The following is a 72089-nucleotide window of genomic DNA, read 5'->3' on the forward strand; positions in this document are numbered from 1 at the left end:
TTGAATTTCATCCATTTGTAACATCTATTACCAGCAGAAAGACAGCAAGTAAAAACCAATGACTGGAATCAGAACAGCTTTGGCAATACAGTCAATGAGTACTTCACTGTTCCATATCAGTACCCAGGAATCCCATATTTAAAAAAAATATTTAAATGATATTTACTTAGACTTAGAAATTAGAATTCAAGCAATACTGTGAAAAAGCTCACAAGGGATAAGAATTCATTATATTCATACAACATATTTCTGTAAAATACACTTTAACTTGGATCAATTTGATCCTTTGATTTTTGGAATGGCACTAAATAAATACAAGTACATTAAATGTCTAAAGGTTGATTAACCAGAGGGACTGAAGAAAGCAATATCAGGCTTAGCAACTTTTTCCAAACAGGTATTTTCTAGGCAGAATCTTCTTTAAATCACATTGAAGCAGCATTTCTTAGTAATCTAAGTGATACTATTCAACTGATGCTAGTAGATACAAAACTACTAAAAAAATTTGTGATTTCATAAATAATTATTTGCAGAATGACTCAGAGAAAGGAATAGTCCTTTCCAGACTTAAAAATTTATGAACTGTTGACACTCTATTGATTGGAGCATTTACTGCACTTTCCATACGGCTAATTAACAAAACTGCCCAGAAAATTAAATATAGTACTTAGGAGGATGACACTATGGCCCAGCTCTTTGCAAACATCCCCACAGCAAAATACTTCCATCCTCATGGAGGGGCCTAAGGAGGAGCTGACTGCTTGTCCTGGTGAAGCCAGAGTGCTTCTCACTAACTCCAATTACCTTGTGCTTACCTACACAGGAATATAAAGCTACCTAGGAGACACGTAAATTGCAGGGTCTGACCCTTGATGAAACAACATTGCTAAAATTCAGATGTAAAAGAATACTTGGTTAGTTTCCTCTATCACTTAACTTTAAACCATTACTATAGCACGGAATATATGGAAAAATAAATTTTTGTTATTTTTTCAAATAGCATAAATTTGAATTGTTATATGTGCCAGGTGCAAAGGTACAGATCCAGCAACAGGCTGTCTAATGTAGCAGAGAACAGCAACCTGGAAAGTAGAGTCTGAAAGAGATCTGCTGATCCCAGTGGAGAAATGGCATGAACTCTTAAAAGCAGCTCTATTATGACAAGATAAGCTAATACAATTTTTGAACATGTTAAAAGAAATGAGGAAAAACAGAGAGGCAGTTCTTGTCTGTTGATGACATCATTTTAGAATATTATGTTTCTACTACAGTTTTTTTTTTAAAAAGCAAGGACAGAAATGGAATGAGAAGAGTCACAAAGCAAAGACTTAAGATAATGCCTTAAAGCAAGAAACTTCAGGGACCAAGTCATCTTGGTTTTTCAGAAAAACAACTGAAAAGAGACTGAAAACTAAAACAGGAAAAGAAAATCAAAAGACAGAAGGCAGAGAAATTCAGCTGCTGAACTGGAAGTTTTCATCTAATGTGTTTTTCCATGCTTCGTTATTACAATGGCCATGTACCATGGAGCCACTGACAAAGATGGACAGCTTTTTTGCCTTTTTTTTCTTTTTCTGTCTCGTTCTTACATGACTTGAATCTAATAACGTTTGATTGAACAGGAAATCAGATCTAAGTCAGGAATTTTTCAGCTCTAGAAAAGATAAAAGTGAGTTACAGCTTTAATTGGCCATTGAATTAGCTCATATGAATAATAGCTCACAGTCTTTTCAAGTTCTGTGGCTTAATAAGACTCCCTTTTATTTCTTTTTCTGAAGATTTACTGGAAAATATTCATTTCTTCTGAACTTAGTGATTACATTCCAACTTCAGACATGAAAAAATAAATAGCTATGCAAACCAAAAAACACAAGTAGCATAATCTGCTAGGAACACAGGTTTTTTACCACCTTTGACATGTCTGCTACAGGACAAAAACTGACAGGGCACATTGTGACATGGGATTGCACCAGACAGGCTTTGCAGAGCTGCATATAAAAATAAGAAAGGGCAAAAGAGGACAGACAGATATGCACCAGACAGCAGAACCATCACCCATGTCACAGAGCTGGAACACTGGCTTCTGTAAGCTCAGAGCTGAACTAACAAACATAGGAGAAATTTTATGCCAATCAAAAACTAAATTCCTATTGAGCCCCATACCTACAGTGCCCACAAACATGCACTCACAAAAGCCATCCTGTGTGAAGCAATAATCAAAACAAAAGTTCAGTAAAGAAAACCATTCTTTATTGTCTGTCGTGAGTTACTAAGCCTGTAGCTCCCTACCTGCATAAACTCTTCCTAAACCCCCATTTTCCCTGCAAACAGTAGCATTAGAGATGTTTAGTTAATCGCTGACCAGTCACAAGCTATTAGTGCATTGCCACTATTTTCCATGACACAAATTAAATATCTACCCAAGTACTCTTCATTCTTAGGGTACCTAACCCCACTATTCAGAGGCAGTGACTCTAGCGAGATAAGGTTTCCACAAGAGACAGGAATGCAAAAAAAAAAAAAAATTGAAGATTCCACCACCTTCTACCCTCAGCACAAAGTGCACTCATGAGCCCTAGAGATTTAAAACAGGAGTATTGCCATTAAAGTACCCATCACAAACCCGAAGCTCCATGTCGCTGAGAAATGAGGGCCTTTGTCAGGGTCGAGCCATTTGTCGGTGAGGGGAGACTCAGACACTCAATATGAGTAATAAGCAAATTCCAGCTTATTGAAGAGAGCATCAGACACTTATACAGCGAGTAATAAGCTTATGAATATTCTGTAAGCTAAGCAATCTATTGGTTAAACTATACTATCAACTCTTCCTCATTCCTTAGGGGTTACATCTCTCTTTTCTCATGTCTCTTTCACTGTTTGTTATCCTACCACAGCTAGGCCCAAGGACACTGCTATCTGTGCAGGTGCCGGACTTGGAATTAGCCATGGTTTAGTACTTTTCTATTCTCTAGCAGCTAAATTCCCAACAGCTCCATACTATCCAAACAAGCATAACCCTGTCTAGAGACAGAAGGAAGCACATGGGTCATCAGCACACCTTTTAATCCCCTTCCTGGAAATCTACCCAGTACAGGGGTAATAATAACTTCCTGTATCTATGTCACTGTCTTTAACTGCTATTTTTGCATATGACCACTATGCCATATTCACCAAACAGTTAATCAATACTTTGCTTTCACCTCATAACTCAGTGTGTGACCTGTGCTTTGTTCACATCTCATTATTCAACTGCCTTATGATGCCAGAAATATTAATTTCCTCCAGAGCTTCTCATTGCTGCTCATCATTTCAACATCTGAGTGTTGCACAAATTCAAATTAATTCACAAAAAATCACAGCAGCAAAGAAAAGGTACTACTGCTGCTTAAAATACAGGGCAAGGAGGCACAAAATAATTAAAGGCAGAGGTATTCACTGATTTTAGATCTTATTTCTGAAGCATTACAGACATAATTTAAAAGTATTTAAAAATACTTCAAAAACAGCCATTGCAACATCACTTGCAGGTGTGATTGCTGAGGAAATTGGATTTAGGGTTCTAAAAGGGGTCATTAAAAATTAGATAATTGGAAACTATTACACCATTCGAGGTTCCACACAGGACTGGTTTTTAGCACTACATAGGAAAAGTATCTTTTGTGCAACAGTGCATTATTACAGTTGCATGACCTTTCCTTCCCCTCCCATTGTTCATTATTGACTTCCCAGCTCAAGCAATAAATGAAGCAGGAGCCACACGGGCATCACTCGGCTCTCCTGCACAGCCCCAGCACATCCCCAGAGCAGGTCCATCCTGCACAGAGACAGAAATCCTGCACAAAAACAGTATGTGATCACCCATGTATAATAAGGGGACCAAATTAAGGTTGCCAAGCAACCACCTCCCCACATTATGCCACAAATCCCTGTTCTTCATCTCTTCAGCAAACACAAGCCAGGCCTGTCTCACAACCTGACTCTCCCTTGTCTGCTTCTGTGACCCTAATTACCCATTCTCCCAAAGGCTTCTTCATTGCAGTTTCTTTGTCCAGCCAGTGCCCATTTTCTCTCATTATTCCAGTTGTTACCCTGTCTTTCTGCTCTTCATAATTAGCATTTTGTTCATCCCATTTTCCTATTTCCCTGACCAGCTCTCAGTCTGCTGACACTGCTAAAAAAAATAAGGGGCAAACAACACTAAAAATATCAGATTAAGATCATGAAGTCTGGCAAAGCCATAAGCAAAAACATTTGTTAAATGAAATTTCCTGTAAATGCTTTAATGTACTAAGAGCAAGACTAGAACTAAAAAGTTCTCTTACTTCATTCTCAAAGTGATTTTCTGCTACTGTTTCTTTCTAAGTGTGAATTTCACACTAAGATTTCAGCTAATATCTTCAAAGTCTGTTTTATCTAACCTCAGCATATTTTTACTTTACCATCATCTGTTGTTTTGCACACTAAATCACTCAGTCAAAATAAATTTTAGTTGCAGAAAGAATAGATTATGTGCCTGGTATCAAGAACCTTATCTTTATTTGACAGTCAACAACACAACTAACACTTATTGCCTTAAAACAAATATTTCTATGAATATGCCTGACTGCATATAGAAAAATGGTCTGGAATACACTTGGAGCAGCAAAAGGTCTGTTGGTCTTCTCCAAGGCGTGTGAGAAAAAGCCACGATGAAACAGCTGATAACCAGGCAATGGTAACAAGAAATTTAATAAATCCACAAAAGAGCAAAAGAAAGTTGAAATAGCCCAGTACTTTCTTACAGCAAGCACTAAGGAGGACAGAGCAAAGGGAATCAGGCACTTTATAGCAAGGTTTTGTTGCTGACTTCATGTAACATGAGGAATTTTGCTGTTCAGAAAATTACAGTCAAGAAAGCAAATCATAACCATGTCAGGATACACCTCATTTGGACAGACACTTTCCAGCTAGGCCTCCTGGTCCTGGAATGACTTGTGATTTAGGTCTGCTGAACATTGACAACAGCACTTCTGCTTTTCTAGGAAATTTTCACTGTGAACCTCTGAGGTGCAGCAGATGGTGTTGTTCCCCATCATACTAATATAACTCCTTCTGTATCATCTATTTCTCCCATTTTAAAAGTATAGTTGGATCTGATATTCCTCCCTCAATTAACTTTTACTTTAAAGAGGGAATGACCCTCTGAAAGAACAGTTAGTATCCACATCAAGGTAAACATAACAGATCTTGGTAGGACACATGCTCAATATAAATAAAAGAAGATGCTCCTTCACACAGCAAGGAGCTGCTCTGTGGAACAGATTTCCATGACACACTGTAGATACCACAGAAGGAAAAAGATCTGTCAAGGGTTACTGAATATCTAAATTGCATTAAGCTGAGGGCAGCCAGTGGCTGGAATGATCCCTAGGGAAGTTCTTCATGTGCTTTTCCTACTGTCAGCCTTCCCCCAGAGCTCACCTGCAGCCAGTGAAGATAAAGAGAAGCTGCACTACTAAAGGGTAGGCAACTAAATATGTAGAAATTACAGGAGGGCCTCAAAGTGCAATACTGGGAGAATAACAGGAGCTTGGCCTTTGCTGCTGCTCCTTGGCATGTGCTTGTGGCTGCTCTTCCTACACATTTTCCCATTTCAAAGACAAGCTCATCCCATTACAAAAATAAAAAATAAGACTTTATCTGTGAGGAGTGAATTAAAGAAGAAAGAAACTGGGGATTTTTATTTTTTTTTCAATCAAGGGATTATGGATGTGGAAGCAAGAAGGCAGGGGAGAGTCAAAGAATTACAAATGTAAGGATTCACATGGAGACATCAGGCTGAGCATCTCTAACAGCACTTCTGTAAGCACACTGAATGCATGCAAGGATGTGGGGAGGCTGCCCAGTGGTGGCTAACACAAAGATGGACCAGGATGAGAAAACCAAAACTGTTCCACAGGCACTGGGATTCCCCTCCAAGCTGCCCTGTCCAAGAGCTGTTCATGAGGGGTTCATCCAGGTTGAGAATGTCGCTGACTAGAAAATTCTGCTATCTGGTGGGAGGGGAGGATATGCAATTTACAGGCTACTGGATAGATGGCTCCTTGGTTTAATTCCACACAAGAGTTCTCAGGGTGTCATGCACATGCTACCCTCATTCAGAATGACACAACTGGTTTCCTTCCACCTCAATCTGCCCAGTCTTCACCCACCAGGTCTATGGTTTATGTGTTCTTGGCAAAGCACAGATCTAGCTGCAACCAAGTCACTCCCATCATGGCCTTGCACAGCTCTAGCTCACAGCTCATGGACAAGGCTGTTGAAGGAGATCTCATTATGTACAACACCTGTGCTAGCATTAAGCCATTGCTTACAGATTTCTATGAAAATTTAAAAAAAAATAAATCCACAAATGCCATAATATCATTATTCAGCTTCCCCACGGTGATCCTGAATGCTGCTGAAAGGAGCACCACGTGCAGCCATGCAAGAATAAAAGCCTGCATGAAACCAGGCGAGCGCTAAAGCTGCCTTTCTCCAACACGTGTGTGGAACAAGCAGCGACTGAAATCACTAATGGTGACATTGTTTGCAGCTGGCTTATCAAGCTGCTACCAAGCTTCTTTGCAAGATGATTTTTAGATAGGCTATGCTCAGCAAAAAAAGCACAATTTCACAAGCAGAGAAATGCTAATGGGAATGTAACAGTACTCCACTGCGTCATTCGTCACAGCACGAGTGTTACACAGGGAAATGAAAGAATAAGAAAGACACAATTCAAGAAGAAAATGGTCACCATACTTCAGATACAAGGCAGTCATAAATACATACGTATATATATCTCTGCTCTTTCTTTCTCCCTGTGTTTTCAGTACACAGCTGATCTTTTCATCTGCTTGGTATATTTATACAGTTCTACAGAAAAATTCAGAAAAAGTTACCAAAAAATCCCAAATGTTACAAAGATTATGAAAATCACACATGCACATATTTGGAGTCTTCTCTCTCTAAATTTCACACTAAAATATGCTTGCTTATCTACTTACTGAAACACGAACTATGCTAACACCTTCTAATCTGTGGTTAACCTGCTGTGAAGAGTAAGGCAAAACAAAAGATTTTTTCACCCATGGAAGGAAAATATTCTGGTAAACATTCCTGCAAGAAAATCTTTATTGTACTCATGCTTTCAAGGGCACAGAGGACTGTGCCAAGGTTCCTTTTTATGAGAACAAAATGAAAAAAAAAAATCAAATAGTGCTCAAAAAGGGGGTATCATCTATCTTGTTATGTATGTAAAGAGAAAAACACAACATGTGAGTATATAATCTAAAACTCCATCACTGTATAAATGCATTGGAAGAGTAATTAAGGTTGTATAGGCACCATTCTTCTTTGAGTTTTGAAGACTTTGTCATACAATCTGAACAATATCTTTTATCATAAATTTTGTTAAGGATATGAAAGCAAGTGAGATGCAAATCAACTAATAATGAACAAATGAATAACTAATTTTCTAAAATTTCATAGATACAAAGAGAAATCATTCTTGAAGGCATAAAGAAGGAGTAAAAGTGAACAAATAGGAAAAAAAATCAGCTCCTCTAAATAAGGTCTATTACATTTCCTAATGACAAAGGCTAAGTGTAAACAATTCTCCCAAAATTCAGTAGGAAAAAAGCTGACTTTTCAGGTTATTTAAGAAAACTAAACAAAGTGGCAAAGCCACAGTCAGCCACACAGCCCAGTCACAGAAAAGGAGATTCATGGCCTATTCCCATCTCTGTGATTCACATTTCAGTGCCAATGCAGATCATTTACTTAGCAGCAATTGTCTTCAAAGTGCTGCGCAAACATTTTTCTTTCCAGTACCACCTCCCCTTTTCCCTTGTCTGCAATGGGGTAAAAAGTAAAATCTTTTCTAACAAATGGACAAAAGAACAATTGGGAAAAATGAACAAAAGGTTTTCAGTGATATGGCCATGGCCAGATAAATGTCCAACGAAAAAATGGATGGAAGCCACAGTTACACCCCACTGCTATTTAGAAGAAATTCAGGGATGTTTTGCTCAGCAGCGCATCCTTACAGGCTGTGCAGCCACAGACCTGGAGGTAGCCTAGCCTGCAAACACATTTTAATGTCAGTCGAGAAAAGGCACAAACTGTGAAAGAAAATAAGTCCTTGCCTTGCTAGGACATGCTGGAGTTTAATTCATGCTCCCGTAAAATTTATGTGGAACAAAACATCAAAAAGTGGCAGTCAGTGGAACAGAAATTATGTATGAGGTGTCTGATAAGTGCTCCTGTACACACCAAGATTTGACATGACAGTGATTGCCAAGCAATTTCTTGCACGGCTTTCTCGGCACCCCCCGCGCCAGGAGCTGCTTCCTGGGGGAGACCCGAGCTCTCATCGTCGGGGTCCCGCGTCCCCCAGGGCTGACAATCCGCGTCTGCTCCCTCTCACAGGCCCGCGGGGAGCCCCGGCCTGGGCACCGGCAGCGGCGCCGTTCCCGCGGCGGGGGAAGGGAGCGGGGCAGCGCTGCGCCCACTGCGGCGGCAGCCGGGAAGCGGGAAGCGAGCTTGCGAGCTCCCGCCAGGGCGGGGGAGCCTTGCCACTCTGCCGGCCGCCCGTGCCGCTGCTTGAGCTCGGAGAACAGGAAAAGCAGCCGAATAGAAGAGGCAGACGCCGGGGCGGGTCCGCTGCCTGCTGGGCGTGCCGGGCGGGGGATGGGGAGCCGAGGAGCAGAGATGTTCTGTGTCAGCGCAGCGCCGGTGTCACGTCCCTCCCGGGCAGCCGAGCCGGGCCGAACCGGGCCGAGCCGAGCGCCGGTGCCGGGAAGGCATCAGGGCGACGGGGAGCGGCGGGGCCGGCAGCCGGACTCTCAGCGCTCCCCGGGGCCGGGGTCAGCCGCAGCGATCCCTGCCTGCCCCCTCCTCGTCCGTCCCTGCCCCACGGCCTGTCTCAGGCCCCTCCGACCCTCCCGGCCCCACCGTGCCCGCTCGAGCCCCGTCCCGCCCAGCGCCCCGCTCGGGAGCGCCGCCGCCTCCAGCACCACGGAGAGCGCCCGGGCACCCTCGGCCCGCCCCGCCCGGCAGAGACCACTCCTGCCCAGGGCACTGAACCACTCCTGCCCCGGCACTGAACCACCCCTGCCCCGGCACTGAACCACCCCTGGGGGGCACGGCCCACCCTGCCCCGGCCCTGGAACCCCGGCGGGTCCCTCCGCTGGGGCGAGGCCGGCCTTGTGTGCGTAGCACTGCGCCGGTGCTCACCGTTTTCTCTCACCACAGGGAATAAGTTTCTCTCACCACAGACATCCAGCCGCAATCCTGTCCCCTGCTCACCAACGCCCCGACACAGAACCGAGGGCCCAGAAATGACACACTCGAGAAAGCCACCGGGTCCCGGGGCCGCCTTCCCCACGGGCAGGGCCGCTCAGGAGGGTGGGTCGGCCTTGCATCCCGATACAGCTGTTCTTATCCCTGTGCCTTGCATCCCAATACGCCTGTTCTCATCCCCTGTGCTTTGCACCCCGATACACCTGTCCTCATCCCCTCTGCCTGCACCTCAGCAGGGAGCCTCACGATGTCTGCCTTGCCTCAGCTCACATGCTGGTGTCTGAGAATGGGGATGTTTCTCTCCCCAGACTCACTTACAGACTTTACTATTCTCATTTAAAGAAAAAACCTAGTTTAGTTTTGTAGCATTGTTATCACTGTCTCAAAGAGAAAGCTAGCCTTATGCCCATGCTCTGAGTGATGCTTCACTCAAAGATGCTCTTCACTGACTTCAAGGAAGCTTGAGAAGCATAATTGTGAGTGACCAATTCTAGGGAAGCAGACACAAAGTGAGAGCATCACAGCCAGGGATGGCATGCAGTATGGCCTGTGCAGCTGCAAACAGCCCCACGCAAGGAAAACAACGGTGCCAATGCCCTGCTTTTCCCACCCACCCGTACACACCCAGGAAACACATCTACAAGGAGCATTCTCCAAATTGCAAGCTGAAAATTTGCCCAGGGCCCTGTCTGTCTGGAAGCAGCGTGGGAGTCTGGTATCCTTGAAAGCTCTTAACAATAAGGCTGGTTATCCCTTGAGAGAGGCAAATGAGCTCCAGCTGGACAGTGAGATGAGAAGGCAAAGGTGGAGCATCCCTCTCTTTGTGCCAAGGTCTTGGATACTGGCTCCTCTAGGCCAGCAACTGCTCCCAGGCCTAGAAGGTGTAAAAACAGGTCCCATGACTGCCCTGTTTCTAGAAATGTTTCAATTAACCTCTACCACATTTGTTTAGTGACTGCCAGTTATGTCACTGGCTTTCCTCTTGCCAGGGATAGAGAATTCTTAAAATTAGTGTAGGGAATTCTTAACGTGTCCATCCCCTTTCATGTAATGACCACATGAGATCCCATCCTGCACACTTTATCAAGGGAATCAATCACGTCTTCGTAGTGACTCTTACCATAGTGCATCAGGGAAGTAGTTACTGACTTCTGTCCACATTTATCCTGTTCTGGGATTTCCAGAGCCCTTTGAGAGGGTAAGCAGGTCCACCTGCCACTTCCCAAGGTTAAGTAAAGTTTGATATGACCAAGGTTAGTTCTGGGGACAGTAAAACAGTAAAAAATGTACTAAAATGCAGAAACATTCAGTCTAAAACAATTGCATAGGATATCTGTGTACCCTTGCAGGAGGCAAAAATAATCTGAGCAGCTGTTTTACAGAAATGGTCTAGGAAATCCCTTGCAATGGTCCCTCTTCTTGTTTTATTTTTGGAATGAAATATGTTGAAATGAATTTGTGCATGTTTTACAGGTAGCAACAGCAGAGCCCTCAACACCAATAGGCTTTTTTCATGTAAGACATAAAACATTTGACATGGAATGTACTATTAACACCAGACCGAGGGGGGAGAAGCATCCAAGGACTGATTTCCATTTCAAACTGCATTCTGGCACTTTGTACTCCGGCACCATTGGTGGATCAATATTTAATGCCCGGAGATTCTGGCTCTGCAGGAGTCATGTCAGGGGACCTCTCGAGCCAATCTGCTTGGGTGGAGGAGTGATAATTATTCATGGGCTCCTGCCTCTTGCTCCTTCTCTTGCACAGCCCCACTCTGCTGACTCAGTGCCTTATTCAGTCTTCTCTCCCTCTCTCCACTGCTGTAGCTGGACCCCTTTGCCTTCTCCGCCTCTGAGAGCTGCACATCCCAGCATGGCTAAAACAGCAATGGGTAAGAAAACGCCTCTCTTTTCCTTCAGCCAGCACTAAGGCTGCTGTCTCCTAGGTCTGCTACCTACCCTGGGTGTTCTTCTCGCTCTCCCAAAAGTTTAGGAAAAAAAAATCAAGAGAACACTGAATGTATTTTTTATTTCATTGATCAGAGAAAAAAGGAGAGGGTGGGTGGGACATGTGGATGTTTTAATGTTTTAGTATCTAACCAGAGATCGGATTAATCATATAGCAATGGGTGAGGTCGGCACATGAGCACGGCGTAATTTTGAAACGATTTTCATTATTTTAAAGCTGAATAGATATTTATATATATATATATATATGCATATATATAATACAGATATAGATAGATATTATATATGTGTATGTGTGTGTTTATATATATATATATATATATAAAAGAAAGGAAAAAAAAAAAAAAGGAACGGTAAAGTTATCCCTGTAGTCAATGTGCCTCCACCCATCCCCGCCGGCCGGAGTCAGCGCTCCCCTCTACCTCTGAAACCGGGTGGGGACAAGAAAAGAAGAACGGGGGAGCGGCACCGCCGCCCGAAGGGGCTCGGCGCGGCTCGGGGGCTGCGGGCGGGGCCGGGCCGGGCCGGCGGGCCGCGGTGCGGTGCGGGGCGGTGCGGGGGGGCTGCGGCGGGGCGGACCCCGCCAGGCGCGCACTGCGGCCGGCCGCGCCCAGCCCGGCCCGGCCCCGCACGGCACCGCGGGGCTGCGGGCGGGGGCGAGGGGAGCGGCGCTCGGCGCTGCCCCGGCGCTGCCCGCACCTGCAGTCCGCCGGGGGGCGGGGGCCGGTGAAGTAGGTCACTGCATCGCGGAGAGCCGGTGTGCGCCAGCAGCGCCCGCCCTGCGCTCTCTCCCGGGGGGCAGCCGGCGGGGCTGCTGTTACCTCGCGTTTCGCAGCGGCACGGAGAGCATCCATCCCCCTCCCTGCCCCGCAGGAGCCGCGCCCTGCCGCCGCCGCGGCGCCCCCGCCCCTGCCCGCCCCGGGAGCGGCCCCGCGGGGCGCGGCCCCTCCGCCCTCCGCCCTGCCCGGCCCCGAGGGGCTCTCGGCTCTCGGGGAGCGCCTGCCCGCCGGTCCCTGCTGCTCCTGCTGCTCGCGGCGGGAGCGAGGGGCGGTAGCCCGGCACTGGCCCCTTTGTTCGAGGGAGGCTGCTGGGTAGGGTGGGAGAAAAAATCCCAATGAGGGTGTGGAAGAAGGAGGGGGAGACCAGTCGTGGGGTCGGACTGCTGAAAGCGTCCAGACTCTAACGCTCCTTACGGTCGGTTTTTTGTTGGTTTGGGGGGTTTTTTGGATTTGGTTTTTTTTTTTTTTTCTTTTTTCTTTTTGAGGAGGAAAGAGGCTGGACCTGCATTTGACGCATTCAAATTCAAGTTTTCACAATCATTCACCATTAATGTCATGCACACGCAAATCACACAAAATAAAGATGAAGTGCTCCCAACACGATTAGTGTCCTCTCCAAGAAGCAAATCCAGTTCAAATTTCCATTTGTGCAGATTCTTGTTACCGCTGTTCATCGCATTGCACGAAGTTACAGCAAACCCTCCTGGCACCGGCTGAACCCGATGCATTACCCCAAAGCGTTTATCTGGATGCTGATGTTCCGCTCCCAAGGAACAATTGCGGTGCATTGAAAGCATTCTAACCCGGCTGTGGCACCCTTGGGAGCAAGGCATGAGACAGCTGTAGATGCAAACAGAGCAGGGACGTGAGGACTGCGGGAGCCTGGCCAGCCCTGCAGTGCCGAGCACGCCGTCCCCTCCCCACTGCAGCAATCCCGTAATCAGTATTGATAATTTGTGCTCGGTCGGGGACTTAGCACTGCAGAAGGCCTGTTAGGAATTCTGTCACAAGGGAAGGAAGGGCTCCTCAGCCTGGTGTTAATGATCCCTCATCACACAAATATAAAGATTTCTGCGGCAAGGGTGATGCCAGGAATCATTAGGTTTACCCAGAGACAGAGGGACTGTGTGGCGCCACTTTGTCTGTTAATCCCTCGTTAACAAGCCACCTACACCAGCTATAAAAAGCCATGCAGCCACCTAGCTCCAGTTTCCAAAAATACTATTTACAACAACATTCAATTATAAAATTAAAGTTACTTTATTAAAAGCATCTCCCATCTTTAAACTCACAAAGCTTAAAGGATTCTCCTCACCATTTCTTTAAACTATAACTTTCCTTGTTATCGTTATACATAGACAACATTTGTCTAGACAGCCTATTAGAATAAACCACTTTATTTCAAGAGTTACAACAAAGCAAGAAATTTTATTTTCATGTGGAAAAACAGATCCATTCTCAGTAATGCACATTTCCAGTTAGGGCTAAATGAGCTACATTTGTTCCTGTACTCAAACTTTACCCAGTAGAACACTGAAAGAACTACTGAGTGCCTGATTTTTTTCCTGTTGAGCACCAGATTTTGCAAAGTGGCAATAAAGGCTAGGTCCTGCTACCACTAGAGCCAGCAAAACATTTCTAATCAGCTTAAACCAGCCCACTATTATGTTTCTGGCCCTGGTCCAGCAAGGCACTTAATCAGGTGTCTGAGCATGTGAATAGTCCTACTGGCTTTGGACAGAACTCTTCACATAACTCAGGTTAGGCAGATGCAAAACACCTTGAACAAGCCTGTGTTCATATTCTGCAATAGAAAGCAAAATTAAGCCTAAATTTCTATTAAGCTGTGTAAAATAAAAGGTTTTCAGGGAAAGCTCCTTTTACTTATGTAGGAATTTCAACAGCTGCAAGAACTTCTGGAGATCATTACACTCTGAATGCCCACAAGATTCTTCTTTCTGTTTAGTTTACATAGTATATGAATGATACATGCGACACAAGCATCTTTGGGGGTTTTTTAAAGTGTGTCTTTTCTTGAAATTCCATGTAACACTACTGTACAGAAATTCTGAGGGTTTTAAACTTCATCCTCCCCCTGACACCATCTTAATTATGTATTAGATAGAGGGACTCCTTCACACCTTAAGCTCCCAAGCAAACAGGAGGTGTGTTACATAAATCAGGGCCTTTGCCCTGATTTATGGCCCTCAATCAGGTCACTACAGACCAATCAGGCCACATATCTGGTTTGATAAACTTACTTAGTGTAAAGTACATAGATGGCAGTGTGAAGGTGAAGCAGTGTGTGATGCCATTGGAACTGAAAAAGTGTTTGAAATCATTATTTCATTGTTTTGTTGTGATGTTTTATTTAAAGACTATTTATTGTTCTAACATCTTCAGACAACCATCATATAGAAAATCTCAGTCCAGATTATGGTTCTGGTTTATTTTATAGGAAGTTATTTAACATAAATACGTGGGATATGTGTTAATAGTGTGTTATGGAAGTGTTTTAATGTCAACTCTTTTTGAGATAGTCAGGAACCCTGTAAGGTGATGAATGGGTGGGATTATGAGGATACAGGAATTGAGGCAGCGCCATGCTCCCTCTTTCTCAGATATAACAAATAATATATTGTCAGATATAAAATATCTGAGTGAGACTGATTGAACCATTGTAGAAGTACTTCAGAGTTGCTGTTCTGCTTTGTCATTTGCATTTTAGTTATAAGCTCAGACCTTGATACTTACCTTGATGGATGCAAGGCCACTGCTGAGTTCTTCTGTTAACTGAGTACAGCATTATTATTTTATCTGTTATGTAACATACATATGAAGTCATAAAGAAGTGTATGGTTGTTGAGTTTGACTGGTTACATTATTTTAATAAGTAGCCTTTTTGTACTGCAAAGGGGTAAGAGTTCTGCTTGTGGTCTGCCACTACACTTAAACAATTGCTTGATTGTCAACAATTGCACATGAGTAGTCATCTGAATAAGAATGGCAATGACAAGCTTCAAGTTAAACAACATATGGCTAAGTGCCAGGCTGAATTTGGACTGAACACGCTTCTTTCCATATTATTCAGTTTTTAGCTGAAGGTTTTAACCTTCCCCTTTTATAAAGAAATGAATATTTGTCAGCTCTGAATTATTTCCAATGGCCACAGAATTACATGTCCGTAAATAGGAAGTTGTTTTAAGAGAAGAATGAACATAGGCAAGAAACAGAAAGTTATTTATTGTATCATAATTTTGGCAGAAATGTAATTTGACTGAGATACCACTATTTCAAATTTTTTTTAAGAACTAGGAGAAGACATCACAGAATGTGCTGGGTTGGAAGAGACCCATCAGGGTCACTGAGTCCAACTCCTGGCCCTGCACAGAACCACTCCCCAGACTCACACCATGTGCCTGAGAGCACTGTCCAAACATTTATTGAACTCTGTCAGGCTGGTGCTGGGACCACTTCCCTGTGGAGCCTGTTCCAGTGCCCAACAACCCTCTGGGTAAAAAAAATGTTTTCCTAATATAATTTTGGTGTGATAAGGAAACTGAAGCGGTAGCATTTCAGTTAGTTTTTTTCTGTGAACTTTTATTACTGAGCTAATATAAAAATGTCGGTAAGTAAAATTTACTAAAGAACTGAGGTTAACACCTATTCATATTCTTTTCTTGGTTTTTAAAGACTTGATTACTCTTCCTACTATTGAGAATTAAGACAGGAATAATTTTAAAAAGAGTCCATATGGCTAAGGATTTATATTGCCTCATAGCAGTTCTTTACTTACCCTGAGGTGTACAGGCAGGAGGGATGGAACGTCATCTATTCCATTTTCTTATGGAATATAACCCATAACACACTGAGGAATAAAAATAAACTTCAGCAGCTTGAACACTTCCAAAATGTTCTCTCACCTCCACCTCCATTACCATCACCTCTTTGTCCCAGTATAAGCTCTAGTTAGGCTAAAAACTTCCCTGTTTAATAATGTAATCCTGTAATTCATTCACATAGTTTTTGTGAATTTGAATTTTCTTTAATTTATTATTTAAGACTGAAATTTTTTTACTATTGGTATTTGTTCAACAATAGTACATTTCTCTATATCACATTTTGCACACTGATTTTTTATTATATATACTGTGTAATCTAACCTTATGGTTAGATTTCTCTCAGGTGACATATTAATTTCTTTAGAAAAGAATTCTCCATTTTCAAATTAATAGAATTCATTTGAGGAAAATGCACCTCATTGCAAAAAAGAGATGGGGCACTCACATCCAGCAATATATTTAGGTAGTGTTTTAGCCTTCAAAGACTATATTGATTCTCCTAATTGCTTGCAGAGAGAAGTCAGCATTTTTTTGTAGTCTAAAACACAGAGAAAAGAAGGTTCCCATGACAGATCAGTCTGGGCAATACTTCACCTGTGCATCATTTTCATTTAGGTCTAATTTAACTACCTTAATAGTTCACAGACAAAACAGCCAAAGAGATGCTCAGCACTTCTGAAAAGTAACAAACATTAGGAGTCCTAAAGTAGGCATCCAAAAATGATGTCACATCACATAATTGGTATAGTGACTCACTAAAAGCTTTGCTAAAGCTGGTACAGCAAAAAAAAGCTGAAGATAAGGGACTGAGGGTGGCACCTGGCCCTGTGACCAGTGGGCAAAGAGAGAGAATGTAAATTTGCCTTTCAACTTAGGATATCAGGCTTCAAAATCCTTTATCCTGGCACTATTGGTCGCTCTGCCCAAGAGGAGGAACAAATGGAACATCATGAAGCAGCAGTGCTTGCTTACCTCTGCAGCAACTACCTGCAAAAAATCCACTGTCAGTTCTCCATACGAGTCACCTTTAAAACCAAAAAACTATTGCCATCCTCAGTTGGCTTGTAGAGAGCATGCCTTCTTCAGCATTTATCCATAAAATGGATGATAGATGAACCAACTTTGAAATGAGTCTTGCCTCACTGGGGCCAACGGAGTGCAGTACAGCCATTGGCCTCAGCACAACCAGCTGCTCTTTAGTCCATGGGGACACAGAAACTGGCAGCTGATTTGGGGAATGGCTGCTATTCACAGTCCTTTCTAGGCTGCACACAACCCTCACACTATTCCATGGATACAGTCTGAGGTGGTGTTGGCTTTCATTCCCATTAAAAGGATTGTTGCTCTCACTCAGAAGGGCGGGTTCCCAATTCCACCGGGGACAGGTATCTCAGTCCTGCAAGGTGCTGGGTACCATGACTGCAGTGCAGACAGTACCTGTTCCTCTAGTTGCTCAGAACTTTTCAAACATGGACAAAAATGGCTTTGGAGACCTCAATCCACGTGGACCTGCATCATGAGTGAAAAAAAAATGGACTGCCGCGTAAATGCTGGCTCCTGGGAACTAAATATTTATGACATCATCTTTCTGACAAATACCAGCATACAAAGCTGATCTGAAATTATTTCATTTTCTCTTCCACTTATGTTTTTCTTTTTCCTGTCCTCTAATACATAATTTAACCACCGAAGTAAATTTAAGCTATTTCTGCCAGGATGTGCAGTTAAATTGGACAGCATCTGCACAAAATATTAGGCTTTGCTGAATATATTCAGAAATGTTATTTTTCTAAGCTATAGCTTTCAATCCAAGCAGTTCATAAATAAATTATGATTTATGCATTCATTCTAAAGCACAAAACCTATCACTGTTGTAGCAGTTATTATGTGAAATTGTGATCCTTCACAGACACTTCTACAAAACAGGATTATTAGGAGTTTTTCACCAATCTTGCCCCAAGCAGTAGTTTGGAGAGGTGACTGAGGATAGGGTTAGTAGTGAGATACAGGTATGGCTGTCCCAGAGCAACAGGGAGAGGTCAGCACCTCTGGCTATGGTCAAGGTCTGCCCAGAGTAAATGTACTCATAATTTGGTAGCCCAGAGGAAAATGTCAGGAGGAATGGTGAGACTTCCACTGTCTCTTGGACTCCTCACACACAGCCTTAGGGAAGCCCTGGCTTGATCTCTTCCATTGTGGGGAGTGGAGAAGGTGTGGCAATGGGTGCCCTCCTGCTCCTGACCAAACAGCTGGTGGGTGGCCTCCAGGTGTGCTGCTGGGATGTGGTAGGCTTTGTCCCTGTGTGTCCTCCTGCCCACAGAATACCAGAGCCACTAGCTGCGTCTTCTTTCCACTCTCCCATGGGAAGAACATCATGCTAAAGAGAGGAAAAGGGAACACACAGGAGGGAGGATGACCTACACCTAGGAGCTGGGATCCCACGGGCATCGCTGGATTTTGCATGTATGGCAAAATAGAAACAGTTGTGGAAGCAGCAGATAGAACCTGAGTTCCTTTGGGTGACAGGATGCTTTGGCTTGAGTGGAAATTTTGAGAGTTTGACCCTAGCTCTGGCATTTTCCAGTCAAAGATGTCACTGTAGGCAGTTGCTCCAATGGGCAGGAGTAAGACAGCCAGCAACATTCCTCCTCAGCTACATTTTAAAAGAAGACCGTGGCTTGCTCCTGTGTTTATGATGAACCCTGTGCTACCTATGTGTGCCCCACACTCCCAGGAAACAAGCCACACAGATTTATTCAGAGGACTGGCTGTGAGCTGGAGGAACACGCAATTCCCAATGTTAGTGGCTTAAACATTTCAAGTCTGAGCTATCCTTGCTTGTCCAAAGTTCAGCACCCTACAATGCACACCAATTTAAAGAGCACAAATTGTGGTTTTCTGTATTCTCGTGACCTCTCCTCATCTGTGCAGGAATCTCTGGGTTCCAGATCCTTGATTTAGAAACCTGAGTTTTCTTAAGCATCATTTTAGGCACCTAGTTCCTTTATTGGATTTGTAGGTTAATCATTTTGTGACCTGACTTTCTTCTCTTTAAGATGGGGATAATCTTGGGTACTTACCTCAGAGCTGGGATGTGAGGTTATGTTCCATACTGCATGAAAATGTGTAACCATGCTCTGATATTATAGAAGTGCTAAAATCCATACTGATCAGATTAAGAAGCAGAGCAACTTACCTGCTAAAGCTGTATTAGCATTCTGTGCTATTGAGGTACTTTTCTATAATCCTTAGGGAATTTCTTAAGGAAAGAAAAAATAATGATATGTGTATTTAATGCTGCTGAAAGCACAAAGTTCTACAAATTCAGAATTTTCCCTAAGCTAAGGTATACACTACTGGAAGGTAGATGAAGCATCTACATTTAAATATATTCACTTATCTCTAAGTAGCTAAAACTTTTGATCTTGATGCTATTTTTGATGCTTTCAAAATTGCTGAAAACACAAATTGTCCTTTTGGACTAAGATTTCTGATGTATACATGTTCAAATTCATCCTCTGATTTCTAGTAGGATGACTCTGGATGTCATTTCATTGGTGGAGCTCCCTGAAGTGACTAATATAATCAAGTCTATTATTTTTCTTTTTCAAAAGATTGTGGAGACCACAGCCACGTCAAAGATGCACAAAATGTTTTTAGCAACATTGCTGTATGGAATTGCAGCAGAAATTACCTTTTTTGGTTTACAGGTATTTTTGTACTGCAAATCCTCCAGTTACCTGAATGGAGCTGTAAGAGAAGTTGCATGTACCTAGGATATCTTAAAGCAAATGCATCAATATCCATAATTTTTCAAAGACATTTCTGGAAGTGAAATTTTCTTCTGTAATCTATTTCATTAGTCTGTCAACTATTTTGATGTATTTGTTGCTTACTTTATTCATGTGAAGAGAAAGGGTATCATGTCACTCAAGTCATGTTTGTATTAATCACTTGAATATACCTTCTTTGTCTCCAGGTGCTGGTGTTTTTTACATAGATATAATACAAAAAGCTATTTCTAAGCTGATTTTTTTTCTATGTGCTCAGATATTTTTTGGTGCTGTCAAAACTGCAGTTAGGGAGACTTTCAATATTGTATGCTGTAGGTAGGAATGAAACCCTGATTCCTGATTTAAAAATCTAAATGTTTCATATTTGTCAACAAACCACTTGTTCTCAAGGCAAATAACTTTTACTGGGAAATGATGTTTTAAGTCTAAATATCATTTTCCAAGTAAAATATCAATAATGACTTAAGAAAAGAAATAGTAAGGTATTTTTTTAAGCTGCATTGACAATTCAAGTTACCCCACTATTTTTTTCTTACTTAGGGAACCATTGTGCATTTGATTAACAGTGTAAAGTATTTCATCTTCTTGTTGTGAGAGGCTTGAAAAACAGGAATAAACATGACAGAAGTACTTTCAAATCCTCTGCAAAATTGTAATTATGATTTTGCATCGTTTGCCAGTGCTGCTCTAGAGGTCTCATCTCTGCTGGCATCCTGGTTTCTCCACAAAGATGTAACAAGTCAAGGGTAAAAATTGCAATAAGAACAAATTCTGAACCCATGCAGCAAAATGAAGGCATTTAGATAAGCAAACAGGTAATCTACAATACGAAGGTTGCAAAATTATATTTAGTGCATTTCTATGTAGTCATACAAACAGAATTTCCAAGATTAAAAAAAATTTAAGAAAAAGTATTATGGAAAGAGAACATTATATCAGATGGACCCTAGTCTGTCCCTGAACTGTGACTACTATTGTTGTAGTCACTTAATGTAATTTGTATGTAGGGGAAAGTCTGAGACAGCAGTTAGGAAACTTTCTATTTGATAAAACTCCCAATGTTCTTGTGAACTATCTACCATCCTAATCCATTTCCCATCTACTCCATCCCCATGACCTACTGATTTCCAGTCTCATCCGTTTCCTTGGTACCCTTTCCCTGATTTTCTCAACCTAGTTTCATTATCCAGTCAGTCAAGTGTTATCCTCATTCTTGATCCAGTTTCAGTCATCCTATTCCTTGACTGACTTTACCTGCTTGGTTTTCCTCCTTTTTTTTTTTTTTTTTTTTTTTTTAATTTGTCTGCTCTTGGCAATTATTTCCGCAATGCAGATTCAGCTCTCGCCTCTTCACACAGCTACTTCATTCCTGTAGTCCTTCATACTTCCGGGAGGTCAGAAGGGGAGGAATTGAGACCACAGGATCAACTACCCTCTTTTTTTTTCCAGTTTCCAGTGCTCCTGTGGTCCATAACATCACTCTTAGCCCACATGGAATCAGAATCCAGCACAAAGTGGCATGAGAGAAGCTGGCTGTAAAGCTAGTTTTGTGTCTCTCAGACAAGGCTGAAGGCTGAAATCTGATATTTCACTTACTCATTCCATGGCCAGGCCTGGACAAATTTTTCAAATGAAGAATGATTCCCTGGCACAAAGCTTTAGAACCTTTCAAACAAGTGCAATAACCACTTGCTTGGCTTACCCACACACATGTATTTTTCCCTAGTCATCATCACGGAAATAGTAAAATGTTTTTAGCTAAAACCTTCTCCAAAATTCAGGAAGAAGCAGCCTTCCAGCCAACAAAACTGTAGACCAAATTATAGTTTAAGGATGTGATGTTCAGTGGAAGGACAGATTTTCTGATGCAGTGGGAGAAACAAAGCAGCATAAGGTGGGAAATAGCAATGGCTGACAGTGTTGCACATTTAAATGGCTAAGATGTGCAAAGGCCAGGAACACCAGCCTTGACAGAATTAGATACTAAACCAGTGGAAGTCTGTGGATGAAGTAGACTCATGCTGATTTACATCTGATGAGCCTATTTTTCCCCCTTTAAAACTCCCAAAGCATCAACTTGGGAGGAAGCATCTCCTTTATTATTTTTTAAAATCATGTAAGAGCCAGCTACATTAAAAAAGCAGGGAAATGTTATTATTCAGAAAAAGAAACTTCTTTTTATACTGGAAAAAGATCATATAATGAAAAAGACAGAATAGGCTGTTGCAAATTGACATCTGGGGATATCTAACTCCTGCTGCGTTTAGAACATATTAAAAATGCGATGGACAATCCAGTTCTGGAAGTTTGATAAGTCTGTTGTAAAGGACAGGCTAAAAACAAAGAAGTTCTGATTTGCTGTTAATGGCAGATTGTTGATGCTGGTGCACAGCGCCCTGAAAATTTCACTATTGCAGGATCCTTTTTTTTCTATTCTAAATGAGACAAACACCCCTACACCAACAATCAGTGGATTATCTCTGCAGGGATCAGCTCCTCATGTGGTTAATTTAATAGCAGAGCAGTGTCTCTGAATTCAAGATTTTCTTCTAAGTGGAGCGTGGTATTGCAGAAAAAAATAGAGAGGCTTAGACAGAGAGAGCTGCAGAGAGAGATAGAGCAAAGGTACTCTAGAAATTTTCAGTAATATTTTGGGATGAGAAAAATACCACTAAATTGAAAAACAGTAAAAAAGAAGGAAGGAAAAGAGAAAGATGAAAAAGAGAGGTGGGTCATGAAAGACTGGGAAATAATTTGGAGCAGTCACATTCCCAAAAGTACATATATATTGCTATAGCATAGACATTTATGCATTAATTTTACATCTTCATAAATCAAAGTGCTTCTATTATGCAAATCAGATCAAAGCTACTTAAAACACAGGTCACTTCACTGCAAGCAGTAGCTCTTGTTCTAGTTTTATTGTAGCATCAATTTTAATAAAAATATCGTCCCAGCAAATGTTCCCTTTCAGCCAATTTAATCAATTCTGAATAATATACTAATTTCTTTCCACCATCAGTGTCATTTCCAAGAAGAGGCATCATTCTTTATCTTTCTTTTTTTTTTCTTGTTAATTTTATTCATCTTCTGATTAGCATACTCAATAATATTTATAATTTATGCCCAACCATGATAGAGTTTATATGCTGTTGAGAGGTATCATTATTTTCATTATGGAAGCAATCAAATGTTTGCATGTATGCATAAAGTCATGGCAGGATACAATAGCAGAAATATAAATCTGGTAATTAGTAGTAATAACTGCATAGATTGTTTAGGTAAAGGTCACATAGAAAACTCTGAAAGCCACAGAGTGACAGATGTGTGTCATATGGAAGGGTTTGTTTCTGTCATTTCATGAATTTGAGTGCCTCATTTAGTGTGCTCACTACCTTAAGCCACCTATTTTCCCAGTTATTCCCCACATCCCTGATAGCCCTCCACTGGACTTTCATGTATACCTCCATGTCCCTCTGAAATTGGGGGATCCAAGACTGGATGTAGAACCTCAGGTGCAGCTCCACAGCACCAAACCTTCAATCAAAGGTGAACCCAACCAGCCCCTCCTGCTGATTCACACACACCTCTGCTGCTTCTGTCTTCCAAACCTGGATGTTTAAAAGAAAGATTGAAGAAATAGGAAAAAAAAAAAAGAAAAAAACCCCACAAACTCTCCCTTGTGAGGTTTTTTTATGCCAGCCTACACATGCAGAATTTATTTCTACAAACTTTTTAAAAGAATAAGTCACTTCCCCAGTATCCATTCCTGTTTTGGTTCTTACACTTCATCCTTCAGCATTGACAGTTATGGGTTTAGGATCCCATCATCTGAAGCCTCACTTGGGCATTTGTACTTTTTTTGGACTGTGAAGAAGACTAACAGAAAATTATCTTATCCCCTTCAATTTTGTAAAAATAGATTTCCACACTAGCCCCAGTTTCTAGATTTGGTGACCTGCCAAAAGATACTTCTCCTAGTCATTCTGCTGCCCACTTGTTAGCAGAAAACACCAAGTGAAAAGATGAATTTTACAGAATTGGCTTTGTATCAATGTAGTTGGTGAGGGAATTGCTGTCATTTGTGCTTACTCTGTGCAGTGCTTTCAAAGTCCTTCAAAACCTGAAGACATTATTTTTTGAATCAAAGGATTTCTCCAAAGATACACATGCCTTTGATAGGCTTCCTACATAGGGAGACTGTTTTAAATTAGGGATTACATTTCTCTAAATCCAGAAATTTCATCCTTTGTAATAGCTCATAATTAAATACAGCCCCTTACGCCCACATATACCCCACTGAGTAGACTTAAAATTGTATAAAAACATTTACATTCCAATAGTCTTTGTTATGAAAAAGGGGATCTAAGCCATACAACATAAAGCATCACAGTAACACAGTTTCCATTATCACACCTCCTTGGGTTTAAAGCAAAATCTTCCATAATTATGAGGTATGTTGACAGGCAAAATGTAATATCAAACAGTTTTATATGGAAACTCGGGAGTTATATACTAGGAGCTTATTTTGTTCTGGCATTCAAATTTAAAATACTACTGTTAATTAACACAATTATAATGTGTGTCCCATTGTATAATTGCAAGTATTGGGATTCTTCCTTTGTAAGTAATCTACTTACATATGTCATTTGCAGTTGTGTGCAGAAAGCAAACCCTGTAAAGAAAATGCCTTTATTCAAACTGATGAGACATTCTTATTTTAAAATGTTCCACAAAATTAAAATTCCATTCAAAACCCAGAAGTAAATTGGATTTTCCAGACTGCCTCCTTTCATTGTTTTTTGCGTTTTGACATTTAGTCGGTAGCCATGGCAGCCAGTAAGAATGATTGTGGAGCATAAAGATGCAGTTGCACATATTTGGCTTTGGGTTAAGTACATTAAATACATGGGAATTGCTCAAAATCAACCCATAAACTTACACAAATCTAGCTTTATATACATACATATATATAAACATATATATACATATACACATATATATACTTTTTATGTATAGACATATATATAAACTTACTAATTAATGATTCTATGTGTTTGGTTTTCAGACCCTATAAAATGTGTTTTCTAGCCTATATATGGAGTGATTAGTTTTGAAAGATACTATCTACAGCACTCACAGCAGTATATTTTCTCTTAAATGGATTCTTCTGATATTTGTGGTGTGAAAATAGCTGTGATAGGTTTTGCGCTCAGTGCAATGACTCAACAAGCAAGGAACACATTTAATTACTGGAATGCAAAGATTGAGAGTCAACCCTACAAGAAGTTGAAATTGCATTTATATCATATTGTACAAACAAAAATTTCTACTTAGCTGATTGCCCTGCTTCTTTTTTTTTCTTTTTGTCTAAAGAAAAAAAATTTAAAAAGGCACCTTCCATTTTATCTGGCTTATTGTTCTGAGCCTCAAGACACAGCTAAATAATATTTTGGCCTTCATTAGTTCAAAGCAGAATTTTGAAAATACTGGAAGACATTAAAGCTATCTGCACTTTGGAATGGCACAGGTTAATGATGTGTTTATAAAATGTATATGAGTTATAAAAATGTCATATATTATGTCAGAGCTGTAGTTCTGTTAAAAGCATGTGCTTATCTGAGCCAGAAAAATAGCAAGAATCAGCCTGTCTGCTAATGGAAAGTGTCACTGTGGTAATCTATCTCTGGTCCCTTGATTGAGGTACTTCACAACAGCTGAATGATGAAAACAGAAAAAGTTGCATTCCTGGCCCATTCTTTCTAATTGTTTGCTTTTCCTGAACCATTTTGAGCCATTCCTTTCCTTAATGCTGTATCAATGGCTTGCTTTCAAAGCATGTGGGCAGTTCTGCTAATACTTGCTTTCTGGAGAAGCTCAGTATGAACAATTTGACTAATCTCTGCACAGAGGTGAGGGACTTCATCATGTAATGCCAGGTACAAGTCCAGGAAGGATCTGTGTCCAGATGAAAAGAAACAGTGGCAGAACTCCGATTTCCATCACCAAGATCTGCAGTACGCAAGGTGATGTCACTAGTCTCCAGGGATGATAAAAAAATAGCTTGGAGTAAAATCAGACTCAGTGTCAAGTGTCAGTGGGTGGTGCATGGCCAGATGATGCACAACCAGGACGTGTTTGCCCAGCCAACATAAAGGGATAAGGGTGATGCAAATTTAAGTCAGTGGAAGCCTCTGAAGACATCACGTTGAAAAACTAAATAAAGGCCTCTGTTCCAAATACACACATGGATGACAGTGAGATTCAGATAAATAAAATAGTGGCAGCCAGCTCTCTCACACCTGCTCTAGTAACCCAGTCTTACTGTGCTGGAACAGAACCCATTTGTGATTCATGCCTTGGGAGGATGCTATTTGATCATAGTGGCTGCGTGACTAAACCATTGCCATTCTATTTCATCATATTGGATTTGCATCCTCCCTCAAGGCTGCAGACAGCACCTGTAGTGCCTGCAGCACTGCAAAGAGGTGTCACTTATACAGAATTCAGGAGAGCTCTGTTCCCCATGGGGCTTTCCTACAGAATAGGTCTGTGTCCCAAGGCATTTCTTTTTTCATGTCTGTGACATTTTATCCTGCAGCATCCCTTCCCTCTCCTTCTCACTCCATAAAGTCTTTGGCATAGGGTGTTTTCATCTGACACATTTTTACAGAAAGTAGCACAGATCTCAGCTGGGCCCCCGCATACTCCCACAAAGTGGTGATGAGATGACCTTAAGAGCATGCTGGGAGGCAGCAGCCGTCCCTGATAGCCCAGTTCTGGATGTACTGCTGGGTTCTCTGCTTGAGACACCAGAGGCGATTGGAGTGCCCAACACAAGGACTCCAAATTTCACTTCCCACCAGTGCTAGCTTCAGCACCAAGCTGCAGACACGATGCTGCTGTGGTGGCTGAAGCCTGCATGCTGCTGAGGGAAAGTGGGCTGCTTGCAGGCTTGGCAGCTTCCAATCTGTAACTTGCTTCTCCCCACCCCACACTTAGAAAGACACTGAAGAAGTTCCAGCTCCTTTGCACATCCTTCCCTGGTGCTTCAGCCACCAGCATGGCCCCAGAACCAAGGCAAGCACCACAGGGAGCAGCTGGGCTCGGGGAGCTCCTGGGCACTGCATGTCCACTTCTGAGGGAGGGATCAGCAATCTGGGATTGTCTATTGCAGGGAAGTCCTGAAGCAAAGTCCACTATGCTGATGTTACAGAAGGCAAGTACAGTTGGTAGCCCCCGTCCCAGGAATGCTGAGCCAAAATAACCTGCATGCAGCAAGGCTGGGGTGGTTCTGTTGAAAAGAGTCTTTGAAAATCCTTCTGCTTCTCTGGCCTTCAGACAAGTACATCAGGACTCCTGAAAACACTGGTTTCTAGCCTGCATGTAGATGGACATCATGGTTCAGTGGTGCCTACCAGGAGGGATCTTCAGAGCCATGCTAATGGAAATTTTGGAGTGAAATATCTGGCTTTTTAAGCCTTTTTATATGTAACCTGTCTCAAAAGTGTAAAGGAGATTAATGTCTGTGTCCTGGTGAAAGGGGCATACAACCCTTCGGGCATACAGTGTAAAGGAAATGCGTTACACACCCTGAGCACTAAATCATGGTAGGCAAATCCATCCATTCAAAAACTCCAGAGCTCAAGGTTTTGTTTCTTAAATCATTCATATAAGACTCTAAGTGAGAGATCAGGAGAGAGAGATTTTTCTTGAGAACAGGAAAATTAGTGATAGAATCAAACCCAGAACAATACATGGAGAATCCTTACTACTACTTTAGCAGGAGTCCTCAGCTAAAAGTAAAACAGATTTTTCTGTAAGCCATGACAGAGCCAAGCTTGCTACAATGCCAGTCAAAAGAAGCTGTTTGCCCCAGGTGCAGATATGTAACAAAACCAACAACGGTTCTTGAGGAGGTAATTTGAGCCAAATAAGGAAGGTTATTTTCTCCTGGTCTTGCTGCTTTCCCCCTGGTTCTTGCTGAAAACCTGTTCACTTTTTCCATCCAGTCCACATTCAGGAATATTACTTTGGTTCAAATCATCCCATTGCTGAATTTCCACAGACATTTTTGCTCACAGTGAATACAGGAGATAGTGGGTAGCAGAATGGTTCCTGGCTGGGGCTGCCTTAATAGTTTTCAAATTTTGATGTTTGCATGACTTTCACACTTAAGTGATAATCAGAAATTATCTGTGTCTCTGGAGGTCTCTTATGAAGGTAGGTGTAAGGTCAGTCTCTTAAACATCAGTATCCTGCCAAATCATCTGAATAGCAGGGTTTGAACTTCTGACTGCACAAAAATTAAACAGTCATGTTCAGTTAACCAGCAGGAAATAAAGCTGTCTTAGGACTACTGTAGCCTTTAAGTTCATTCTTCACTCTTCATCCACCTCATTGTTTTCAAAGTCTGTTTTAGTAACTTACATCCTTCCCTACACAGAAAGCTCGTGGGAAGAAAACTGGGGGAAGACAGATGGGTGTCAGAGACATATTCTATGAAAAATCCTCTCATTAGGATCTTTTTTTCTGAGAAGCTGGGAAGTTTCAGCTTCTCCATGTTTTGCTGCTTTGGAATGTGGTTTGTAGGGTTGTTTACCCAGCATGTGAAATTGTTTCTACTTGATGACCAATCATGGTCTGGCTGTCTTGGACTCTCTGGTCAGTCAAAGATTTTATTATCATTCCTTTCTATTCCTTTCAAGCCTTCTGATGAAATCCTTTTCTTCTATTCTTTTAATATATAATTTTCTTTTAATATAATATATATCATAAAATAATAAAATCAGTCTTCTGAAACACTGAGTCAAGGTTCTCATCTTTTCCCTCCTGCTGGGACCCCTGCGAACACCACCACAGATGGGATGTAGAGGTACAGAGAGAAATATGGTGAAGGATGCCTTGTAAAGGCAAAGCAGACCTTAAAGAAGACTGTATTTTCCCCTTGTAAAAAAAAAATATCTCTGGAATTTTTTGTTTTCACCTTGGTTGAAGTTCTCTTAAGTTCAAACACATTTCAAGAGGGCCACAGTCCTCTGTATTAGTACTGGCTCCTTGGCCTTCCCCTCAGCCCCAGAGGATTTCTGGAACTGAGCTGCCAAGGGCTTCTTCATGCCAACGTGATTCGTGGCTCTGCAAAGGGTGGCTCAGAAGAGAGTGCAGCATCTGCTCTGCCACTGCCATGGACCAGTTTCTGCAGTTGAAGAAGGAGGAGCTAGCCCATGGCTGTCTTGTCCTGTGTGCCCATGTTTCCTGCAGCAGGCAGTGTGGTGGGGCTGTGGGGCCCCAAGTGCACTGACAGGCACTGAACAGGCACATGTCTGCTGTGCTCCCTCCACACGAGGAGGAAATGTGTGTGCCTCCATTTCAGTGACTGGAAAGCACAATGCGACTACAACAGAGTCTGCATCAGTGTTTGTTTGGAGTAATCATGACAAAGTTGTTGTTTTTTTCAAATTCAAAAAACCACTTACATCCAAATCTCATTTTGGAAATGGGTTTACATTAGCTCAACAAAGAAGTCCCATTAACTCATGTCACAGATGACTGTAATAGTCAGGGTTCAGTAAATGGGCTTTCTTATTGTTTCAGCAATGAAAATTACATACATTGAAATAATACAAAACAGTAACTTTAGATCTTAAGATGCTGACATCATAAAGTGAGCAAAGACATTTGACTCTCACCACGCACAGTAAGTAAAAACCAAAGACATGGTACTTGAAGTACTCCAAAAGGTCATAATCATGATCAATGATAGATTAGGTTGTAAAATCTGGAGCAGTTTTTAATAAGACCTGTGCCACTCTCCAATCTGCATGTTTGCATGCATTTGTATCCCTGCACTAGAATTCAAGAAAACCATTACTGGACAGTCTTTCCATAAGCAAACAGCCTCTTGTGTATTCCACAGGATGGGTTTTCCAGCCAGATCCCGTGCTGTAACCTAAATTATGCTGTGGAAATGCTATGCCAGGCCTTGCACTAGGGGACAGGGTTTATTGGTACAATCTGACACAGTCTTAATAAGAAGCTGAAGGTCAAATCTGTTGCTTGCATTTGGTTTTTTGTGTATTTTGAAGAACTGATGCTACAGTGATCCCTGATTTCACAGCCACTATGTTCTTTTATGGATGACACTAATGCTCGATTCCCTCCCAAACCATTTTAAAGACTTTTGTTAAGAGAATGAAATGGATGATCTTTCTGCCTAAACCCAGGAACATTAATGAGGGTTACAAAAATTAATGCTTAAAACTATTTTTTCAAACTCCCAGTTGCCACAAAGGCAGATTGGAGCTGTCCCAAGCTCTTCCTTTCTCATTTTCCAGGCATATTTTAGGAAATTCTAGAGTCACAGTTGAGAGAGGAAACTCACCGGTTAGCTCTTTTTTTCCTGGATTTCTGTTTCTTGTTACTTTTTCATAGTCCCTGCTTATTCTATTGCCTAGATATAGAAATATCAAAAAAATCAGGGACAGGGGACAAAACCAAAACTCTGTTCTCATCTCCAGCTTAACCTGCATTGCAGTATATAAAGCAGTTTTAAAGACTTGGTCCCCAAAGAATGGCCCCAGGTGAGTGGGAGTCCTGTGCCACCATTCTCTGCAGTGAAGTAGGTGAGCACTGTAGGGATTAAAGAGTCCCTAAGCTGTGAAGCAGCTTTATTTTTGTTGGGGAAACTGGAAAAGTACACATAAAGATAAGATTGTGAGATGGACTCAAACTAATACTCTGGTGGGCAGTGTTTTGCATTCAGAGTAACAAAATGAGCCCCAACTATGTGAACCACCAAAATGAGATGTCCCTCATGGCTGAGAATAAGGAGTGGATATGATATATTTACTGCAGGGGCTTTTGCTTTCATTCTCTCCATCACTGGTGACTCCATAAGCCTATGAACATCCTTAGGCTTCCTGACACTGAAGATGGATTTGCTGGTCTTAAGACAACCTAGTTTGTTTGACTTCAGACATCTGAATGGGACCATCATTCTCTGGTAGTGCTAATCTCTCCCTTGACTGAAAAATAAGCTTTCATGATTTCTGCAAAGTAGCTCTCTTAAATAATGGCCAGCATTAATTAAAGTGAATCCCAGGCTAATAGATCTCAGACATGCTAAAAACTAAATGATACCTAGAAACTGTACTAGTCGTGCCCCATCTTGAATTTTAATTCTCCCAGTCCCATGTACTTGTCCAAGTACAAGCCACCACTTTAGCAGCACTCATCATGTAACTTTCTCCAAATACCCCACCAGCTATGGGAAACAACACAGCTGGGATTGTATAATGTCCCCTTGTTTGGCAGAAAAGGGTGCAGCACATTACTAAAATGGATTAGTAAAAATAAAATTGTAAATTACTGGTCAACAGATTGTGGCTGTTGGTGTTCACAAAATTATATGACTTAAAGCATTGCCTTGACAAACCAAAAGCTCTAGCACCCCAGAGGGAGCATTACCAAAATGATACTTGTAACAAACCACATCGTCAATAACATCCATCAGAAATCCATATAAAGGATGGGTGTGATAGGTCTTCTCTATCTGCATGTCATACTTAATCTCAATTCTTAATGCTTCAGTGTCTGCCAGAGGAGGAAACTAAGCAGAATTTCAGTTCAGTCTCAGAAGGGCAACTATCACACAGGCTCCTGCCGAGGGAGCACAGGGCTGAGCTGTGTTATGGGTTCCACACTCTGACCATGGGCGATGTGCCAGTTTCCTTTTCCTTCCAGGTGTACAGAACTTCAAGAGCTAGTTGGCAAATGGTATTTGAAATGTCAAAATACAGTAACATTACAAATTCATGTACATGGCGTATACATATAATGTATGTGATTAATATTTATATATATATTAATGTGTGTATAAAATACATTTCTTATTTGTGGGACAGATTCAGTAAGGAAAAAATAATCAACACATTTTCCTATATCAGATGTTAATTATAAGTAACATTAACACTTTTCTCCCTTTATGTGTTAAAAATAGCCTTGCTTATGAATAATGGTCTCTGCTGTGACACAGCAATCTGTCTGAGTTGTGTTTGCCAAGGAACAAAATGTGACCCAAATTGCCCATGGCCTGTCAGTTAGGACAGATTTTCATTTTACAGTGTAAACTGTAAAAGATTCCTTATAGCTATTGGATAGCAGATGAGGACAGACAGTAAGGGTTTAGCAGTGCTTTCCTTAACCTTCCCATTTCTCCCAGCAGTAAATGTAAATAGGTGGTTGCTGGCTTCTAATGGCAGCCATAGCACTCCACCTTAGCAGCTTCATTCATTGGGCAGGTGAGCTGCAGGACTGGCAATGGGTGCAGCCCTTTTCTGTCATTAGCAGAAGAATACAGGATATATCTGAATAAACATATTATTTGAGATCAGTAGAGCATTTTCAAAGAGGATCATCAAAACACCCCAGCTGACCATGCTTTGGTTCACGCATCAGAGCAATCTTGGAGCACAAACAAGTTTAGTTGATAGGTATTGAAACTGGGAGGTGTGTATTAGCAGTACATCCACTGTGCGCCAGGCTCTAATGGTTGTTCAGAGCATGGGACCAGACTAGCCTCAAGAAAAGATCTCCAAAATTATACAACATGGGCATGAAATCCTTAGAATGGTTTCCTGCTGTCCTTCCCTTCTTGCTCATCAGTTTTAGGACTGGAACCCTTAAAAGGCCCCTGAAGGTCTTAGACAGACGAGCAAGTAGAGCCCAAAAAGGAAGAGGATGGATGTTCACCCAACAGAGGGAGTTGTTTCACAGTTTCTAAATACAGCTGTTAAAAATAATTCCACAAGTTTGAGAGAAAGGGTGAGGTTGGCTTGAAACAATAATATTAAGATGCATTTGGGACTTTTTCAGAAAAAAAATAAAATCATGCACTTTTGATTTTCAAAGCCATCTGAGTTTAATCTCTTCTGAAGCTGTCAAACATTTAGGGGCATTTGATAATATTTCTAAGGTTTTCTCTGCAACTCTGAATATGAGGGGCTTATTCTTAAAAAGTAGATGAGGTTCTAGAATAATCACACAGTTTCAGAATTCAAGACCTATGAAACCTAGTATATTCACAGCAAAACTACAAGAAATGCTAATATTTTTGGTTTTAGCAAAAATCAGTCTTCTTAATGCATATAAACATTTAGATCTTGCTGCATATAACTAAAAAGATTCTGTTGCCATCTTTTGTCAACATTGTTCTTGCCTAGCAATTTCCCTATCAAAGCTTTTGTAGTATTACGATTACCATCATTTACTCTCCTTCATTTAACTTGCACAGTTAATGGAATGATATGTAGCCTACATGACTGCACAAGGAAGGATATAATTAGAAAGCCATTGGAAACACATTTGGAAAATAAACTTCATTGCAATCACTGCTGGTCTTCAAGGGTTTTGAAGAGCTCCTCTATGAGGCAGGTAATTTTAGTGCCTCTTTCATGTTGCACAAGAGGTCCTGTGCAGATTGCACAAATGCTCTGCCCTAGGTTGTGTGGTCTGTGTGTGCTGCTTTCTTAACAGAAAACCTTCTTGAGATAACAGGCTTCCATTGCTAAAACACTAACCCCTGGGATTTGGGAAAGTACAGTTATCTCCCTATCTAACCTGTGTGACATGGGTTTTTAATCCGACTGTTTTAATTCAGCCATTTTTATCTGACCACCAACTGGGCTAACATTACTGCTTTCAGATTTTTTAACGTGGATTAAGGAAGTGTTTAAGGAAAGGAGAGCTGAACAAAGCAGGGCCCCTGCTATTCAGAGCTGAGCCTGATCAAGGGGGACAGGTCATCACAGTGTTGATGCTGGACACCAGAGGAGGTGTGTGCCTCTTCAGGTCCTTTGGCACCCTCAGCCCTTAAGTCTACAACAGGAAAACCAGTGTTTGCCACCGTGGAAGGTTGTTTGGTCCCCAGGGCTGCAGAAGCCTCCAGAACCTCTGTGGGTATTCAAGCCAAGCTCCAGCTACAGTTAAAGAAGTCTCTAGGGCAAGTGCAGACTAAATCAATACCACAAAAAAGCAAAAAGTAATTCTTGTGAAGGATGAAAAGTCATCTTAATTCTGCCAGTGGCCAGAATGAACTAAGACAATGATTTTGCCAGCATGTTTTCAGTGCAGCCATTGTACTGAAGGAAAGAGAGCTGGGAATGTTCTTGTCTTTCTCCTGCTGTGTTTTGCAGATGGAAAGCTGGGAAAAAACCCACCTTTCTCTAATCATTTAAAATGCTATTAGGAAGCAAAATATATTCAATGTCATGCAAAGATAAAAAATATTAACAAAGGCCTTGAAAGGCAAGATTCCTAGGATGCTGCTTTGCATGCCTTTTCCTACAAAGATATTTCAAGATATACATTTTAGCAGTGATTCAGCAGATCTTGTACAAGATTCTGCCTGTATCATCAATGGCCATGTCTTTAACACACGGCCCAGTGTCCATTTTCTCTATGTTTAGCAATCTGCCAGGGTTTGATCTGCAGCCACTCCACAACCTTGTTGCTGAGAAGAATGCAATTCCATGGTATAGGCAGCTGGCTCGGCAAGCCCTCCTCAGGGAAACGTCTGGAAAACCACAAAACGTGTGCTTGTTGGGTGGAAGTCTAAGTGAACAATTTATTATGTTTATCGTTATTCATAATTCAGCATACATCAGATGGACATGATTATAGTAAAATTAGGGAGTTCTCAATGTCTGGGAAATGATTGGTATCTGCTCTATGGCTTTGGAATGCTGAACATTTCCTTTATTGAAACTGTATTATATTACATTATACTATATTAAAGAGACATACTATACTACATCATACTTTCCAACTTCTAACTACTGAACTGAAAACCTCGTGACTCTCTGTTTGAGAGTCCCGACTCACACACGTGGATCTAATTGCTCACCTCAGGTAAACGATCTCCAGAATGCATTCCACTTGCACACAAACACAGGAGCAGTAAATGAGATAAGAATTGTTTTGATCATTCTTTTCTCTGCTTCTCTCTGTTCAGAGGGCATGTGAATGCCACACATGATTTTCCTCTTCAGAAGATTTTTGAGTAATTCCTTGCTACTTAGTTGCTACTTAGTTTTCAAACTAAAATCATGTCAATACCAAGCTTCCATGACAGCCTAAGTTCACTGAAAGCAAAGTCCTCAGTACGTTCTTAACCTCAAATCCTGTCCTTTACCAATGGTTTCTGAAAAGCTCTATCTCCTTTAGGTGATTTATTCAAGGAACATGATTGCACAAGAGGCCCTTGTGCAAAGCTTAATTAAATTATCTAATCCTTTACTGGCAGCTAGAAATTTTTTCTTGAACCATGGACTATTCAAATACCATCATACTGAGCAGCACCCAAAGGCTCTCAAACCCTCATCATCAATCTCAGGTTTCTTTCTGAGTAGGAAAAGCAAAATCAAAAACCACAAGAGCATCCACGAGAAAGGCTGATTGAGAATTTCATTTGTATCCACAATTTGAAGATCCAAGGACCATCAGATTTTCCTTTAGCAACAACAAAGGATAATTTGGTCTAAACTGTTAAATACAATACTTTGAGCCACATGTATTTTAAGCCACATTTTCACATGCTGGCAGCAAATGAGTGTCTGCCTCTGTAGATGTGATTTTGATTATAGCAGGGGTTTGTGTGATTCATCATCAAAAGATGAATTTTGAAGCACCCTGCCTTAACATCCATGTGTTATGGAGTGTGGGCAGTGGGCAGGGTGCTGCCCCAGAACCCAGAAGAGCCAGCTCCAATCTGGGCTCTGCCATTGGCTTGCCAAGCGACAAAGTATGAGACTGTTTTCTTACTTACAGGCAATTAGGCAGGGTGAGCACAGTGCTCACTGCATAATGATTATATATTTGTATGACCATTTTTACACCAGTGCCTCCTCAGTTCATGACTGGGGCCTACAGGCATTATAAAGTCAGCAAAGATAGCACCATAAAGGTAAATTACAAAGGTATTAATGGCATCAGCTAATATAGACTAGACCTGAGTATGAAAGCCACATATTTTGGCCAGTAAGTGGAGAATGAAAAGCTTTGTTTCAGGTATTAAGCATATTAAGGACATTATGCAAATGATTTGATAAATGTATCCTCATTTCTGCTTTTATTTTTAAGTTTCTGGATGATATTTTAATTTTTGAAATAATGTCCTTAGCCTATGGCCAGCTTTTCATGGCTGTTCTCAATTGCATTTGGATATGTCAAAGGAACTGTAAGAGCTTCATGTCTCTCCACCTGCCAGGGGAGAGTGGAGTCATGGCACTCTTCCAATGCTAAATGCATTTCCTGGTAGCCAAAATCACTTTCCATAAATCAGAGAGGACTGCCTGCATTATGCCCAAGGCTGAGGTCATGTAGGGGACCAGAAGCCAGTTCTGAGCATCTCACTTGTGATTTGATAAAGGTGCAATGTTGAGAAGAAATAGTTGAAAGTAAATATTCTAGAGGAATCTGCCAGGTGGGTGATGGAGTAGGCTTTCTGGTCTCCAGCCACTCACCTCAGCTCAAGATTCTCAGAGGAGGAGCTGGGGAAGTGAAGCATGCTAATCAGAACTCTCCTTTCAGCTTACAAGGAAAAGATGAAGGAGCTGTCCATGCTCTCGCTGATCTGCTCTTGTTTTTACCCGGAACCTCGCAACATGAACATCTACAAATATGATGGTGAGTGATGTTTACTGGAAGTCATCCTGCAGGTCAGAAAATGTGCTAGTGCTGGGAAATGACTCAGTTGTCCTCCTAGTCCATAGTATTAGTTGGTGAATATTTTTCTGATTTGATAATTTAATTGCTGGTTTGGGCAATTAATTTCTGTGCAGTGTGCAGTAGCCACAATGGTGGATATTGTTCCTAATAGGAGCTAACTAAACTTTTAACAATAACCCTCTCATACTGAGCTGTTCTTTCCCTATTCCCCATTTGAGAATTACAGCTCTTCATAGGTGGCATAATTCCCAAGAAAATGAAGAAAAAATGAAAGGATGCCTAAAAAATTAACCAGCTTGGGCATTGCTTGCAGGGGGTGTGAAATGGCACAGAACCTTAATATGCATCCAAAATTGCTGTAAATTTTTTATCTTTATGAGATTAAGGTATAATTAAGCAATTACAAATAAAATGGAATGTACTCCCGAGAATAGTTTTCAGCCCATAATCTGCCATTGCATTTAAAATGCCCAAGGCAAAGATGCTAAATCATTTGCCTGTGCTTCTGATCCTGCTCTGATATCAGTGCTGTTTCTCTCCTGAATACTGCTGGTGTATTAAGGACTTACAATTTCCTACCTTATTGTGCAGACATGGAAGTGAAACAAATCAACAAACGTGCCTCAGGCCAGGCCTTTGAACTGATCCTAAAGCCGCCGTCTCCAGTCTCAGAAGCACCACGAACTTTAGCTTCTCCAAAGAAGAAAGAACTCTCTCTTGAGGAGATCCAGAAAAAGCTGGAGGCTGCAGAGGAGAGGAGAAAGGTACCTTTCCCTACAAAATTATGCTAGTAATTAGACATGATTTAGTGTACAGAATAGCAGTTGAGTTTCCTGTCTCTTTGTGTGTTTTCCATTGCGATCACTGAGTCATGGTAGCCTGCATGGACAAAAATCATCAATATGTTTATAGAAATGAATTAGTTCATTGTCCTTCAGCAGCTTTCAAGCAAGCCTCACTGGTCTCAGAGCTGGGGAAGCATGCATCACCAAATAGACCTAGCTTCAGACAGGGGCCAAGTGGGCTCATATGCACTTGCTTACAATGTGAGCATAACTAATGCTTCATTCAGGGCATTAAAGCCCTGCATCAATTGCACTGGCATCAAAGCCAGTGCAAGTATTTTGTCTGAGTTTAAGAGGCAGATCTGCAATTCAAGCAGATGCTCTTGGTGCTACCAGATCTTGACTCCTCGTAGCATCCATGGAAATTATTTACAGGGTCTGCATAAGGCCTCTAAAATGTCTTATTTATGCAATATAGAGGAACACCCTGAGTAGAGTGAGTTTGGGATCATTCCCACACACTTGAATGAAGACACTAGCATGGCACAGATGCTAAGAGACATTTCTAGCAGTTTCAGTAGTGATGGAAATTGGCTTTCTAGGGTTTTGCACAGACTACATCTTCCCCTCTTTATGATCCTACCCACAATGGTAAAACTCTGTTTCATAATCACTAAGTTTGTCACATGGCATTTGGAAGAGTTGTTACACCTTTCTCACAAAAGTTGGCACAAAGGCAGCTGGAAATACCCATTAACGGCTTATTTGCCTTTCAGCGTGACTGATGTGTTGAAGAGGTCTTCCTTTTCTCTAAGTTAGAGCTAAATCAAGCTGCTTTTTCTTTTTACTTTTTACAAAGAGAAAAAGACAAACTCCAGATTAGATAAAACAGAAGATGACAATGAGACACTTACCACAACCAGCCTGAATTGCCAGGCTGGAAATTATCAGTGTTCTATATACACACAGCATTTGTGGTGTGCTGCACCATTTCAGAAAAGTCATGACTGGCTGCAATGACCACAGAAAAATTAAAATTGGTAATATATTGTCCTGGTCAATTCATGTTTCTTTTTGCTGATAAACAAAAGGAGAGAAGCAGAAGCTTTAGGATCTTTGGGCTGTGTTCTTCACCCAGGAGATCAGTGTTATTTTGTGGCAAATCAGCTTGCACAATTAAATAGGCATTAGAAACCCCTTCTACCTGCCCATGGAGTCCCTCATAGAGGGTTTCTGAAAATGAAACGAGCTTATATGTCTCTTAAGCCATTTATTTCTCGTTTAAACAATGTAATTTCTTGCTAAAACTGCTGTTAATACAGCTTTTCCTGATGTCATCAAAAACATATACAGAAGTTCAGGTACAGCATCTGTGCCACAGATAGCCAGAAAAAGCAATTCCATTCTCTTTCATTGCTGTCAGACAAGATCAGGGTCACTGCCAAGAACCTCAAGGGAATGATTACTCTGGGGTGTGGTTTGTTATGTGTCTGCTGAAGTCAGTAGATTTGGATTACTGACAGGGCTTTAAAACCTGGCACGTAGTTTGGATTTAAAGTGAAACCTGACTATTGTGGACCTCACTAATTTGAGCAATTCATCTAGATGATAACTGTGGTGTTGCTGTTTTTGTCATTTTTGCTGGCTTGCTAACAATGGCTCTGTGGTTCCAGCACACACTCATTAGCACTATCACTTCTTTCAAACAAATATTTCTGCCAGAGCATTCATTTCAGTAAGAGGACATGATTGTATATCCAAGGAATTTCCATTTGCACTAGCACCTGCCGAGAGGGGTGAGCTCTTACTCATCCAAGTTATGATATTCTCCAAAAACTCAGTCTGTGAAGTTCCTGTGTGCTGAGTACAAATCCTCAAGTAAAGATACAGACACAGAATGAAATAACAGCAATAAAAGGCCTGATATTATGCATATACTTGGTGAAAATTACAAATTGAATGTTTCAGAGATTTCATTCCATTGATTTCATTACTGTTCATTTCCTCCTAAAGAAAAACTCATCATGCAATACATTGGTAATCAGTGATAGCAATAGAGACACCTGCCATTTCTTCCCCTTGATACTGTATTCATTTTGAATGAACATATAACTGAGTTATTTTAATAGACAAGATCCTCCACATTAGCATTGCAGCAGAAATTGCTGGGAAAGGAACAAAGAACAGAACAAAATGTTTCTTTACATCACTGTTAAAATCCCTGGTGTTCTCACATCTTAACTATTGACTTCATTTTTGCCCCAAAAAAGCATAGTGCAGAGAAGGATAAAAAAGCAATTAGAGGAACAGAAAATCTTCCATCGGAAGATAAATTAAACAGTCCACTTTTCAGCTTGGAAAGAGACAATAGATGAAAGATAAAATATAAGTCTACAAAGTCATGAATGGTAATGAGAAGATGAATAGGAGCAATTATATTCTATTTCACTCAATCCAAAGGGGACAAAACATTCAAAGAAATCATCAGACAGATATTTCAAAAAGGAATCATGTTTTCATGTATTGTTTATTTAAGATATATTTGTTATCACAGACTGTTTATAGGTTATTAAAATGTTATTTGGTTCAAAAATATAATAGCAAAATTGATAGAGCACTACCTTGTAGGAAATTATGTGAATGGAACTTGTGACTCAGGAAATATGGAACTTGCTGACTGCTGAAAGCTAGAGATATTTGCCCAAATTCATCTAGAGTTTCCCTCAGCATCTTCTTCCACTTTCTGCTGCTAGACAAACCAGGCTTTTTCCAAAAGCCAGCATGGCTGTTGTTATCATACTTTTCAATCTATGTACAAAGCTGTCAGGCATGTCCTTCCAGCACAATTTTATCTCAAATCAAGCTTAACTAATGGATGAGAATTGCCTTTTTGGAAAACGAGTTGCTAACGAATTTTACGCTGCTTAGGAATTAGGTTCTGCTCTGCTAATTAGGCAGTGTTCATTAATAAATGTTCAAACTCATGAGACCATCTAGAGCAATACATGCTCTTCAGCAGTCTCCTGCTTAGGCTTTTTCCAGTTTGTCATTCTTGTTTATTTCATAGTAAGCTTTTACAGGGCTCCTTTCCTTTTCTCCCATTTTCTCTACCTCACCTGACAGCCATGACCTCATACTCTCAGAGAGTTTCACCTGAGGCATTTTGTATTTTTTGCATTACACAGCAAAGCCAATTTGGGCTAGTTACAGATTAGTCCTTTCCATTATAGAATCCTCTTTACAGCATGTCATTATTATCCTTTTTCTTTTTTTTTTTGGCATATATGTGCTATATTTTCCTACCTTGGTGGATAATCAGACAGATCTTTTCATCCTTCTCAGTTAAGAAATTAGAGCACAGTGACATTGTATGCAGCAGAAGTTTTCCTTACAGATATTTAACATTTATCAATTTTTACCCATTGACCTTGAATGTTCAGCTCTTATTATTAGTGGTATACAGACTTCAAGGGGCATATATCAAATTATTTGTTTTTATTGTCTATGTTCAATTTACTTAGTAGCATAAAAAAGAAACACTAAAGGGATGTGCATTTCTTCTAGACTGTGGATTATAGATGAGAAATTGTATGTATTTAAATCCTTTTAATGGCTTTGTATTGGGATGAAACTGAATCAAGCTTATCCCTAGAGCTTAGTGTGACAAAGAATGCAGGAAAACAGTCATATTTTTTTTTAATTTCATGCTGTTGGATACAGACATCCAGCTTCCTGGGTTTTTAATGCTGTTGCAATGAAATGCCACAAGACAAGCCTGCTGTCCAGCCTGGGCTTGGCTCACTATGCTCCCCACAGCTGCAGCCAGCCCAGGGCATCTCTGCCAGCTTCAGGACCACACTCAGTGCTGGGCTTCAGCACCCAACTCACTGGCCCTTTGAGCCAGCAGCCTGCCCAGAGGGGGCTCTTGGCACTCTTTACCCATCTCTGCTTTTCCATCCATGTTTAGTGTTCTGTACAGGAGGCTGCTGGGGGAAGGCAGGGAAGGCAGCAGAGCTGGGGACAAATGTTCCTCCCTGGACATTGCATGGCACCTACAGAACTGCTGCTCCAGGTGACAGGCAGAGAAGGGATGTGCTCCTTCCCCGTCAAAAGTCAACCTTTCTTCTTCCATCTAATTTCTGTTACCCTTTCCCACCAAATTTTAAGGTGAGAAGAATGGGAATGAAGATAGGCAATGCCCAAGACATATGTCTCCTGTCTTGCTCACCTGTTGATCTTCCTTTCTGTTGCTGCTGGCCCTCAGCTGTGCTTCTGTGGAGAAGTAACACAGCATGAAGCATTTTTCCATGTAAAGGTCCCAGTAATAGGTGTAATCAGCACCAGAAACAGATGTTTCTGTCACATTTTGATTTACGCCATAGTGTGTGAATACACAGGGGTTCACTCCTAAGTAACCAAAGACAGCAAAAATTCCAAGAAACTTCACAGTTCCTCACCCAAAACCACACGTTAGCCTATGGAATATGGGCCTGTAGGAAGATGTTTGCTACCAACAAGGAGAGGATTTGGTGTCAGGCACCAGGGTCTGTCTCGGAGCACATGGAGCCATGAGCATACATCCCAATGCTGGCAAACATTCTCGCCCCACTCTGCCATGGGCTTCTCTGACACTAATGAACAGCCATCAGACAATTTGACATTGATCCTCATTAACTTTATAATGCCAGGCCTCAAACTGCAGCAGACCATGAGGGCAGAGGCTCAGGTGGTACTTCCTGCATACCCCCAACATGCCTTGTTCAGCCCTGCAGGTCAAACCATGAGAGCAGTAATTTTGTGCCAGCTGAGGAAGAGAAAGTTTTCTTGAATCACAACATGGAGGGGCTTTTTTTCTTTTTCCTCCACATCCCAAAGGTTGTTTGGCAGACTCTACAAAAATAAATTGAAAAAGAAATCCCCACCTAAATTTAAGAAAAATTTTCATTATCTAGCTTCACTAGAAGCAGAGCTTCACCCATAGTTACAGATCACATGTCTCTGACTCTCCTGCCAAATGGATATTTCTGAGAGAAGTCTAATTTGAGACCATTCCCATGTTTTTACATGGAAAAATCCCAGCCTCAGTTCCTTCCACTGAAAACATCAGTACTTCAAGTCACCATACCAAGGCTTCACCTTGGCATTTACATTGCAGTAGGAACCTTTCCTCCTATCTTCACAGTCTGCTCATTAATAGTTACTCTTAGATACACACTGTATTGAGGAACACCAATATTACTGCAGCTTCTTCTGAACAACTGCATTGTTAAAAAAGAAAAAACAGTCAGTGAACAAATGTGTTGTGAAAGAGGAGCACTCAGACGCCCTAGTAACTAAAGGTACTGGTATCTGAGGTTGAATACATTCAAGCTGAAATTTCCAGCTTAAAAGCAGTTGTCTGAACCCATTTCTTGTTTAAGAGCAATAAAGAATTAATTTTATCTCTATATCAATTACTTCAATATTTGGATATATCTGTCAAACAAAGATAGATAGATAGATAGATAGATAGATAGATAGATAGATAGATAGATAGATAGATAGATAGATAGACGTGAGAAAATAAAGCAGCTCTTACTCAGATAAGGAAAATTTTCTTCATGTGAGTAATAATTAAACAATATATCTCCAAAGCCAGTTTCCATGACTAATTTTGCTCATGAAGTGAGTATTTAGGAGTCTGCATCTATCTCTGGCCCAGCTAGGTACCAGATGTAGATTTCCTTTTGAACCACTCATCTCTGAAAACTGAAGATGCACATGATCGCTTAAATAAATATGACCTGAACATCACAGGAGAGGAGTTTGCCTGCACTTTTAGCACAACAGTATGTTTCTTGGAGCAAAGGTATCTGTACCAGGACTATTATCCAGTATTTTTATTCCTCCATATTTAATTATTAACAAATAAACATTTCTGTTTCTCCACATTATTTTGTGGCCATTTAGTACCTTAAGGAGGCTTGTAAAATGGAGGGAAAGTGGTATTTTTCCAAGCACAGATAGTGATAGAAGGAAGAATGCTTTTAAACTAAAAGAGGGGAGATTTAAATTAGATGGTAGGAGGAAGTTCTTTAATGTGGGGGGCTGAGGCAGTGACACAGGCTTCTCAGAGAAGCTGTGGGTGCCCCATCCCTCAAAGTGCCCCAGATGAGGCTGGAGGGGGCTTTGCACAACCTGGTCTAGAGGAAGATGCGCCTGCCTATGGCAGGGGATTAGAACTGGCTGATCTTTAAGGTCCATTCCAGTCCAAGACACTCTATGAAGCTTTGATTCTGTGATGTAACACTAGATGCTGCAGCTGGAGCTGCATTGGTTATGCCTTGTTATATTTAAGAAGTGTTCTGAATATCCTCCCTTGAATATTGCTTTTTTTGCTCCACCATTTCGTATTTCTCTCTCCTTATTAGTTTTCCTTATATTTCATCTTGCTAACAGCCTTTTTTTTCATTTTCTCACCACATCTGTGTAAGAAGCACCATAAGCAATATACAGCTGTGTTAGAACTATCAAAAATTTGAAAATATCCCTTCTAGCGCTTCAAACAGTGTCAAAAATAAACTTGAAATGAAAACCTCCTATGTATGTTGGAATCCTGCATCACTGTGGAGCTGTGTGAGTCCAAACACAGTCATTTAAAAGCCAAGACAAACAACAAAGGGAGTCTATTAATCCCAGCTCCCCTGGGTATCCATGGTCATTCATTTACCCATTTCTGGATGTGTAGTAGACTTTGAACAGACAGGGTGGCCAAGTTCTTTTGCCAAATGGGCTGGAAACAGAAAATAATTTGACAATCCAGTACAAACACATAGCAGGCGCCTTCCAGAATTGTCATAAGGGGATTTCAGAATGATCTGAGCACCAGGGAAACAGCAGACTGACAGCTGGGGTACAAGGCCATTAGAGAAGGGACATCAGTCTGAATGACATTCTACCCTGTGGATGTTTCTTGGCAGGGAGGGGGGTTCCTTTATTTTGAACCAGTGCCAGTGATTTTCCTGTCTCAAAATTCATCACAATGTGCCCTTAAAGACATATTGTACAGGAAAATCACATTAGGGGTTTGCAGTCACTTCCTGAGGCCTGGTTCAGCTTTCAAGCAGTCTCTTTCTGGTGCCAACCCAATTTGCATCCAGTAAATACCGAATTAGAGGATAAGGATTTTCTTCATTATCATGAATTATAGGACAAATTACTTTTGAATGTACTGTCTGCCAGCACAGCATCCAGAAATGCGTGTACTTTGATATGAGGCTCTAATTTTTCACTGTTCTCCAGAATTTATGATAAAAAGTCTTTCCAGAAGGCAAAAGGTTTGAATGAAGAAAACAAATCTTGAAAAATGGGGAAATGCCTCAAAATCTCAAAGGCATTTTGCTACCTCCATTGAAAGCAAATGCTCTTTTAAAAAATATTTCTTATCTGCATGGTCCAAATCTTACTTTTTATTAGCGCGTGGCAGTGTCCTTGAAAATTGTTTTCCAAATCTGAAAAGGTCTGATTTTATAACTCATTATATATGCATATTTAAACACCATGAAATGTTAGCCTTTCAAATTTACAAATCACTTCTGAAATGTTTCATGGGAAAGGACATTACATTAAATTAGTCTAATGGTGTCTTTTCTATTCAGACTCCCAACACGAAGAGAAATGGATTCCCAGATTATCCATTACTTTTAGATCATTTAAGCAAAGGGTTCACAAAATTCATATCAGCAAACAAAATGTAATGATCATAACTCTTCCAAAAGTAGATTTTTGAGAGATTGCTGTTGAGTAGTAAATTAAACAAAAAGTGCAGAACAACTTTAGAATAACTAGTCAAACTGGGCCACTCAGGTTTGCCCACAAGTGGGAAAGAGAGATGAAAATATTTAATTATTTCAGGTTTACATTGCATCAGATCTCTTAAAATAACTTTTTTACTTAGTAAATTAACCTATGGTTAAGAACTGTTTAATGCTATCTATCTGAAATCAAATATTTTGTTTCAAAATACACTACTTTTATTATATGATTATTTAAAATTTTGATATTTTTATTAAACTTATGGGGCTTTTATGATTTTTTATTGCTCTACAAAATTCCTTCTTGTCCTAGCTCTACTTGACTTTGGCTCATCCTTCTTCTATATTCCATCAGTGAAATTCCCTCTGCTTTTGGCTTCATCTATCTGAGGAGCTTTGTTCCCATTTGCAACATCTTTCATCTGGCACAACAGAGGCAGAGACATGAAAAGTGCTTGCTCTATTACTCAGTTCAGCATATGCTGTAAGGGAGAGAGGAGCCAGGAAGAGTCTCAGGGAGGTCCCAGCCCTTCCAGGAGACCATTCCTGCCAGCAGGTGCTCCAGGGATCATTTTGGGAAATGGAGAAATGAGCCTGTAGCCAGGCCAGAGGTGAAACCCATTAAGTGATAAGGATGGAGGGAAGTGGCTCTCTCCTATGACCTCAAGCATGCCATTACAGCCTTTCAAAGCCAGATGTGTTTTACCCCAATATCTTGCTGCAAGATGTTCTGCCTTGCCTTTGCAGCCTTTTCTAGAATCTCCTTTATTTGCCCTGTCAGTGCATTTGGTTTTATGCGTATCTTACTTTCATTAAAATATTTGTTTTCTCCTACTCGAGTCTTGCTCATATAGAAGAGTTGCAGCCTTTTTCAGTCCATTTAAAGCCACAGGATAGAATTTTGAATGTTTCATTACCACTAATTGTAATTAATGGTTAAAACCCTTAATTTAGGCCATAAACTAACTCATTTTTATGGATCACAATGGCACCAGTGCCTTGGGATCAGCACTGAAATACACAATTAGCCTCCCAGTGCCCTATTTCATTCTCTGTTTTTCTATTTTTTCTCATGCTGCCTCTCATTTATTTTATCCAAAAGCACATGATGTTGCTCATCTTTTCCAAATAACTGTCTTTTCAACTAGACTTGCCTGGAGAATGGGCCCAATGCTGCAAGTTTTTGGCTTCTTTCCTAGGATTAGTGGTTTCCTGTTAGAAATTTCGTTGAGTACACATAACAAAGCTTATGCTTCTGAGAAGTGAGAGAAGGAAGAACACAATATTAAGCATGGACTGCATGTGTTTAATTCCTACTCACAGTTTTCATCTTCCTTGAAAAATAAAAGCTTTTAACTAAAAACTTTTTGTATTTTCTATGCAATAAAACACTTATTTTCTCTTCCTAATCAGTGAGATTAATCTGAATATAAGTGTAATGGGAAGAAACATTGTCTGAGTTGATGCTGCCTGTCTTTCATGTCAATAAACTTCCAAGCCTGTTATTAACTATTCAAGCACATTATAGAAGAGTCCAGCCTGGGTGAAAATTGCACCTGTCCTGCATCAGTAATCTCCACAGAAATGACTCTACATTTCTTCAACCTCAGGTGCCTATCTCTAAAGATAAAATGTCTGTAGCTAAGAGACTGCAGCTGTCAGAGGTTGAGCAACCACTGCAGCGATGCAGATGAGCCAGGGCAGCAGCACCGCAGCATTTTTGTTAACAGAAGTGCTTCGGACATTTCTCTGCTGCTGCTCCCTCAGGCGTACCCTACATGTACCCCACATTCTGCCCCTGCTTCTAAACCTAAAGCTAACCTAGTTCAGTCACAAAGTAACCTCCTAAAAAAAGGCAGCAAGCTTTACACAGTTTCCACACTCAGGGAATTGTTGCCCTATGGCAAGGAACTGTGGTCCTTGGCAACATGCTTTGCTCCACATGAGTATTTCTTCTCAATCTGTGTCTCTGTTTCCAGTCCCAGGAGGCCCAGGTGCTGAAACATCTGGCAGAGAAGAGAGAACATGAGCGAGAAGTGCTTCAAAAAGCTTTGGAGGAGAACAATAACTTCAGCAAAATGGCAGAGGAAAAGCTGATACTGAAAATGGAACAGATCAAAGAAAACCGTGAAGCTAATATAGCTGCTCTTATTGAACGCCTCCAAGAGAAGGTAACCACACCATCACTCCTCACTTTAGACTAGAGAGGAAAACCTAATCAATATTTTGCAAAGATGTTGTGTATAGTCCATATCTCAGCTGCTACACTTGAGCTATTTTTAAGTCAGAGCTACTGATGCCTGTCTAAACCCCCACTCACTCTGGAAAAGGACTGAAGTGCTACAGTCACACAATCACAGGGTGGTTGAGGTTGGAAGGGCCCTCTGGAGATCCTCTGGTCCAACCCCAGGCTCAAGGGGGGCCACGTAGAACCAGTTGCCCAGGGCCACGTCCAGGTGGCTTTTTAATATCTCCAAGAATGAAGACTCCAATTCCACTCTGGGCAACCTGTGCCACTGCTCAGTCACCTCACAATGACAAAGTTTTCCCTTCAGAGGATGTTCAGAGGAAGCCTTATAGGTTTTAGTTTTTGCCCATTGCCCCTGATCATGTCACTGGGCACCACTGGAAAGATCCTGGCTCTGTGTTCCCTTCATTCAGGTATTTATAGATATTTGTAAATCACCCTGAGCTGTCTCCAAACTGAACAATCCAGCTCTCTCAGCCTTTCCTCATAGCAGAGACTGAGAGATGCTCCTTAAGCCTCATGGCCCTTTGCTGGACTGCCTCTAGAGAAAGGTTGGTTTTCTAGCTTTTAAGAAGTTCTGTGAACAAATGAAAGGTCACTTGTGTTTAGATTTTAGCTTCTAAGAAAAGTCACTGATCAAATCAAGCAACTGCCCTATGTCTGTAATTCTTGGTTTCTCAGAGGAGAAAGATGAAAAATTATGGGGAAAAAATCTTTCATATACAGCAAAAGAGGTCTGTCTTTCCACAAGTGTTGCAAGGAAGAGAATAAATTTTGGAGATCTTTGGTACATCCAGAGGAAACAGGGAATCACAAACCTTAGATGCAAGATGAATATGCCCTTCTCCAAAAAAAAACCTACCACACAAGGGAGAGAAACATGCAAATAAAGATTTGGAAGTGTTAAGAAAAAATTAATTAGTTCTGCATGAATGATCATTTGTTTCTGTCAATAATGAACTTTCTAATATATTCTGATACACTATTTCAATAGTAATTTGGCTAAAGAAAATAGCTCTCAGGTTTTCAAGGCGATCTTCATAAGCACCTCTACATCTGTGATGGAGACAAAAGTCTTTGAGAGTAGGAAAGAAACAACAGAATCCAAGGGATGATTTTACAAGTAACTACACAAACAGGATGATTCTTGAGCTTAAGAGCTATACCCAGATTGCTTGACATTTTTGCATTAGCTTCATTTGCAGACACATTCCAAGACCTTATGAAAAAAAAAGGAAAAGCAAATTAGTTATTCTCAAAGTCCAAAAGGAAGTGGGAACGACAGCTGATGCATGTCTCTGTCCTAGGTTAATGTTAACAGACTGTTAAACCCTCAATGTGATAGCATATATGCATGAAACCCAAGAAAGACTTCTGAGGAAAGATGACAGTAACTTACTTGGAAACATTTGCTCTGACCAGTAATTTAAAATACAATTTTGCCAACACCAAAACACAAAAAACAGACATAATTTGCCAACATCAAAAGTGAGTTCTTAATATACAGAAAAAGAAGTGAGATATCTGTTCCAAGTCTTCTAAAGTTACACCGAGATGTGGGTTCCCCAAGGTATTGGTGTCTAGAACCTACTGCAGAAATAACTTCTGTATTATGCAGTTAATAGGAACACCAAGCAACAAATTATAAAATCTAGCATTCAGTATTACAGATATTTGAAGGACTGATTTACAGGTTAAGTTAGTGCAATAGATGATACTCTTTGTCATAGCTAGAGAAAGACTCAAGAGGACACGTAGCTTCAGTGTTCAGACTAAGGAAATTATTGAGACGTTCAGATTGACTTATCTCATTGAAACAAAGTTCTTGCATCTTTATTACAGTTCCTAAATGCTACAAATAACAGAGTAACTAACATACAATGTGCAGGCAATTAATTCCTCACTCATCCTTCCCTATATTTAGTTTAATATCCAGGAATTCAAAGGGCAAATGTGAGCATGTGGCACATTTTATGCTGCAAGCAGCACCTCTCTATGTGGCCCTTTTAAATGAGACTCTGTGAGGCACTGAGGATTATAAGACCATATCAGATAAAAGACTGAGCTCCAGAGCAGGAGTAGAAAGTAAACACAAAATGTGCCTCAGGCTGGTCTGGTGGATGACACCTCTCCTGTGTTGCTTCTTTTAAAGATGGTTGTGCTGTGAAACAAGTTTTGCACAAGCATCAAATGCATGACCTAAAGAGGTTGCCAGCTTGAACCTCCCTGGGCAGGGGGAATGAGAAAAAGATTTGATTTTTCTTTTCTTGATGTTTTCCAGGAGAGGCATGCTGCAGAGGTCCGTAGAAACAAGGAGCTCCAGGTGGAACTGTCTGGCTGAAAACAGCAATGGTGGATGTGACCCATCCCCACCATTAGTAAACTCCCCCTGCCTATATTATTATGGATCATGCGATATAAGTATGGGAAATGTATGACGTGGTTTAAAAAAAAGGTAAAAACAAGAACTCAATAAAAAACTTTAAAAAGAAACAAAAAAATAAAAACAAAATCAATGCGGTCTCTTTGCAGAATGATTTGCTTGATGTTTAAAAAACTTGGATCTTATTTTGTAAATACTTACATTTTTGTTAAAAAATACAATTATTGCATTATGCAACTTATTTCATAATCTTACATGTCCTGTAACAGGCTTCTGATGTTGTCTATTTCCACTTGGTTGAATTTGCTGGGTCTGTTCATTTGAAGCACCTCGTGTCTAATTCCATTCCCTGCGACTTCTCATTCCAACCCACCATGAGGTCAGTGGTAGTTCTATGGTGCTAGAGGCCAATCATTGCCTAATAACCTAGACTGCTTTGCCATCTATAAGCTTTCTTGAAACAGTGACTAGATCACAAGTATTATGACTTCACATTCAGCTGTCAAAGACAAAAGGCTCTTAAAATGGTTTTTCAAATGCAACTTATGCTGCAGGGCTCTGTACTGTGCTGTACAATTGAGGTTGAATTGCCACGTAGCATTTTTGTTGCTTCTGCTTTTTGAGGTGAGAGGCAACAAAAACATCTGTGCAACAGAATGAAATGAAGCAAAATCAGTTTGAGACAAATTTAAAAGAGGCACGTTGTAACCATCAAGCTATGACAAGTTTTGGATTATCCAAACAGCCATACAAATGCTAATTGTAAAGTGAGCTTAATTCACCACTTGAAAATTTATTGATGGAGCAACTAATAGATAGCATCAAGTGGCTTTATCTGTAGGTGCCATGATCTATGATACTTATCTGATGCTACCACATTACATGTGTAATAGTACAAGAGGCTACAGAGTATTTCACCTGGAACCATGAGCCAGTCGTTACTGTTTTTTTATGACACTGCTGACTTCCATTCATCATGACCTTTACTCTTCAGTGTTAGCCAATCCTACCTAGGGACAGACATCTAGGACTAAGAGGGCTGAAGCAGGAGGAATGACTAGACAGGGTGCTTGTGCCAAGTACAATATCACCAAACCCAACACATCATCCCCAAAATAGCTGCAGTTTTGAAGTTGTCCCTACCCCCCCTGGAGGTTGCTGCCTGCATATTCTACTCTTCATTAGTGCTATTTTCCTGTATGTCATTGTGAGCAAGCTGTGATTAATAAAGAATTGGGGTTCTGTGAACTGAAAAAGGGCTTGTTTCTTCTCTCGCTCCATTACCTCTCTGGCATGTGCCCACGTAAGGGAAAACCTAGTGCGGTCATAAAAGCATGGAAATGAGACTTAAACAATTATTAATAGACCAAGCCTATTTCTCTGCTAATATGGGACTAATCCCTGCTATGCATTTTCCAGTGCTTAGGCTGGCTGTTTTTAAAGATTATCACATAAACTGAGCCTGTAAATGTGACCTCTAGCACTGAGTTTATTTAAAAAGAACTAGCTATATACACATGGACATGCAATCTTTAATCCTGACTCAACACTGGGGGGAAAATGGAATTTGGGGAAAGAAAAGTAAATTATCTATCTCTGAGTATGTACATCAATAGCTACAACAAGATCCTGGGTGTTAACACACTGGTTTTCAGGGTAGAAAGCATTAATTTATAGGATTTATTGAAGAACAAAATCACTTGGGCTTCTGCTGAGCTACAGAGCTGAAATGTAAAATCAAATCAGACCCCATTTTGAATTGGACAAGTGATAAAGAATTATCTCTAGGATTAGTAGAAAACTAAACTAATTATTTGAAGTCATCAAAGTTGCATCATTTACTTGCTCTTTCAGAGGGGTGGACTTTATGCTCCAGGTCTGCAACAGTCAGTTTTTTATTTTAGCAGACTATTATGTTTCAGGGCAAAGAGATGGCCTGCAGTCAAAAAGCAGCATAAGTTGAATGTGGACAAAGGCTGTGAGCTCAACTCTGTGTGCAGTGAACTCAGAACCACAGAATGAAATGAGTACTCCAGCTTCTTACAGCAGCTAAATTACTTATCTTTCTCATGAAATTACCAGAAGTAAACCTGGCATGGGAGCCAGATAGCAGACGTTGAGTCTGGAAGACATGAACTTCAGTGTTGCCAAGCCTATAAAGTTTGTATATTGCTTTAAGCCCCAGTTAAAAAAAAAAAAAAAAAAAAAAAAAAAAAAAAAAAAAAAAAAAAAAAAGAAGGACATTATTGTAATTAAATTTAAGGTCCAGGATCTTAGCTTGAGGGATTGTGGACTCTGTTTTCATTTCCCAATGGCAAGCCACTTACAGTTTTCCCTCTCCATTGATTGAACAAATTCTGGAAGTACTTCAAGACCTTTTCCTGTTTGTCTTCCTGGCTATGGTTGCTCAGAGAACAAGCCAAGAACAAATCTCTGCTGCTGAGCCAAGCAGGGCAACCTGCATTACTGCCATGGGGTTCAACTCTCTTCCTCCCAAAAAGGGTGTCCACACCCAAAGTGCCAGCTGGGATGGTCCCCAGCACACTCTCACTCTGCCACAGAACTGTGCTTTGCCTGGGAAGTGCTTCTTGACAGGCACCAAGGCTGCACCAGGGAAAGGAGTGAAGATCCAGACAGTGGGAGCGCTGCTGCCCCAGGTCACAAACCATGCTCTGCTCCTGCTCACTTGGCTCTTTGAACAGTGGAGGGTCTACAATTCATTTTATTAATGTGTAACTATGCTTCGAAAGCCTATTTGCACTGCCTATTTAATCTCTAATAGCAAAAAAAGAGAAATATCTGGAGACCTGCAGAATAGCCATTTCCTTCTTTTACTCCTTCTTTACATTTCCTTATATTTTACTTTAGTACTGCCTTTCTAGCTCCTCCCTGCTTGTGCTAGCGAAAGTGTATTTTGGCCGTGGGTCTCTCTTCATGTGTAGCTTCAGATAAAGAATCTCCTTGAAAAGTAAGAAAATATAAGTATAAAACACCTGCTTTTAAAGTATCACCATTTGGGTAAGACAGGGCTTTTTTAATTCAATGGCAACCAAAGGGTTCAGGGCTTTTAGATCAAAAAAAAATTAGGCTTCTTGTTTGATTAACTGTAGATGCCCAAGTCCATGCCATGAGCTGGGAGTAGCTGCTGCTGAGCTGCAGAACATTTCCCACAGACTGCCTGAGACCTCCCACAGGACGGGAGGGAGGCTGGAGCACTGGCATTACACCACACAGATGTTTCCTCCTTTCATTGGGCTCTGTGATGCCTCAGAAGCAGGGCAGAGCTGTGCAGCACATCTAGAGAGGCACTTCTGGCCTCTGACCTCTGCAGGTCCAAGGAATGCCACTCCAGGCTGGTTAAGGTTAGATCTCCTCTTGGTTAACTCATCCGTTGTGTCAGAGCTGCCACGAGGCAACAGCTTGAGTAATCAAACAGGAATGGCTCAAACCTGTCACACTTCTTGTGGTCCTACCAAAGCCACAAAATTTATGGTCAAACCAATTCTAGAATCCTAGAATATTTTGGTTGGAAGAGGTATTTAAGATTATTGGGCCCTGGCATTATTAACCTGGCACTCCAACTCCACCAGTAAACCACATCCCTAGGTGTCACGTCTCCACATCTTTTAAATACCTTCAGGGATGGCAGCTCAGCCACTTCTGTTCCAATGCTTGATAACCCTGTTGGTGAAGAAATTTTCCTAATATCAGAGTCACAGAGTCATGGAATCATTTATGTAGGAAAAGACAATTTAGTCCAACCTATGACCAAACACCACCATGTCAATTACACCACGACACTAAGTCCATGTCCAGTCTTTCCTTAAATACATCCAAGGATGGTGACTCCACTACATCCCTGGGTAGCCCGTTCCAGTATCTAATCTCCTTCTCTGTGAAGAATTCCTTCCCAATGTCCAATCTGAACCTCCCTTGGCACAACTTTAGGCCACTTCCTCTCGTACAGTCGCTTGTTAGCTGGGAGAAGAGACCAACCCTGCTACAACCTCCAAATATTTCCAGAGTCAGAAGGTTTGGATGTATGGTTTAAATCAACCACCAGTACAGAACTTGAAAACAATGCCTTTTCTCTCCCCTTTGTTATCATGCTTCTTGTCCCATGGAGGGTTTTTTGTTGCTTTGTTTTAGAATGACTGGAAGAAAATGCTAACCCTTGTATAGCCAAATAGCAATGTCTGCCCATTCCCTCACTCCAGAATCCCCAAACATGTGGCTGATGTACAGCAGCGCTGTACACACACTCAGAGCTGCCTGCCTGACTGCCACCCAGCAGCCCTGACAGAGAGATGGGCTCTGTGATCAGCACAGGAGAGTTTTACTCCCAGCACCTAAACCATGAAGAGAAGAGAGGAACTTCTCTTCCCTCTCCCAGAAGGAGTGAGACATTAGGGCAGCATGAATATCTTTCTCATCCCACTGTTGCCAGATCCCATCATGTCAAATCAAACCCTCCCATCAGGTTTAGATGGAGAGAAGCAAGGATTGCACAGGAACAGGCAGCCCCACATCCATCTTGCACCACATGCCCTGTCCTGAGCATATTCCAGCGGTGGGGAAGAGGAGACATTCACTCAATAGATATCACCAAGGGGATATTGGGATAATTTTAGGTAACTTTCCCAGTGCCTCAGGGCTGGTAACACAGTGATGTTGGTGCAATACTGCCATGCAGTGGTCAGAGTTTACGGGGGGAGCATCTCTGAATACACCAGGGATTGATTGCAAGGATTTTCTCTGAAGAATATCTATCCCATCTGATGCACAGTTTACACTTTATATGAGGTAAATGGTGGGTTTGAATTCTGAAGCCTGAGTCCAGACATTTTCAGGTTTAACTCCTCTCTAACACAGGAGTGGCATGACCACAGATAGCTGTAAGTCCAAAGAAAGGACTGATATTTTTGTGTGGAACATGGAGCAGCCAGAATTAGAATTATTGCAGCACTACCATCAGAAGCACTCCTGACTATGATAAAAATCCTGCATTACTGAAACTTCAAATATGTCTAGAAAACAACATAATGCACAGCAGCCAGATCAGAAAAGAGACTGAGACAATTATAAAAGCAATGTCTGAAGTATAGGGAAGGGCAAAAGAAGCTACATCAGAAACCATCAGCAGATTAGGGGATAAATGAACTGTGAAACAAATCTCACATTTGAAAAGTAGTTTTCATCTCCCAGTGAAGGAGAGAGCATGGCCATCCTTGAAGCTGTCCCCCTTGAAAAACACTGAACTCCTTCTCCATCCCCACACCAATGCTTGGAACTAGGACACAAGACAGAGGAACCCAAAATCCAGCCCACATTATATATATGTGTGTGTGTGTGTGTGTGTGTGTGTGTGTGTGTGTGTTTGTGTGTGTGTGTTCCATAGCTCTGTGAGCAATAGGAACCAGAATATGCTTGGATTATCCATGGATTAGGGGGTTCTCCAGTGTGCAGTAAAATGCCTGTGCTCTAGCCATTCATAATTCCAGTGCTGTGCTGAAGCTCTGATGCCATCTGATCTTTTAGTTTTCCTCCTGGGAGATACATGGAGATTCCTTTTGCTATTCAAATATCATAGGAATGCCAATAATAGATAATTTAGTTAGGGAAACATTTGCCTGCTTCAAGTCCACGCTCCCCTTCTTTTGGGAGGCAGTAAGTAGCTGCTGGAAAATGTCTTCCTGCTGTAGCAGTTTGACTTTGGTGAAATAGGTCACAGAAAAAGGAGATCCTGGGAAATTCTTGATGGAGACATGAAAGGCATTATCCCAGATACAGGCCAGACAAATGTGATATGAGGAAACAGCCAAGCTACAACTTAAATTTCTTTTAGCTGTGATAGTTGCAATGGATTTTTAAACAAACTTTGAAAAATAGGTTCACCCTATCAAAATACATTTTAAAAATATTAGTTCTTTAAAGACACAGCTTTCCAGTAGGTTATTTAGATAATAATTTCTACATATTCACAAAAGCTAAATTTCCCCATGTACAACTGCTTCTGACCAGAAGATGGCAATCTCTTATTATTTAATAGGCTGCTATAGATGGCAAATTTTATTTTGAAGAGCCTTTCAGCCTCTGCAGAATCCTGAAATCCTGCTATGTGGAGTCAGATGTTCCATATTTACCCTAAAATATGGGCTTGGGTTTATATAAAACATAAAAGATAACACTTTTCTCTTCAAAATTCATTGGTTTTGCTACATTTCCTTAAAAATACAGCACTGGGCAGACATTTAAAATAAACTAAAGGATAAGGTGGCCATATGAATAAGCAGGTTAATATTAGCTGTTCCCTAGTCTGGAGCTTAGAGGTTGATTCCTGCTCCCAGCAAGTCTGTACCAGCTCTCCTGAGGGTTGGATGGAAGCAGGAAAACGTCACTGCTATTCAGAGAGATTTCACACAGGCTGAAAAAGGGTGATGCTGCCAGCATAGGGAAGTGGAGCATCCCTTTCTGCACTGTGTTTTGCACTTAGATGTTTGCAAATGATGAAATGAATGGTGGAGTGCAGTGGCATGTGAAGAGCTGTCCATGAGCAGGTTGCACAGAGTGCACGTTTCCCTGACACAGGTATGAGCTGGGAGCAGCACTGGATGAGAGCACATCTTCTGCCTCCAGGGACAGGTTTGGAGGCAGCACAGCTGCTTGCTTGCAAACACAGCCTGTGCTCAGATTAACAGTTCCTGTCAGACCTTGGATGTCCCCACGAAGGGCCAGCTCAGTCTGCCTTTTCCCGCTCCTCAGACACCCTACCAGTGCTGGAGCGAGCCTGACCCACCCAGCATCTCCCTGGGTGCCTGTCCATGCTGGCACAGCCTGTGGCAGAGCTGCAGGGAAAGATGTCATCTGGGAAACAGAGAGAAGAGGAAGCTGATGGCTGCCACTGAGAGACAGCAGCAAACTGGCAGCAGCAGCCAAGCTGGGGGAGAGCAAAGATGAACCTGGAGGATGCTGCTTCTGCTCTGAATTTCCCCAATCCCTGGCACCTCAGGAGGGGTCCTGTGGGAAGGTGATCCATGCATGGAAGTCATGGTTTAATCCAGCAGGCAGCTAAACAAAACACAGCTGCTGGCTCATTCCCCCCACCAGTGGGATGGAGGAGAAAACTAGAGGACAAAAAAGTAAAATTAATGAGTTGACAGTTTTATAAGACAGAAATTGAAAGGTAATAATAATAATAATAATAATAATAATAATAATAACAATGCCATAGCAAAAATTGCTCACCATCCACTGACCAATGCCCAGATGTCATAAGGCATTGAATATCCCCCTCAGCAGCTGGGGTCAGCTGATCCAGCTGTGTCCCCTCCCATCTCCTTGTGCCTCCCAGCCTTCTCAAAGTGATGTGGTGAGAGAAGCTGCAAAGTCCTTGACTTAGAGTTAGCACTGATCACCAAACTTCAGTGTATTACCAACACTGCTCTCACCCTGAATCCAAAACACAGGATGGTACCAGCTCCTAGGGAGAAAATTAACTCTATCCCAGCTAACACCAGGACAGCAGGGTCCCAGGCATGCTGGGAACTGCACTCTGAACCCATCCAAGATGCTGTCCAGCACTGAACACCACTGCAGGGGTGTGTGCCCTGTGCTCCCCAGCTTACAGCAGGTCACCAGCACTGGGCATTATCTGCTTGTCCTCTGGCCAACTGTTCTCCATGTTAGACCTGACTGTAGAAATGAGGCTACTTCTGCATTTCACAGTGCATTTTTACCCTCATCTTTTACACAATAATCAGGTGCTTGGACTGGTTTTAAAAATGTATTTTTTTTTCCTATGGAAGGATTCATGATGAGTTTTTGAAGGCATGCAGGCTTCTCTGTTCTCTAGGGGTGCACCTCCACAGCTTTGATAGAGCTCATTGGCAAACCAAGCTGGAATTTACAATGTTGATATTAGAGAGATTCCTCCTCAATGTTTCCCATTAGTTTTGTGGTTATCCAAGGTGTAGAATTTCTCCACACTGAAGCTGAAGGCAAGACTGGACATCTTCCAGGGCTCTGGACCATGCAGAGTTTACAATATTGACAGGCTCTCCTTTGGCCTGTGCAAGATGCTGCTGTACCTGGCAGATGCCAGGCAGGGCTGGGGAGTCCCCCATTCCTGGCAGGCATCCTGGGATCATTCCTGGGACACAGGGTGCTCACACCAGCTGGCCTCAGTGCCATCACACGTTTCATGCTCCCAGAGGCACCAAGAGGTCCTGGCTGCACAGAGTCCCCTGCATTGCCCAGGGCACCTGCAGCACAGTGTGGGGGTGTGTTCAGACAGCCCCACGCTCCTGGCCTGGGCTCAGAGCCTGCTCAGCTCAGCCAGCTGGAAACCAGGATCCTCCCCAGCCAGGCTGGGAGTCCCAGGATGCTGGGAGCAAGGACTTGGCTGCTGAAGCACAGCCACACAGGCTCCAGCTCACCCTGAGAGGCTACTGCTTACTGCTGCAAGCATGGAGCCCTCTCACAGATTTTATGGAAAACCTGGATATTTTCTATGCTTTAATACTGGGGAAAAATCCCCTCCTCTTATTTGAACCAATAAAATATAGGAACTGCTTTTTCATCACGTAATTTTTCTCCTTTCTGAGAGAAATTAGATCTTTCCTAGTTTAGAGGAGAAAAATTCCCTGCACTGAAAGAGAATTTCTCCTTTCTCATGGACTGTAGCACAGGGGGACAACTCTGCAGTCAGATACTGTTTTACCTGCACTCTTCTATGGATTTTCCAGGCAAAAAAAAAAAAAAAAAAAAAAAAAAAAAAAAAAAAAAAGAAGGGAAAGAGGTTTCTACACTGAAGATAATTTCTTCCCAGGTATGTGGAACACATAGGTGTAACCTGTATATCCCCTTTTCTTTCCATCACATTTCAGACTACTTTCCAGTAGGGTTAAAGGCAGGACAAAAGCAAGAAGTCAGCCAAATTTATTAGTTTCCTGAAGAGCTCTGTCTGCATTTTGGAGCTCTAAAGTCCTTTGCCCAGCATAGGATGATGTGCAGGTCTGAGGTGTAAGCAAAAATGAATGATTAAAACAGAAACACACCATTTTCTAAGCAGCATCTTGATTTCTGTGGAAAGGGGAATTGCACTTTCTCTCCCAGCAGTGAAAATCAACCACAAATACTTCAATATTGATTCCTGGCATGGCCATACCCAGAAACTTAATCTTTCTTGGTTTGCCTAACATGGGAAAAAATATCTTTCTCCTTATTCTGCTCCATGATTTATTCATTATTTTGGGGTTAACAATGATTTATTTTCTTCTTGCTAGCCTTGTAGTAGAAGGTATAGTTGCCTGAAATCACAAAAGCTTTTTCACAATGCATATTATCTCACTAAGAAAAAGGTTCAAAATAGGACTTTGCATCTTTGCATCACTCTTAAGACTTTATTGTTCTCCGAATGACCACTATGCTCACAGTGGTCTTAAAAGAAAGTAAATAGAAATTAAAAACAAAATTATCTCCATTACACTTAGGCAGACAAGAACTAACTGAAAATAGAGGTGGAAGTAGATAGAGTTGCAGTTTTATTCAGCCACTGGTCTTGAAGAAATACTATACATTTGAGACTATACTAAAATGCCTAGAGAAGTGTCAGAACAACTTCAGTTTTTCTCAGAACTAGGTAAGACTCATGAATGTCACCATCCTGATGGGTATTTCTAAGAAAAAGCCTAGAGATGGTCATAAATAAAGCAGGAGGCTTTAAGAAGGCAAAATCAAGTGGATATGTGGGTGAAAATACAAGTATTCATGGTAGTCATGGCATTGCATTGGGTAGCTGCTCATGTCAAAAGAGGTAACCCTGTCAGTAACTGTAGATATTTTATTAATTTAAATGTGAGGAGTCTACTATGGCATTACAAATATGGCACTTTCCATAGGAAGGATACTGGAGAAATCAAGTCCATCTCCTCATAGATGTTGGCTATGATATGCCCCTGAAGTCATAGAATCTACAGAGCATCAACAACTCCATATGGAATCCTAAATTATTTTCACATACTTATCAAAAGCCAGCCAGGTGGGTGGGTGGTTCTGCTGAAAATGTCCTGGATTCAGGCAGCTGCAAGTACTCAACCACCAGTAACAGATTTTAGACTGTCTCTGAAAAGTTGCTGGAAGCACAGATAATGTTACTATAAATATTGTTAAATCTACAGCTACTTAAAGCAGAAGTTAAAGCTTCTCTAATTTTGCCTTCTCCCTCAAAGTTCAGATGACTCTCACGCTACCTATCTTAGTTAAGTTAGCTTCTCTCATGACCCAAGTCCCCAGGTATCCTTACAAGCCCTGGGTACCCTTACAAGCTGTTCATCCCCTGTGTATGGCACTGGGCTTCATTTGGTACAGCAACCACAGGAGAATGAGAGAATGGGAATCCATTAAATTCTCGAGTGCTATTGAATATTTTGGGAAGGACACTCCCCCCTTACTACAAACTGCTTAATATTTTCTGGCAAACAAACTCTCAGAGGCCATGATAGAGAAAAATACATAAAGGAGAAGGCAGAGAGTTTCTAAAGTATGCTTTAGCTTACCCCATGTTATGTATTTTGTCCATCATGACATAAGATATCACAAATGCTGGTAGAAGTGTTTCATGGCAAATGCAGGTCATTCTTTGGGACTTGGAAAAGGGAATAAAGTAACAAATAACAAGGTAACACATCATTTTTGGTGTTTGGACCTCATCAATTTTTGTGCACTTCTTGAAACAGTGCCCTGTGGAAACTTGTTAAAGTCACACACAAGGAATTTCACAGAATCCAGTAGCTGTCAAACTGAAGTGTTCTACTTTATGAAGAATTAACTTTCCCTCTCAAAACCAGCTGTGGATCTGCAAAATTACTTATGAAAAAGTTTATTTCCCTCTCTTTCCCATTAATCACAATCTGATTTACTTAATTTACTGAAGCCAGGACCTCTTTTATGGCTTCTTAAAAGAGAATGGACAACAGGGCAGACTTAGACTGGGCACTGAAAGCATTTCTTTACCAACAGGGTGGTCAACCAGACCTCAGTCTGTTGAAACAGACCTCACAGAGAGGTGATCAATGCTCCAAGCTTGTCAGTGTATAAGAGGCATTTGGACAATGCCCTTAAAATCATGCCTTAACTTTTGGTGAGCCCTGAGGGATTAGAATGAGATGATCACTGTAGGTCCCTTCCAACTGAAATTGTCTGTTCTATTTTATTCTGTGCTATGCCATTTAATTGTTTTGGCCATTCATGTTTTCATCCCTGAGAGAATATTGGATGAATTTCTGGTGGTGAAACAATATCTTGTTTTTTCTTATTCTAAAGAAAAATTGATGGCGATATAACAGCCACTATAAATGAACCCTCAAAGTAAAATCTTTTCAGATATAAATTTAAGTGTTTGTATTTTGATCACGCTTTAAAAACCACAAAGTTTAAAATTAACTGTACACTTCATAAAAGAAAAAAAAATACCAAATAGCACTTAAGAGGTATGGCTGTTCATTTGATCTTTGCATGGCTAATAAAGGATCTGATGTGAATATTCCCTTATACAAACAGAAATTTGTTCCACTGTGTTATTTAATGTTGAATCAGGCACTAAACAGGTCATTCAAAAGCCCATAGTTGAATAGTTGAATCATTGCAAAAAGGAAACATTTAGACTCACTTGAGTAAGTAAGAGAATTCACACACCATGACCTATATCCTCTTTTTTTTTAGATACGACGGCATAATTGTGCCTAAAATGGGAGGTACATCATTGTTGATCTGTAACTGTGGCAATCATTCTTTCATTCATCACATGTATCCAAGCATTACCTGTATCTGACTGCAAACAGAAATGGAAGCAGTATCAGCAAATTAAATACTGTCCTTGGCTGCCTAGGGAAAAAAAAAAAACATGAAAAAAGAAGAAGTGATTTGGTTAAATACTTGTGACTTCAGGTGTGGCTCAGCTCAGGAACTGCATCTCTCCATTCTCTGACATGGATGAACTTTCTGAGGGAGCTGCTTCCCTCCTACTTTCCTGTTTGCCAGGAAAAGCTCTCATGAGTTTATCAATCCTTGTTGTGCTATTCATGAAGCCATCAGAATAGAAGGGTTGGTCCAAGGCATAAAAACAGCAGCAGACTCTACATTCCAACCAAGTACCTGAGAAATGGCATGTGGTAAGAGCATGCCCTCATATGATGGATGCAGGCAACCGGGCTCCTGTTGGCAGCAAAAAAAAACCTGCATGGAGAAGTTTGTCTGCTTTACCATCGCTCCCAGCCCCAAACAAACCTATCCCAAAAGCAGGAAGGCAATTGCAAATATTATCTATTTTCACCCACCCCAAAGAGAAATTTCTTTATCAGCCCTTCTGGAGAAAGATGCAAACAATAGAATGCTTATGCTCACTTGGTTTAACTCTACATGCTCCCAGTGTTCCATCACCCAGAACATTTAAGAGAACCACAAGAAACTGCTAGGAGTAGGGGAGCTCAGTAGCAATCCCACATAATTTAAGATTATTTAAGATTCTGGCAGGATACTCCAAGTGAGCAAAGCACCATGTAGGGGCCAAATGAGAAAAGAATCTGGTTCATCCTAGTGTTGAGAGATGGCTGACCTTTGAGCAATTCCACTCATAGTTGTTATTTACTGGAGCAGGTCTGAAGTGAAGACAACAACAAATGATGACTGGTGATGACAGCTAAAACCAGAGACCTAAAACATCTCTCTGCTGAGCAGAGCCAAGCAAAGCATCAGCTCGTGCCTCTGATCACAGGCCACCAAGAAAGAGCAGCAGCATTCCTTGGCACATTCTGTAGCCAGGCAACTTTCCATGGCTATTTTTGACAACTACCAGGTGGTGGCCAGCCAATACATTCTGCAGATGGGCAGATGATCACATCTTGTTGCCAAAAAGCTTTAAGTGATTTACTCCCTTAGAGAAGTCCCCAGTATTTCTAAGCTCAGACCCAAACAGCAGCATCTCGGTACAGGGTGAGCTGAGAAAAAGTGTCCAGCAGGTGATTTGTCACTTCAGCTTACTTCTCAGAAGATAAAGCAGAGCTTGCAGGGTTCTTCCAACCAGCTCAGGGGAGCCCTCAAAGTTACCTGTACACCCAGAGGAGGATTGTGTCAAGCCCATGAAGGTGCCTTTGCCACGGGTGAAGTTTGTTTCTGAGCACAGACACGCTGCTGTGCAGTGCATCTCAGGCAAACAGTGCAAACATAAATCTGCCCAAATCTGAGGGGTGCTTTATGGAGACCTGAAGCCCTTTTGAGTGGCATGCTTCTGCCAGCAGAAAATAAATTGTATGGATCTTATGCCAACTGAGAGCATCCCTTTCCAGCATTTTCAAACACAAAGTCACGTAGGAAGATGCCGGAGAAGCAGTCAGAAAACAAAAGAAACTGCAAGCCAGGGTCTCCAGTGGAAATGGTATTAATGTCAAATGACATAAGTGTCAAGTATGAGTCACTGCTGCCATTTCTCCCCTCCCACATGAGGAAAATGTATACTCTGTGGCCAAGGCAGAGCAGGACAGGATGATAGATATTAGGCAGTTTGACTCCAGTGCAAATGAGCTGTTAGGGTTTAATAGAAGGGTCTTTATAATGCACACTTCATTTCCATAGCACCCAATGAAGGACTGGAAACTGTCCTACAGCCAGTGAGAGTTTACCAACATTTCAGTGGCAGAAAGCAATACTCTTGGAAAGCTCTCCTGAACCACTGCCCACATTTGGTAGCTGTGGTGACTAATACAAAGCTGGTGTTTTAAAAACAGCATTAGAACAAGAAAGCTACTTCATTTTCCTTCCTGATTGTAGGCCAAGTGCCAGCAGTGACTGACAGCTTGATCTGCCAAACAAGAAAAGTTTAGGGGGGGGTGTTTATTATTTAGACATGAGAAAGGTGATGCACCTTTGAAAGTGTGTACACATAAAGCATGTCTTCATTTTGAGAGCATGGTCTTACAGAAAAGGGGCTGCTTAAACTAATAGCAAAGTAGGCCAATCCTCAGCCATTGCAGTACTGTGAGCAAAGCTCCAGCAGTTCACAAATGCCAGGAATCTGCCCTATTGTCTGCCTTTCCACCCCACTTTATTGTCTGTGAAGTTTGCCTTTCAGTCTACCCAAGTTTGGTGTACTTCGATAACTCAGTCAACAGAGGGAAGCAGATGGCAAACATTTCCTCCCAGAAGCCTGGGGTTTCTTTCTGGCATCCTAGTGATATGAGAGGTATCACAGATACCTCTTGCCCAGATGCAAACCTTCTGGCCAGCACCACTGTGCTTTGCCATCAGTTTCCTCTCCTGTCAAGGCATCACTGACTCTTAAAAGTCAAAGTGAGCTGGTTTAATTTTGGGACTAGCAGTGTACATGGTTTGAACCTTATCTCACTTCTTCAATAACTTATCCAGAAAAAAAAATATCTGTTGGGAAAGAAACTGCTGATACTGATTGTTTGCTGCTCACCTGGACACCATAAAGGCATGCATGTTGTTTAGGTCACACTGTGTCATCCCTTGCACGTGATGTGCAGGCTGGGTTATCTCCATGAATACAGGAGGAGGTTCAGGGGCCAGGAGGGAGGATTTGCTGTGGTGCCTGAAAATGCTGTTATTTTTTTAGGTGTGCCTGTCTGTGAGCCTGCAGGACTCTGACAGTTCAGTGTGCCCAATGCTTTCCACTATTTTCTCATTTTTTAATAACACATAATTCAAACTTATGAATAGTGACTATTTCACCAGAGCATAACCATAACCTGTCATCTGGAATAGGCATTTGCAGTAGTGAAATGCTTTTGCTCCATGGAGATACCAGTACAGCTCCAGAATAGAAAGATATTTTCTGACACTAGATTACTTACTGTAAGAGATATCTCAGTGTTCAGTGGCACTGAATTCATTATTTGTCCATTTTGGCCATGTCAGACTTTATCCCACAGGTTCCAGAGAGAAACAGCAATCTCCGACTGCAACTGTGATCTCATCCCCCTGAAGACAGCAGGGAGAAACTTCTAATTATTACCCATGGTACCAAGTCTCTGCACAGGTTTTTTTGTTTGTTTTGGTTTGTTAAAGAAATCTTCTTTCCCTTATGCCACAAATGTTAGAACTGAGCCCTGACACAGTTGCTGGCCTCAGAGGGAGAAGAAGGAAAACCCAGGAGAATCAGCCCATTGCACCCCAACATGCAGAGAGCCACAGAGACGTCAGGGCACAATACATACTATAAAGTTCTTTGCTGGAACAAAAGCACCCTCATTGCACTCCCATTCTCTTTTAAATCAACAGAGTTGTAAAAGTTATTTCTATAGGCATCTATTTTCTCTCTCTCATAAAATTGTTTGAAAGCATTTCCCAAACAGCCCTGTCGCTATTGTGCAGCCCAACCCCGCCCCAAACGGCGCTCCTTGGCTCCCATGGGCCGCGCCACTGAATGCTGCAATCACTCTGCTGCCTCACAGCCTTCCTCCTCTTGTGAAAGCCAGAGCACAAACCAAAATTGTTCCAGAGACACTAATCTGTGTTTTCTGTACGCTCCCCAAGAAGAGACACAACTGAACTATTTTCGTATGTCCTCCAGAAAAGAGTTTTCCTACCCACTCTAAGATTTTGTCTTTCTCTCCTTACAAAGGATTGCAAAACAAGTCCTAACAAATCCTAATTGCCTTTTTTATTTCCTCTGACATCATCATGTGAAGACCATTTGCCCAAGGTTAGAAGGGCTCCTTGTTCATTCCCTGAATACATCACTCCAAGTCAGAGATTGGCCATTTTGAGCAACTGAGCCGTGTGTAGGCACAAATGCCTTGCTGAAGCATCTAGCCCTTTATTAGTGCTGCACATTTGTCATTGTTCTGGTATCAGACAGTAGAACTAGAGAGGCAACAGAGGGAAGCAAGCAATTGGTTAGGGAGAATATAATCTGTGGCATTGTTTGTGCCCAGGGAAGGCTGTAAGAGCACAGCTGTGTCTGCAGAAATTCAGGATCTGGGGCACCTTGTGCAAAAGGAGTGATGTTTTATTGTCAGCTTCTCATCCAGGTAATTACATCCATTTCATGAGCAGAGGCAATTTCAGTGAGAATAAAGTTTCAGCCTTATCTGATGGTGATCCTATCTCTTGTGTCCAAGCAACTGATACATCACACAGGGTAGGAAAGCACCACGATGTTTCTGGCAAGTGAGGAGGATTGAGGGGAATATCCCCTCCTTTCACACATGGGCCCCTTTTCTCAGCCCTCGCCTTTTTCCACAGTCCCAACAAGTTTCCTTTCATGCCTTTAACTCCGCTCAAAGCTGCACTCTAAATGCCAATTTTCACATCCTAGACATTTTTATTACTGCACATTTTCCACTGGGATCCCAGCTGGCACCTTGCCATGTCCCTACCATGATCCAGTGCCACAATGGCAATCTGTGCCATCTCAGCAGAGTCTTCAGCTGTGCATGCCCCATGATCACACAGAGCCCTCACATGGGTATTTTTCTCCCCTTAAACCCATTCTTACCCAGATCTGGTCCACATGAAGATCACCTATGTGTGTCACCACTTATCTCTCCCTGTTGAAGGGGTCTGAGTATTGAAGACCTTCAGCCCTAGTGATAAACCATGCACATGATGATTTGAGATATCGTAAGTAAAGCCATGGCTTCAAATAATTTATTTAACACCTAGTATATTACACACAAAAGACTGTGTTAGAAACACAGTGCTGAGGTTTGAAGTCAACACCAAAAAAAACACATCTGAGGGAAGTATTAATTTTGCCTACAAAACCTGTTTGGTTCCAAACACTGGCTGGATTTCCTTTCTTCAGGGTGTAGTAAAGGAATCTCGTTGTTGCTGAAATAGCTAAATGTGTTAGGAGACTTTGGAGTGGAAAATACAGTCTTAGAGTTGAGGGTAAAGAGAGAACTGGATTGTTTGGGTTTTTTTTTGTTTTGTTTTTTTTTTTAGTTACATTTCCTTAAGGGCTGTAGGAGACTAGGAAAAGCCTTCCTAAATGTTCCCTATGCTGAAACTCTGACGTGCGAAATAACTCAGGCTGATGTGAAGAACTATTCACCCTCTGGGGCTTCCAGAAAATCAAGAGCAGCTGTGCTTTGAATCTAGAACTGCTGCAGAACTCCTGAAGAAAAAATGAACCCAGTTTGAAACACCTCTGCCAAGAAGCTCAACTGTTTGATTTTCAACTTTCTGAGTCCCAACTTCTTACCCAAAATATGGTGCTATACCTCCACAGTACACTGCAAATGTCACCTGACTTTGGGGATAGGTTGAGACTGAAAAAGCCCTGGGGATAAGGAGTTTATTAATAAAAAACCTACTCTTTAGAATTAGACTTCAACATAAAAGGGGTCCCAACTTTTCCCTGGTGCCCTACCCACTCACGTGGACTCTGCTTCATTCTGCAGCTTCTGTGATCTTGGAGCAAAGTCAGGCTAGGTGCTGCATAGAAGCTCAGTGTACAAAATTACCTTCATCCTCTCTCCCTGTCCCACAGGATTAACAGCAGTGTTGCAACAGTACAAATGAGTGAGGAGCAGACATTGTCACCAAAAATTAAATCCGAGGTGGCACTAGCCCCTGGCAAAGTCTTCTCTAGCCTTTTTCAGTCAGTCAGACATAGCTGTTAAGGGAACATTTTTGGGGATGTGTCAAATGCAATCTCATAAAAATCTCCTTTCTGGTGGGAGTTTTAGGTTATAAAAGTTAATGCAATGCAGATAGCTGAGTTGAACAGGCTGCTTCCCAACAGACTGGTATAAAAAGTATTGCATTATATAAAGCTTGAATCACAGCTTTCTCAGCAACTGCTTAGTACAGACTGGGTATCTATCTCATGAAAGGCAATGAAAATAGTATGGAGAGAAGGCTGCAGTACCTAGGAGAAGACCTGGCAATAAGATGAGGATTTTGAACCTTTTTTTTTTCCCCATTAAAAAGTATACAGCCAAAATGAAAGCTAAAGAATAATTTCATTATTGCTCCCTCTTTATTTAAAAAAAAGCATAAAGTCAGACTGTCTCACTAGTACATTATGAAGATACTGATGCAGTTAAAAACAAACAAACAAAAAACCACAGGGACTTTTCTACCCGGAAACCTGTTGTGTCACTCCTTCAGCTTTGTCCCTGGTGGCAGACCATGGGAATTCCCAGTCCCGGGCCCCTGTGGCTCTCAGCCAGCCCTGCCATTGAGGCTGTGCTTTCAGCCTGGGATGTTGCTGTGCTGCAGGGGCAGAAAATAACCCTCCAGTCTGTTTCCTGGCAGGATGAGGTCGGGTCCGAGGGGTCCTGCAAACCTCTGTCAGCACCATGAAGGAGCAGGGAGCCTTCTACCTCCCAGGGAGGAGAGAAAAATTAGACAAACTTTGTTTAAACCAGCAACAACCCAAAGAGTCCCATAACATATTTTGCTTTCGTTTCTTTCATGAAGTATCTTAGTCATTCAGGGCTCTCAGAGCTTGACGACTGGCTGAGCAGAGTACGTGGGATTTCAGCTGTCTCCTTTGAAGCAGGCATAGATTTAACAGGTGAGGGAATGACAACCACTTAGCTTTACATCTGCAATCACACCTCTTGGTGTGCTTGGTTAATTTGGTGCCCCACATCCCAGAACATATTTGTAGCCACCTGGTAGTTCAGCCTCTGGCTTCCTGTGGGAGCTGCACCTGCCCCCTGCTCAGCCCATACTGGTTTATGTGGTGGGAAAGGTCTGTGCAGCTGGCACTGAAGTACAGAGGGCCAGACCTTAGAGGTCTATTAGAAGGGTTTGTCTTCAGAAGAGCTTCTCTTTCTTCTTGCATGGCATTTACAGCACAACACTGACTAATGCACCTTCCCCTGCCCACACCAACCTGGTGGATATTTGGGTTTGGCCCACAGGTATGTGCACCATTAGCATCTTTACCTATTCCCATCCTTAACAGGGTAAAGTTTAACAATTCTTATTCCTGCTGCTATTTTGGGGAAGAAAAAGAGTCATTCTGTCATTGCATGCTCCAGAAAACATGAAAGTCTCTAAGGAGCCCAGGCTTCCTGTTACCAATGCCTTAAACTTTGCCCCACCTTTGGGAAGCACAGGCAGCTAGTGGAAGAATGTCATCCACTCTAACAATTGATTTTCTTATGTACAATAACGTCAGACCTTTTAAATAAAAGGCTGACCTGTCTCCTTCTAAAATAATTCATCTGTTTTATGGAGTGTTGTTCTGATTATATACAATTCCCACAAGAAGGGAAGTACCTTTAAAATAAGGACTATTCAGTACTAGTACAGGATTTCCTCTTGTTGTTGATAGTTTCCTCCTAACAGAAGACGCAATGAATCCCAGAGAAATTCAAAGGGGCAATCTACAGACAGTTAGGCATCTACATCATACAGGGAACATTGTTCAATCACATTGATGTTTTCCTGATGAAGTAAAAAACAGATATACCTGCTGTGCAGCATATAAAAGAGTTCCTACAGCACACACTGCAGTTCCCTTTGCTACATTTTTAATCACTATCCAATCCCACTAACTTTCACATAATCATCCCTGAACAGCAACAAATGACATTTTTTCTCTATTCTTCTTTTGCTACTGAAATCCAGCCTCTGAAATGGCCTCTGCTGTTAAAGAAGTCAGGCTTGGTGACAATGAGAGGATTACCCAGTCATTATCAGCACTATCTACAGCAGATATATAACAAGAAAGAAGTCCTGCGTTCTCTCTACCAGACGACTCAGAAAGAGGCTCCATACTCACCTTCACTAGAAAGGCTCATTTCCCACAACTGGTCAGAACATGCACCTGCCATACACATGTAATTGTGAAGGAGACCTCATATCTACATAAATGGCTAATCCATGCTGAGAAACACCATATCAAAACCCAGGAGCTAAGTGGCAGCACTAACAGCTAGGTGGTAGCTGCTGATGAAGGCTGAGTGGCTGCTAGTCACTAGATGCTCTTATCAGTTATTCTGATGTCTCAAATTCTCTGTCAACTTGGGTCAAGCCCCATCTCATGCTTTAATTCCCTGAGCTCCTTACACTTACTTGACTGGACTGTACAAATGGAATCAGCACGCCATGCTGTGATGCACTCTTACAGCCACTGATGTCCATCTAGCCCTGGTTTCTCCTTAGCCAGTGGGATGACCCACCAAATTCAATGAAAACATTCACATGAATTGTTTCAGCACCTTATTGGTTTTAAATAACATGCCTCACTGTTTGTATGGTGCTCATACTGAGAAAAATTATGAATACTGAGTACTACCTTCTCTTCTCTAAATTCTCTACATACTGGCATGCAGCTTATTTTTTCATCTGATGTCAGGTATTTCTGTATCTTTGCCACAGGCAATGCAAACAATGCATCCCTTCATTCATCTGTTCACAGCTTCAATTTTCCTCTGATCCTACAGATCAGCCTTCCTTCCTCCTCCTGCCATTCTCTTGCAGAGCTGCTTCACCAACTTTCCTACTCCCAATATCCTTCCATCTGTGAAAGCAGAGCAATCCAGAGCAATGCACGTACCTGTTTAACCTGTTGTTAATGTTTGTGCCTGGGCTTTACAGCTTACCTTGGAGAAGCCACCTGGAAAGCTCCAAGACGTCTCTTCAGTGAAGAGAGAAAAGTGTGGTCTGCAATGTCCCCCCTGTGCTGAGCTGCCCCAATGAGCAGGAGGTGTGCAGAACTGCTTCCAGACATTCCTCCCCTTCCTTGCCACAAGGTTTCACCTGAAATGAGCAGCCTGGTGAAAGACTCTGAAAAGGTCCAAACAATGTAATGTGGTTAGGGGGTCCACAAGCAGGGCAGAATGCCCCCACTGCTCAGCTGTCCTTAGATAAGCCCCTCCTGCATTATACAGCTGTGTTACATGATTTGTTGAGATAAAAAGTAAAAAACAGCAGGAAGGGAACCTACCTCTAAGAACTTTGCTGGGAAGGCTTGGGCAGACTGCACACTGCACGGGTCAGAGCAAAGCAATTTGTTTGGTCCACTCCTTCAAGCTGCATGAATAATCAGTAGAATTTGCTAGACAAAAAACTTCACAGGACTAGGTGGAAAAAGAGAACAACATCTAATACCCAAGCACTTCCTTAATAAAAGCCTTCACCAAATGAGCATTTCAGACTCCCAAAAGACACCTTCGAGGATCTGTATCTTCCAAGGCACTGGCATTTCAACATTTATGACTGCAGACGCTATTATATTGCAAGCATGAGTCAATGCCCACATCTCCTGGCTCCAGAAGAAAGGGATTGTTCTAATTTTTATTTATAAGCTGGGCAAGAGGAGAGAGAGTAATTCGGTTACAGGCAAAGCACACACAGACCCTGCAAGGTTAGGTAGGCTGGTTAACACATGAACATATTTGTGCCTTGGTGTACTGAGTCACAAACACCACAATCCATCTCTGCATCCTTTCATGTAAGGCCTCAGAAAAGGGCTGTGTACATAATTTTTGTTGCCTTCCAGCACAAAGCCCGTGGCCTCTACATCATTCACTAGAGAATTCCAGAGCCATGTAGAGCGTGTTGCAATCCAAACTGGAAGTTTCTGGCAATAAACATTTGTGAGTATGCACACAGTATAAAACAGGAAGAAGGATTTCAGTTTATCTGTGTTCACTTGAGCTTATTTGTTGCTTGGGAAGAAAAAAAAAAAAAAAAAAAAAGCCTGGCAGACTTCCCACCACTATGCAATAGTCTAGGAAGGCTCCTGTCACCTGGGGACTCACATGCTGATGTGTGAGTGAAGAGAGCAATAGGCAGGATTCATGGGGTTTTCAGCAGGATCCTAATAAACTCTGTCATGCTACTAGTGTTAAGACAGGAGCGCTGAACAGAAAGTGTCCTAAGACCTACTGACAGCTTCTGTCCAAAAGCTAAAAAATGTCACTTTGATCAGCTATTCCGTTACGCCAAAGCACAGAATGGATTTCCAGAGGTTTGTATCTGGTTTTGTGCAGCATTTACCAGCCTTTTAAATTCATTCTGCACTCCACGCCAGCTTCCTTAATAAAGGAGGATAGTATTAGCTTATATGCAGTACCACATCATCTTACATCCTGCACAAAGCTTTAGCCTGAGGATTTCCAGATGGACACATTTCATCCAAAGCAATTGAAGATCGTTGGGGGGTCATAGGATCAAGGCACATATGCATTTCCTTTCTTTTCCAGCATCCCTCTGGTTAAGCTTGTGCTCCTGAATTGCTCTTTTGCAATAGGGTAAACAAGTAAACCTTTTGGACTCTGGAGATATCTATGGCCTAAAGAACCAAGCTTATTTTGCCTTTCTCAGTTTCTCTTTAGAAACCTACCATCCTGTAGGAAAGAAAAAATAGCAGAATGTCTCAGAATTGTAGTTTTTAAGAAATAACAGCATTTATCATTCATGGAGAAAATTTCCAACTGTAACTGCCTCTTGAGGAAAGGAGACCAA

General features: G+C 41.5%; 1 protein-coding gene across 1 annotated transcript; it reads left to right on the forward strand.

Annotated features, from left to right (window-relative positions):
* Nucleotides 1-10925: 10925 nt before the first annotated feature.
* On the forward strand, nucleotides 10926-50896 carry STMN2 (stathmin 2). The gene is made up of 5 exons (XM_064706258.1): nucleotides 10926-11215; nucleotides 36294-36389; nucleotides 37023-37195; nucleotides 46989-47180; nucleotides 49539-50896. Exons 1-5 carry the CDS (start codon nucleotides 11197-11199, stop codon nucleotides 49596-49598), a joined length of 540 nt encoding a protein of 179 aa, XP_064562328.1. The 5' UTR covers nucleotides 10926-11196; the 3' UTR covers nucleotides 49599-50896.
* The last annotated feature ends 21193 nt before the right edge of the window (nucleotides 50897-72089 follow it).

The sequence above is a fragment of the Zonotrichia leucophrys genome, chromosome 2, assembly GCF_028769735.1.
Source record: "Zonotrichia leucophrys gambelii isolate GWCS_2022_RI chromosome 2, RI_Zleu_2.0, whole genome shotgun sequence".
Lineage (NCBI taxonomy): Eukaryota > Metazoa > Chordata > Aves > Passeriformes > Passerellidae > Zonotrichia > Zonotrichia leucophrys.

Coding starts and splice junctions, on each gene's coding strand:
- STMN2 (XM_064706258.1), top strand. Junction 36,390..37,022: donor GAACATCTACAAATATGATG/GTGAGTGATGTT, acceptor CTTATTGTGCAG/ACATGGAAGTGAAACAAATC. Junction 37,196..46,988: donor CTGCAGAGGAGAGGAGAAAG/GTACCTTTCCCT, acceptor CTCTGTTTCCAG/TCCCAGGAGGCCCAGGTGCT.